The 70,380-nt window shown below is 49.6% G+C and overlaps 10 protein-coding genes across 10 annotated transcripts; 4 read left to right on the top strand and 6 right to left on the bottom strand.

Moving 5' to 3' along the window:
- Positions 1-11,221: 11,221 nt before the first annotated feature.
- Positions 11,222-12,790, top strand: UCRPA7_3120 (putative 4-coumarate- ligase 2 protein; the record flags this gene model as incomplete). The annotated part of the gene is made up of 3 exons (XM_007915691.1): positions 11,222-11,255; positions 11,443-12,726; positions 12,777-12,790. 3 exons carry the CDS (start codon positions 11,222-11,224, stop codon positions 12,788-12,790), a joined length of 1,332 nt encoding a protein of 443 aa, XP_007913882.1.
- Positions 12,791-13,669: 879 nt separating this feature from the next.
- Positions 13,670-15,421, top strand: UCRPA7_3121 (putative aldehyde dehydrogenase protein; the record flags this gene model as incomplete). The annotated part of the gene is made up of 4 exons (XM_007915695.1): positions 13,670-13,674; positions 14,303-14,674; positions 14,730-15,003; positions 15,059-15,421. The coding sequence occupies 4 exons, from the start codon at positions 13,670-13,672 to the stop codon at positions 15,419-15,421; spliced, it is 1,014 nt and encodes a 337-aa protein (XP_007913886.1).
- A 2,507-nt stretch (positions 15,422-17,928) lies between these two features.
- UCRPA7_3122 (putative sugar transporter protein) lies at positions 17,929-19,830 on the bottom strand (the record flags this gene model as incomplete). The annotated part of the gene is made up of 8 exons (XM_007915693.1): positions 17,929-18,090; positions 18,142-18,255; positions 18,316-18,949; positions 19,004-19,089; positions 19,140-19,199; positions 19,253-19,347; positions 19,410-19,677; positions 19,741-19,830. The coding sequence occupies 8 exons, from the start codon at positions 19,828-19,830 to the stop codon at positions 17,929-17,931; spliced, it is 1,509 nt and encodes a 502-aa protein (XP_007913884.1).
- Positions 19,831-22,679: 2,849 nt separating this feature from the next.
- UCRPA7_3123 (putative duf1446 domain protein) lies at positions 22,680-24,481 on the bottom strand (the record flags this gene model as incomplete). The annotated part of the gene is made up of 3 exons (XM_007915690.1): positions 22,680-23,088; positions 23,512-23,995; positions 24,055-24,481. The coding sequence occupies 3 exons, from the start codon at positions 24,479-24,481 to the stop codon at positions 22,680-22,682; spliced, it is 1,320 nt and encodes a 439-aa protein (XP_007913881.1).
- Positions 24,482-25,692: 1,211 nt separating this feature from the next.
- On the bottom strand, positions 25,693-27,241 carry UCRPA7_3124 (putative sugar transporter stl1 protein; the record flags this gene model as incomplete). Its single annotated transcript, XM_007915689.1, has 6 exons — positions 25,693-25,836; positions 25,892-26,074; positions 26,143-26,446; positions 26,504-26,865; positions 26,923-27,054; positions 27,218-27,241. The coding sequence occupies 6 exons, from the start codon at positions 27,239-27,241 to the stop codon at positions 25,693-25,695; spliced, it is 1,149 nt and encodes a 382-aa protein (XP_007913880.1).
- Positions 27,242-28,518: 1,277 nt separating this feature from the next.
- On the top strand, positions 28,519-29,571 carry UCRPA7_3125 (putative nadph dehydrogenase protein; the record flags this gene model as incomplete). The annotated part of the gene is made up of 1 exon (XM_007915687.1): positions 28,519-29,571. One exon carries the CDS (start codon positions 28,519-28,521, stop codon positions 29,569-29,571), a length of 1,053 nt encoding a protein of 350 aa, XP_007913878.1.
- Positions 29,572-44,430: 14,859 nt separating this feature from the next.
- UCRPA7_3126 (putative alpha beta hydrolase fold-3 domain protein) lies at positions 44,431-45,210 on the top strand (the record flags this gene model as incomplete). Its single annotated transcript, XM_007915688.1, has 2 exons — positions 44,431-44,934; positions 45,022-45,210. The coding sequence occupies 2 exons, from the start codon at positions 44,431-44,433 to the stop codon at positions 45,208-45,210; spliced, it is 693 nt and encodes a 230-aa protein (XP_007913879.1).
- A 1,419-nt stretch (positions 45,211-46,629) lies between these two features.
- Positions 46,630-50,003, bottom strand: UCRPA7_3127 (putative ankyrin repeat protein; the record flags this gene model as incomplete). The annotated part of the gene is made up of 4 exons (XM_007915692.1): positions 46,630-47,452; positions 47,988-48,162; positions 48,697-48,816; positions 48,866-50,003. 4 exons carry the CDS (start codon positions 50,001-50,003, stop codon positions 46,630-46,632), a joined length of 2,256 nt encoding a protein of 751 aa, XP_007913883.1.
- Positions 50,004-60,853: 10,850 nt separating this feature from the next.
- Positions 60,854-61,873, bottom strand: UCRPA7_3128 (putative ketoreductase protein; the record flags this gene model as incomplete). Its single annotated transcript, XM_007915694.1, has 4 exons — positions 60,854-61,210; positions 61,299-61,394; positions 61,546-61,752; positions 61,808-61,873. 4 exons carry the CDS (start codon positions 61,871-61,873, stop codon positions 60,854-60,856), a joined length of 726 nt encoding a protein of 241 aa, XP_007913885.1.
- A 5,012-nt stretch (positions 61,874-66,885) lies between these two features.
- UCRPA7_3129 (hypothetical protein) lies at positions 66,886-67,122 on the bottom strand (the record flags this gene model as incomplete). Its single annotated transcript, XM_007915686.1, has 1 exon — positions 66,886-67,122. One exon carries the CDS (start codon positions 67,120-67,122, stop codon positions 66,886-66,888), a length of 237 nt encoding a protein of 78 aa, XP_007913877.1.
- Positions 67,123-70,380: the final 3,258 nt, after the last annotated feature.

Genomic DNA, 70,380 nt, shown 5'->3' on the forward strand with positions numbered 1-70,380 from the left:
CTTACCTTTTCAATAGCCTTTAAAGTGGTAGGCCTATAGGTTTATTCCTACCATAAAGGTCTCCAACCTTCATTTCCTCTCTACTAAGAACTCCTTTTAGCAAAGCAATCAAGCTAATTTTCTCTAGACTATTTCTCTAAAGCCTGATCAGCTCTCAAATATATTCTATTCTTTGACTATGGTCTTATGTGGATGGTGGTAGTGATTTGGGTGGTTGCTATATGTATGTAAGGTTGAAAGGTGCTGAAGCTATTATGTAGGGTTTGTAATCTGTGACAATTTAGTTTATATAGCTTATATTGTGAGAAGAGTTTTATAAGAGTTAGGAATAGAGGTTATGATTTAGTTTACTTATTTACCTAATTTTAACTTTATTGAGAATCTATAGGCTTTTATAAAGGCTAAGGTTTATAGACTATATCTTGAGTTAGAGACTGCTTTAAATACTGAAGAGACTTTTTAATAGTTAATTAAAGCTGCTAAAGAAGCTTAGCACTTAATTGAATAGTCTATATTAGATAGATTAGTCGAGATAATGTTAAATCGTGTTATTGCTATTTTGGATGCTGAGGGGTGGTATACAAAGTACTAGATTAGGCTTAGTTAGTTAGCTAAGCGAAATTGGGTACTTCAGATTGGATTCAGATTTTTGCCACTCACTGTATCATGGCTATCTCGTTTGCTCGCATATTGGTCATACAGTAGATTAGCTATCAGCATTTCACTTTGGTTGCAGCCCGATGTGAGTAGATGCCGTGCTCTAGCCCTCCCGAGCCAACCATGGTATCATCATTGATGCAACTGGTACACAACACGAACTGATTCTGTTTCTACAAAACATGGTTCTGAAACTTCGTTTTTGGTACATGTACGCTATTCCGATTACAGTGCTACCTAAGGTAAGCATGCAGTTGATTCAGCCAAGCGCTGAGATCTGCAGTGGCCCAGTAAGGCACGGCTTTCACCAAACCAGTACCTAGACTCGCAACAAGACCACACCACACGATTGGGCTCGTAGTCGTGAACTTCCTCCAAAACTTATGCAGGATCCAAGAATGTGATCCCCCTACCATCTTGAAGTCTGCCCACCTCGTGAACATTGTAGCTTTCCAGAAGGTAGCAGCAAGTCCAGGCCATGCCGCCGAGTTGCGTCCTGCGCTGTTGATGTACCAATTACTACAGCCTGCAGCGAACACCGTTTGCTCTAGCACACTGTCTAAGTTTTCTACAAAGCTTGCTTCTGCTTCTTCCTTCACTTCGATCACATCGGTGTACCCGTCAATGATTGGCTTGATCAACGTAGATGCGGTGTATGCAACTTGGACCTCGACGGAGAAAATCACAGAATTGAAGGCTGGGAAGGTATTGGGGCCAAATCTGCGACGAGTTTAGTTATTTGTACACAACCGATGGCACGATACTTACAATATCGCAAAGTTGGGGAAATTATGAACGAATGTTCCCATATACGCCTGTGCCCCTCTGTGTTCGTTCCATTGTTCCTCAATTTTCGCACCAGCTACGCCAGTCAGGTTCATTGGCCCCAGGAATGATTGAACCTTAAAGCCTGTGGCTAGAATAATGGCATCAAAATCTTCTGCTTTCCCACTGTCGCTGATGATTCCGGTCTCGGTGATTTCTTTGATACCCTCCGGAAGTAGCTCGACATTTGAACGATGTAGGCAGGCAAGATAGCCAGGGTCGTAGATCCTCCGCTTACAACCTAGTGGAAAGTCCGGGACAATGAAGCTGTGGTACTTTTGAGGAGCTTCCTGATAGATATATCGTCGTGCCTCTGCTTCCAGTGCCTTTCTCTGCGAGACCTGTTTTTTGTCTGAGCCGTAGACGGATGCAAGCTGATCAGTCTGGATGAAGGTGTTTAGACGATGGTATCGTTGCCAGAGAGGAAGGTATCGGAAACAGAATTTCTCGAAACGAGAGAAGACCTTGTTTGGTCTGGGATGATACCATTGCGCACTTCGAGCATATTGCGTTAGTCTTTTTACGCCTGGCGCAATAGACGGCACAACTTGAGCCGCGCTGCAGCCGTTCCCGATGACGGCAACACGTCTCCCAACCCAGTCAAACGAGTGATCCCATTCAGCCGTGTGAAACATCTTCCCTTTAAAACGTTGCATTCCTTCGAACTTGACTCTTCTTGGTTGCGAAAAGCCCCCAACAGCTGACAAGAGGATCTTGCATGTTCTGGTAAATTCTTCGCCTGTCCGACGATCAACGAACGTGACGACCCAGTGATCACCGACCCATTCAGCTCCCAGACACTCGATGTTGAAGTGGAAATGCGGGCGGAGCTCAAACTTGTCCACCGTCGCTTCCACATCTGCTGCGTGTTACCTATTGAAACAGTGAGGATTCACGTCCTGGAATACTCACATCTGAGAATTTCTGCTTGATCGGCTAACGCCTGTGTCCAGTCCGGGTTGAGATTAAAGCTGAAGGAATACAAATGAATTGGTACATCAGAACCGCTTGTTCACAAACAATCAGCTTTAGGCCCGCAAGCTTGTATGTTAAAAGATTGTACTCACCAACCAGGATACGTGTTCGCTCGCCAAGTCCCTCCCAGTCCTTCCCGCTTCTCGTATATCTGATCACCGTGTCATTATCGAGTTTAGCAAAAAAGGCCTGCAAGCTTTTCTAGGTCTCCAACTTCTGCGCCAAGGAGATTGACTTACTTCAAAATCAGTGTATCCCAGCCTCCATTTCAAGGTATGCGCCATCGCGATTCCCGCGACGCCTGCGCCGATGATTATAGTGTTTGCAGCCATTGGATGATACGCTTCGGCTATACAAAACTTTGAGTTAATGCGCAAGAGACTCGAGCAAGGGGATTGGAACCAAGTTAGCTGCAACAATATGGCTCGACGCAGGGGAAGCTCTAAGTAGTGAGGAGATAGTTGCGAAAGCAGCTTGCCTTCTTCTAGAGCCTGATTCGGTCTAGTCCAGTTGTCAACTGGGGACCAAGGCGGGTTCCGGGGTTAGCCCTCCTCTGGTGTGGAAATGGGTTGCGGAGAGAAGCGCTGCTGGAGTTTTAGTTCCGCCGGATTCTGAGTTCCACGGGTTCTATTTCCATCCAATCAACGCTTCTCTTCCGAGGCGACGGAATCTGCCTCAGACTCTTGCCACAGCGTTATAGTAGAGACGATTAGTCCAGGGTTAATGGCCGGGGATCGAGTGCCACTCGTAAGCAATGAAATGACTGATAAACGAGTCATTCACTCTATCCCCGATTCTTGATGTGAGAAGTGATAGTACTCTTCATCTAGACGACTATTGGAAAGCGCGGGATTCTATCTAGAAGAACTAGCCAATGAATAGTACTGTAAACCATGACCCTGGCTCCCATCGCGCGCTGAACAAGGAATTCTGTGGTGGCATAAAAGCTTGACGTCGCCACAAGTATGTCCTTTGCACAAGGCTTTGCTCATTGCCACCCGTTCCATCTGACTGTTGCGCCAGGCTGGTCATGGATCAAGGTGAGGATAGCTAGGGGAAATGATAGTCATAGCTGCACAATTGAAGAGTCTGACTTTCGACCTACACAATAGACGTTCATTATACGCAATAGCTTGATGTCGCCAATACCTGCTAGCGGGCACATGATGACACTTGTGATAGTGCCCCGCGGGGTAGGTGGAGAGCGGCGTCTCATTCGCCTTGCTTCGTCTGGCCCTTCAAGTCATGACTGCTTGCCCCCGCACAGGTCCGATAATGCGGAGAGAATTTCTCCCCTCTGCGACCGCAGTTCCTCTCCACCTCCAATTCCCTACATCCAATAGCGCATCATCATCAAGGATTACCACCCGCCGAGCTGCAGCAGTTTGTCCTCGTTCAATCTCAGTTTCATCCAAGTAAATACTACATGGAGAGACGTCATTAGGCATCTAATCGATTATCGTTCAGGGCGTGCGTATTGCATGATGGGAGGCAATAAACATATTACAAGTGCCTGTCTGAGCTGTCGGCGGCGCAAGGTGAAGGTAGCTAGGCTGCTCACGCGCGAATCCTTTTCCAAGCACAAGCAAGAGCGCCAAATGGATCGTGTCAAGAGTCGGCTAACGAGATGTTTCTGCTTAGTGTGATGGAAAGGATCCTTGTGCGAATTGCACGATCTCAAAATTCACCTGTGTATACAATGCAGAGGCAGATATGCGAAAGTCGGTACAGCCGTAACACCTGCGCCACATCCCTCCGTGCTGACATTCCGAAATGTAAAGAATGCCCTCGAAGAAAGTCATTGCCGATCTGAAATCTCGCCTTGCTCAGCTTGAAGATGTGTTGCGGTCACAAAATATCCCACAACCGCCACCACCCACTCGGTCAAGCGCCGAATCCCTTTCGCAAGCACACAATTCGCAATGCTCCCCACCAAACGAAAGTCGTACAAGCATCAAAGAGTCATCCATTGCGGTGGATGCTGATGGCAGTACGAATGCTTCGTCAAGCCCAAAATCTATTGAAACAGGACAAACAGCTGCCGATATCGGCTCTAGCTTTGGGCAATCAACCGACACTGCAAATGAAGATAACCTGGATAAGCAGCGACCTAGGACCGCTCAGGTGCTTCCATCCGCTGCGGATGAGGCAAGTCAAAGTCACATGGAAACACTGCGTGGCCAAGCCCCACGTTCAGTGGTTGGGTTGGATCAACTGAATGAAGATCCCGATCTTGACAATAACAATTACGGTAATGACGACGACGACATCAGCAGCCTCTTAGCTGCTAGAATGGGCTCTCTCAGGCTAGCAGAGGACGGGCAACTACGTTATTATGGCCCAACATCAAACCTACATGTTCACCAAGACGGTTTCCAATCTTTGTCAAGATCCACAATCCGACATGTGGCTACAGAAGGTCGCGTTGTTCTAGAGCGATTGGGTCTCGACCTTCAAGTTCCCCTGGCGCTTGAATTGCATCTCACCAAGCTATACTTCACTTGGGCAGACCCAGCAATACACGTTGTTGACGAGGAGACCTTTTTCTTAGAAAAGGAAAAGTGGATCTCAAAAGGGGAGAGTAGTCCATACTATTCGGAAACCTTGAATAACGCAATGTAAGTGATTTAACCGAGTATCAAGGTCTATCTCCTATCCAACTTACATTCTAGATGTGCAATCGGTGCTTGTCTCGCTGTAGGGGAGCTTCTCGACGTACCCGAGCCTGCTTCCGAATTCTTCTCGTCACGAGCAAAGGCCCTCCTCGATATCGAAATGGACAGTCCCACCGTTGCGACAGTTCAGGCACTAGTGGTGATGAGCGCTTCGGAAGCTGGAAGCACTCGTGATGCTCGGGGGTGGCTGTATAGCGGTATGTGCGCCTATGTCTAATACTTTGTCATGCTGAGCCTTGGTGATTTAGGAATGGCAGCACGACTAAGCGCCGATCTTGGCCTTCATCTTGATCTGACTAGATACAACAGAAGGCATCTCAATCTCCGGGAGGACGATTTGAAAAATAGGAGAACATCATTCTGGGGTGTATTCATCCACGAAAGGTGAACATGACTCAGATGTCCATCGATTCACATTGGCTAACCTGTTGTCTTCAGTATGTGGAGTCTCTATGTTGGACGACCATGGGGTCTTGGCTTTCAAGACATTACGATCCCGCTGCCCTCCGAAGAGCAAGACAAATATAGAGCCAAGACATGGTCACCGTATCCCGCTACCGGTGAAGTTGTGGGCTTCCCGGACCAAGGCGTCTTCTTTCCTCTCGAGGCTTGCACCGCAGCAAATATAACACTCTGTGACTTCATGCGGCGGATTAATACCACACTGTAAGTAGAAAAGACAAATATGGCATTTCCCTTGACCTGGTTAGTAACTAATCGGTGAAAGGTACTCCGGCCGCCAGATGGAGATCAAAGAGTTGCTGGCATTTCTCGTCACGACCAAGCAACAACTCTCACAGTGGCTACATGATATTTGTCCATCGCTACGAATCGACACCGCAAACCCTGAGCAGACTTATGTGCCTTCAGTTCTGCAGCTTCAGTGAGTGTTTTCGCTGTCCTTCGGGTCTTGTCGATATTGATCGCTCACAGTATGCAATTTTATGCAACACTCATATCGCTGTATCGCCCATACATGTACACCCACCTGATACGACGAGGGCAATGCGTTAATACAATCGATGCCCGAGCCACATTGCAAGATGCTGCCTTGAGCTGCTTTGCAGCTTCTCATCAAATTGCCGATATCTTACGTTGCTACCAGAAACAGCACTCTCTTCGCCGGACGAATATTCAAATTGTCCACATTATCTTCACTGCATCGCTTGTGTTCATATATGATATTTGCTCTCGTCCCTTTCTCGAATCTCGTTCATCACTCAGGGACCTGCAATTATGTTGTCATGCGTTGGGCGAAATTGGACAATCTTACGGTAATGCCACGAGAGCTTTGGAGGTCATCATTCTCGTAAAGAACGAATGGCAGAGACTCGCAGCCTCTTCTGCTGCTTCACAGCCCCGTCCCCCTGCAAAACGGCCAAGTATTGATATCTCTGCTGAAACTCTTCAGGGGAGTGGAGATATTGAAAGCGAACGGCATACACGCCGGCAACGGCTGTCTATGCCAACGATAGATCCTCCAGATCCGTCCGCCTTCATGGCTGGCATTCTTCCAGAATATACAGTGCTCCACGAAGGGCAAGCGACTCAGCCGTTGAGTGCGATGATGCTAGAAACACAAGAGATTGTATCTGAGGCGTGGCACTTGCTTGATGGTGGCAGTATTGGGATGAGTGACATCGATTCGGCAATAGACTGGTTGGACGCTCAAGCCCACGAAGAAGCCGCAGATAATCCCGGAATGATTGGACACAATACCCAGATTGTGAATCATGGACTGGAGACTTTGAATGATGGATTGGAATAACACGTCCAGTGGCGGACACACCTTCAAGAATGAAGACGGATTGGTGTGTTTCAGGCACAATGTACAATATCAGGTCGTACGGAACATGATCCAGGCGTCAAATTTTCAGGAGCATTCTGTGACGACAACAGACTATAGGCGGTGATTAACCGATCTTAGTGGATCTTATGATGCAAATCCGGACTTAGCTAGCAATCGGATTCCGGGACCATTTTCCGATCTTGGTTTCTAATTTTTTAATTTATCCGCATCTCGAGGCCACAGTACATGTGAATCGTCATTACAGATACCGTTTGAACCTGGGAATTTTTGCGCGCGAACCATGCACAGCTGAGTGCATGACATGATGTCTCGTATCGAGTCGTTAAAAAAGAGAACGAGGGGGCATTATTCATACTTCCTAGACTACAGATCGCGATGGTAAGTGTTGTTGTGCGATTCATACCTAAACAGGAGGCTTTGAGAATCATGATTTCAAGAAAAGAAACGGTTGTGAACAATATAATTAACATGTCATAGGAACGATAACGATATGTACGGTCACATTAACAATTCTGTATATAACTATATGTTAGTCCCTCCTGCCAGAGCGTCCTCGTTGTATGTGGCTCCAGTCTAATCGATGTAGGATTGACTCCATCGTCAACAGTTTTCTAATTGAGCGTGACCATAATGATCCAGCTTTGTCACCATGTCGAGGATTGGTGGTCCATTCACATACCGACTACATTGCTCCGATGTCATATCCCTGTGTTGCAGTGCTCGGTCTGCGGGTCAATCACATTGGCAAAAGCAGTGTCACCTACGAGGTGGGCGTCTTCACGAAGGCTGATACTGAGGTTAAGGCGGTCGGTGAATTGGTACATGTGTTTGTTGATAGCAAGACGGGAAAGCCAGCACCGGACGGCATTGACAGGTTCCTCCGAAATGCCCTAGAACAAATTTCTAGTCCAGACATCCCCAGTAGAATTTAGTGGAGCTGAACAGCATTCAGATTCCAAAGATGATTCTGGCTCGGGAATAACTCCCGCTGACTCATCGCGAATGCACTGGCTAATACCAACTATGCTGAGCTCCTGGCAGCAGCCGATAGCGCGCGTCAATCTCATTTTCTCCCTGAAGCCTGGCACCAGTTATCCCTGTTATTCTGAAGCCCTGCTATACAATATCGGCGTTAGAAGCCTTGGTAATCGGCAATCATCGCCATGGACTCCAGCAAACCAATGCAACCCGCAAAAAGAAGGCTTTCTCGTAGGAGAGCTTCCAAAGCATGTTTGAGGTGTCGTGAAAGAAAGGTCCGGTGTGATGTGACTAGGTGCATCGTACCTTGTACGAACTGCCGCCGGGATGGCTGGCACTGCAAAGTCGTACCACGAGTAACAACAAGGTGCGCACTCGAAGCACAAGACCTTTTTGAGACATGTGCTGATAGATCAATCGCAGACCGTCGCTCACTTCGAGCTTGACTGCTCGACTACCTGCAGCTCAGTGTCTGATACGGCGGGCCACTTTGGAGACACCGGCAAATTGTGATACTGTATGTTTAGAGCCAGAAATAGCAGACAGCAGCGATGACATACAGAGGAGTCCGTCGGATTCACCCCCGGGTCTCATCGACGACCCTTTCATTCAACCGACCCTTGCGGAGCCCCAGATATCAGAATGTATAGACCTGGAGGAAACTGGATCGAGATATGGATACCCGAAAGAATTCGATGTTATACATTCTCTAGCCAGCCGCACCAGCTCTACCTATGCGTCGATGCGGATCTCGAGCAGGACGCTTCTCAGTATGTTTCTTTACGAGTATTTTCTGCACGTCCACCTCGAGCTTCCCATACTTTGTCAAGGCGACTTTTCCGATATCTTGCAACCACAGTCGGAGCGTGATGCGCAGCCGAGGAGAACGCTACCGCCAATCCTGTTATATGCAATGCTATATGTCTCTTGTCCAGTAAGGTCCCTAGTTTTGGTGTCATTTGAAAATTACTGACTCGATCAAGTTTGTTTCACCGCACTATCTTCAAGCCCTTGGGCACTCCGGAGTACACGGAGCTCGCGCAGCATTCTATAGTCAGGCAAATGTATACAGCCAAATCCTTAGTGATTTCTATTTCACTTATGATTAGTATCGCTAACTCGCCATAGCTTCTGCATCACTCTAGAGCCGAGAAAGACTGCGTCACTATTGCACAAGCCGCACTTCTTTTGAGCTGCCGGAACCCAGACCTTCGTATGAGCTCGGGCTTTTGCAATACCGACTGGCTTCGTGTTGCTTGTGAGCAAGCCCGGGCTGCTAACGCTGACAAGATGACGACCTATTCAAGTCCGAGTTCGTTTGAGAACACGCAGTTCGAAAAGAAAAGGCAGTCCACATTGAGGCGCCTTTGGTGGGGCTGCATCATTCGGGATCGCATTATGTCGCTGTGCCTGCGGAAACATCTCCAAATTCCTGGTCCCTCCAGACTCAACAAAGATAGCTATCCAGATTACCATGACCTCTTGGAGGAGATACGATCCATGTACAAACACGCTAGCGAGGTAGATCGCTCACTTGCCGCACTCATGACTCTATTATTTGAGTTGTGTATCGAGCTCACAGATGTCTTGACTCTTGTTTATCCTGAAACGGAATGTTCCTCGATGGAAGGCCTGACCGGCTCGCGCACGCTGTCTGGGATAAAAGCTCGCAGGTTAGCATTGCAGAGTTGGGCTAGTAAGGCGACCGAAATCGCCCCGAGTCTAACTCCTGGAATGAAAGAGTCCGTCGAACCGGGCATTTGCCAGAACTGGACTGTGATATATACGTGTCTAATCTGGATTTACTACCAGTGAGTCATTGAGTCTCGAGTACATCAAACCCGACTTCAATTAAACAGTTAGTCCAGCTCATCTCAAATATCTTTATTCATTTATGAGATCCAAGTCACCATGGCTATTGCACTTCCACAACAAAGAGGCTTGTCATGTTCACACAAAACGACCATGACTGAATGCCAAGAAGGAGTCTCAAGTGCTGCGCAAAAAGTGGCGTACTATCTCAATGAACTATCGCAATATAACCTGATCAACTGGCTTCCCAGTAGCGCCATTGGATGTACGGCTTTCCCATTGGCGTTACACATCATAGATGCAAAACGGGGTCTAGACTCATCGGGTCTGGCGATGAGAGCATCTGGCATGCATAGCCTATCGACGTGTCAACAGCGGTTGAACGTCCTCATCAATGCGATGAAAGAGTTCCATAAGCACTATGAGGGCGTGGGCTTGGTCTCTAGGGCTATTAGATATTTCGTGGAGTGCACATATCTGGATGAATTCACTCTGCCGCGCTCTGATGGTGATACTCTGGGGCCATCAAAATACACACACCCTAGACGCCTCAGTCGTACTCTCACACTTGAGAATGATTCGGCCTGCTGTCTACGTATGGCATTGACGATTGACTTGACTCTCAGGCAGGGCTACCTCCCAGACGAGCAAGATTTTCCTAAGGAACTGAAGACATTGCTCGATGGAAATGGCTGCTTTATGCCCATCATCTTTGGCCGAGGTTCTCGCACTATAGATAAACCGATGTGGAAGACGAAACTTCCACTGGAGACCTTCCCAATTTCCCCGCAGGCAAATCTCTCGGGGTGGGTGGAGAACGACAGGTCATTGTATTTGGCGCACGAACTAGGGCTAGGACCGTAATACTCGTAGATCTACTGTTTCAATGTAAGCATCGCCTGATTCAATGTGCTACCCTCTGAAGTATAGAATATATCTGATTCCACAGCAATGACATCCACCACTCGGGGATTAATTACTGCAAAGCTGCCGCAGTGACCAATGATGTTGAAAGCCGAACACCAACTCTAGTCTTCCCACACGGAAGTTGAGTTCCAGCACACCATTACCTAGCTTGTATTAGTGTGCTTTTGGCTACCGCTCAAGGAAGTTCACCCAAACAGCGACTGATGCATCCGCACAATGTCTTTGGCCCGTTCTGTAGGTTCAAAACCCTCTGAAAGATGCGGGTTCGCCAGAACTAAACTTTGTGTATGCTATTCTTCTCACAATGTCTTCTCCAACAGATATTGCCCCGGCTGCGGCGCTGTGGGTGTTAGTGGTCCATGAATCAACGACCGGGGTGAGAGACTAATCGCAGCAGAGCCCCTCGGAAATCGTAGGCAAACGGAACTCTCCTGGGCTCGTAAGGCGCTAGGTCCTACCGAACCTCGGATGTCGGGCCATACCAAACTACACTCATATTCGACCAGAGTGACCATGTCTGTAGCTTCGTCTTTCAGATCATCGTGAACTTCAAAAATTCAAGATGGTCTTTTACTCTCAAAATCCAGAGATCAACGGTAAGAAGGATTTCAATCTCGCTTACTGTATGCTTACTCCAAATAGTCCCTCAGGGCCAAACACTGTGGTCTTGGCTTTTTGAGTCCACTGATAGACCAGACCGGCCCGCTGGCTTCACCGATGTTATCACAAAGCAGCACATCAGCTATCAAGATCTAAAAAGCTATACATCCTACATCTCAACAGTTCTCAGTACCGACTATGGTCTCCAACAAGGCGAAGTTGTTGTCATTTTCAGCAAAAACTCTATCTGGTATCCGGTAGCAACGTTGGCTACAATTAGAATCGGAGCCATTGCTTGTGGCGTGTCACCAGAATACAATGCCGAAGAGCTCTCATTCAGCCTGAGAGTTAGCAAGGCGAAGTTTATATTGACGGAAATTCAGTCGCTTGACCACGTTTGCGCCGCAGCGGAGAGCTGCCAAATCCCCAGCAGGAACGTCATGCTCATGGGCGGAAAGCGGGCTGGTGTGACGAGCTTGGAGGACCTGTTGAGCAGAGGCAAGGCTCGAGCCGACTCTCTGGTATTGCCATATAAGATTCCGCAGAACATGACAAACCGCGATGTGTGTGCCTGCCTTTGTTTCAGTAGTGGCACCACGGGGCTTCCAAAGGCAGTCATGATATCTCACGCCAACATCATTGCGCAATGTCTTCAAATTCAGCAAATTACACCGCCTGATCACAATAAGATCCTGGCAGCGCTCCCGTTTTATCACATCACTGGCATTGTTCATCAGCTCCATCTCCCGATAGCCCTCAAGGCCCAGGTCTACATTCTTTCAAAGTTCACACTAGACTCGCTTTTACGAACTGTAGCAGACAACAAGATCAAGGAGCTTCTCATTGTACCACCAATTCTCATTCGCCTTGTTCGCGAAGACTCGATCGTGTCTAAATACGATCTGTCGCACGTGACCCGGTTCTCCTCAGGGGCTGCACCTCTCTCACGCGAGATACTCGACCTTCTTGAAAAGAAGTTCCCCAATACCGGCTTCAAACAGGGCTATGGCATGTCAGAATCATGCTCGGCCATCACGTCACACCCGCCAGACAAATATGCATACAAGTACGCCGACAAGGTCGGCATCCTAGTGGCATCGACACAGGTCAAGATCGTGGATCCTGACACTGGTCGCGAGTGCGGAGTTGGTGAGGCTGGCGAAATATGGGCTAAAGGGCCGCAAATAGCTATGGGATATTTGGACAATCCGCGCTCGACAGCGGAAACGTTTGACACGGACGGGTTTCTGCACACTGGAGACATTGGAAAATTTGACTCCGAAGGTCTGCTCTCGATAACGGACAGAATGAAAGAGATGATCAAAGTCAAGGGGATCGGTGTTGCGCCGGCAGAACTTGAGAATGTCTTGTTGGGACACCCCATCGTGCACGACGTTGCGATCTGCGGGATTCCCGATGATCGCGCGGGGGAGAGACCGAAAGCCTATGTTGTCCTGAAAGAGTCATGTGAGCTTTCTCCAAGGGATGCAGGGCATGAGTTGATTCGATTCGTGAAGTCAATGAAGGCTAGGCATAAGTGGCTTGCTGTTGTGGAGATTGTCAACCAAATTCCAAAAAGTCCATCCGGAAAGATTCTACGGCGTAAGCTACGACAGGCATTTGATGGTGCCGGGAACACTGTCGTCCATAATCCAGAATTTGTAGCCAAGCTTTAGGATAGTCAATTGAAGTTCTTGTAGACACTACTGCTACAGCGAAGGTGCCTTGAGCTTGCTGATAGCACCATGGTCTGCAATTGTGGTTTCTAAACTTTACCTATCCCACTGTACCATAGATAGGCAGGTCTCGTAGAATCCGTCTTTCGATTACCGTGAACTCATGTTGGTGAGACTGTCTCTTGCTGCCGAACTACGTAATAGGCCTAGCCTGCCACACGGAGCATGACTGATTACAAGTTGCCAGATGACACATTTAGTCCCTGCATATCTCAATAAGCATGAAGCTAGGACCAAGCTGATCCTTGGCAAATTTGCGTACGCCCGAAACCCATGTCAGGAGTGGGAAGAAAAATGACATGACTAATGACCCGGGAGAAGTGGGGCAAATTCATAGTTCTAAAGTAGTGCGGTGGAAATCATGATCCGCCTTGAACATGGGCTGTCTAAGGTACCTGTCATGAATCATGTAACTGAGTACTCGAAGATTGACACACTCCACGATGGATGTCAATAATCTTCTCAAACAACATATGTCCAGATCACAAGACACTGATTGTGTCATCTTTGATTCAACATAGACTTTGCTGGTAAAGGCATCGAGTGCATCAGCTTCGAACCCACATAGAAATTCCAGATAGCCTCTCTGTGGGCTGCTCCAAGAAACTCTTCATTTGGATAATTTACCTTCGAAATGGAACTCGACCCTCATTTGACAAAGCTCTTCCTCAACAATGAGGTATGGCCGAGAAGAGCTATTATTTGCCTTGCAGAAAGATGATACTGACGGTCGCAGTGGGTCGAATGCCGAAATAAGAAACGGTCTGTTGAATCCACATCGAGAGTTCGTACCTTTGTTGACATAACGGATGTAGCCTTTCGGTTTATAATCCTTCTACTGGAGAGCTCGTCAGCGACCAAATACCGGTGGCAGGCGACGAAGACGTAGACATCGCAGTGCAATATGCCAACGAAGCATTTCAGCCAGGGTCTCCTTGGAGGAGTATGAAGAATGTGGAGCGACAAGCTATTCTGTTGAAGTTTGCAGATCTGCTGGAAGCAAATCAGGAACGTTTGGCAAGTCTGACACGTCTGACACTTGGAGCACCATTTCATCCATTTGGGAAGTCTGAGATAGGAACAGCTATTGGGTGCTTCCGATGCAAGTAGCTTCTACGTCTTTCTGGAACTTGGAGACTAACAGGATCATGGGCAAGACTACGGTGGCTGGGTCGACAAATACCCTGGTCAGTCTTTTCCGGAAGACGATGGCGTTTATAAGATCGTTCGCAATGAGCCATTGGGTGTTGTAGCAGGGTGATTACATCCGAAACGGAGTCACGGCATTTGGCTGACTTAGTATCTAGTATCATTCCTTGGAACGGCCCTATGGCATCGACGGGCTTGAAAGCAGCCCCAGCCTTGGCTACGGGAAACGTTTTTATCTTGAAACCCAGTGAGAAGACGCCTTTGATGGCAGCCGAGCTTGGAAAACTAGTCATTGAGGCCGGGTTCCCTCCGGGAGTGTTCCAAGTTCTGACTGGAGACGGCTCCACTGGAGCAGCTCTTGCATCCCACATGCGAGTTGCCAAGGTCAGCTTCACCGGAAGCATCCCGACAGGAAAGGCTGTGCAAGTAGCAGCCGCAAAGAGTAACCTCAAGAGAGTCACTCTGGAGCTAGGGGGAAAGAGCCCAGCAGTGGTATTTGATGACGCCGATATGAAAAACGCAATCAACTGGTATGACTGTCTGATGGCATTCCCTGGACGTGGTTCACTAACATCCCGAATCAAGGACGGTCAACGCTCTTCTGACCAACACTGGACAGATCTGCTTTGCGGCCACTCGGTTGTACGTCCAGTCAGGAATCTACGACAAGTTTGTCGAAGAGTACGCACGTGCTTTCAAAGGCAAACATCAAGTGATTGGAGACCCGGACGTCAAGGGCAACGAGATTGGCCCGGTTGTGGACAAGTCGCAGTTTGACAGGATCATGAATATTATTTCGACTGCAAAGACAGAGCAACAAGGCACTCTCCTGTCAGGCGGAAATGCTCTTGGCTCCAAGGTAGGCCACTTGACAATGCCGAGCCTGTTACGCGCGCCACTAATTCTCGTACTAGGGCTACTTCATTGAGCCAACGATCTTCACCGATACGAGCGATGACGCTACTATTTACAAGGACGAAATATTTGGCCCTGTGGTGGTAATCAACAAGTTTGAGACCGAAGAGGAAATCATTCGGCGGTCCAACGACTCCAAATATGGATTGATGGCGGGAGTGTTTACACAGGACATTCAACGAGCGTTGCGGCTAAGTTCTGCCTTTGACTCTGGAGTGGTCGGTGTTAATTGCATCAGCACCATCACTTTCTCTTGTCCTTTTGGAGGTACCAAAGAAAGCGGGCTTGGACGCGAGATGGGAGAGCATGCTCTACGTGCATATACTGAACCAAAGACGGTTCTCATCAACATGAATTATTGAGTGGGAACTCTTGTACAATTACGATAGAGGATCAGCATGATACAGACCAGGACCTTGCACAGACAGATATCTTGAGCACAAATCTTATAGATTTTACACAGCACAACGATATACCAAGGTCTATGTGACTCGCGGAAGCTGACTTGAAAAGGACAGAAGGTAGGCAAAGCATTGGAGCATGCGGCAACAGTGACAGCCCGAATGGATGGCTCACAAGAGACCAGACTTGAAGAGGGTTACAAGTAAAGGACGAAGTACAATACAATACATGGCCGCCTGAGCTCCGCGCCCCGCGCGCTATAGGACCAGCGCCAAAGCTAGCATACAAGCGCTTCCAAAGTGTGGGACCGGACGCGGAGGTGTTTGTCATCTTTTCCCCGCTTCTTCCCGTACCCTGCGACCACCCCGCCCTGAACCTCGTCGCACCAGGAGAGGCATTTCAATTGTTTTGCCAGCAAGTTACTGGCTTAGCACTTGTTCCCCCCCCTCCCCCCTTTTTACGACGGCATCTGCATCTATCATTCATCCTACTGGCGAATCTCAACGAGCCAAAGCGTAAGATCACTGCTCTCGCCTCGCCTCCATCATGAGCGGCAATAGCCCTCGTGAGCCTGTGCAGAACAGCTCGTCGAAGCAGCGCCGGCAAAGGAACGTGTCGGCGCTTACGAAGGAGCAGGTTCAACATAAGCGTTGCGTTGACAGGCGCGCTCAGCGGGCCTTCCGGCAACGCACAAAGGACTGCATCACAAACCTCGAACAACAATTCGCTAAGCTTCAAGAAATATGCAATCAGAAGGATCGGGAGCTTCAGTTGGCCCACGAGCAGAACACGAACCTCATCAAGTGCTTGGAGAATGTCGTGTCTTGTGCATCAAGCGCCCTGATGCCCCTTGGCGGAAGTGCTCCTCAGAGAAGTAGCACCATCCCTGGTAGGAAAAATGCTCATGCTCTTTGATATTCTCTCCAGAAGGCTATGAGCGACTGACTGACTGGCCTGCGTAGATGAGCATCATGGGCCCCCGCATCCCGATTTGGAGTGTCTTGTAGATGCTGCGGTGCGTCTCAGCTCACACAATACACCCCAAGGATCCCTCAAAAGCTCCAGCGCCCCCATAGCAACGATCGGTCAGGGCTCGCCGCGGGTGCCCTCCCAAGTTGCTACGTCCTTCGATCTCCAAACTCCTCCTATGCCAGCCGTCATGAATCTATTGTCATCACGTGAATCCGAGAGCTTGCATAGCCATCCGGTCGACACCGTCGATCATTCTGGCCATCCGATGCTATCTTCTTCCCCTGCGAGCAGTCGCTCCATGTCATCACCATCTAGCTCAAGCTATCCGCAAGCTCCATTAACATTGGAGAGGAGCTTAGACCTTTCTCTCCAGCCAGGAGAAGGGGTAGGGCTGGATCATTCGCTTCAAGCAGATTGCCTCGTCTCGCTCCCTACCCCTTGCAGCACCATGATTATGAGCACCAGAAACGAGAACGCAATTTTTACAGTCATGCCTCCCCATCTGGCGCCAACTTGCCCATTGGATCAGATTCTGGTAGATTTTCGGAATTCTCGCAGAGAGCTCATCTCCAAGGGGGCTGCTTGCGAAACTATCCTCGGGCCGAGGAAACCAACTGTAAAGGCTTTGATCGACACGAACCTCGTCGAGTCTGTTCACCCTCTCAGTGGCATCATGTCACGGGTTCTATCTACTTTTCCATTTGTTGGTATGACAGAAAAGTTTGCTTTTTTCTACCTCATGTGTCTCACCATTAGGGTAAGTTGGCAATGTCTAGTCGAAACAGCTTGCCATATTCAATTTTTTTACGGGATAATCTGACACAGTTAGTGGCAAATTGACCCGAGCAGAGACAATTATACGGCCATGCCGTCCTGGCTGCGTCCTACTGCTATACAAATCACTCTCCCACACGCCGCTTGGATCGATAACATTCCTTGGTGAGTAACGAGAAACGCATCAAGCAAAGCCTTTTCTAATATCAACATATGCAGGCCGGGCGTGCGGGACCTATTGATAGAAAACCCTGAGGAGTACCCATTCCAGATCTTTTCGGAATACTATTCTCAGAACGTTTCTGTGAACTGGTCCTTTGATGCAATGGATGCTATTTCTGACATCAATGATGGCGGTGTGCTTCATTCAATATTCGAGAGACACCTTCGGAATCTCAAGAATTGGACTGTGTCCAAAGAGTTCCAAGCAAGGTTTCCTGCCATGACTGCTGCGATCTATGATCGCGGCTGACGCCAAGATAATTAGTAAACGGTATCTGATGTCAGTCACGAGAACTATATGCTAGATTTGTTGAATCAGACACTGTCTATATATAACGTTATCTTCGGAGATGATAAACGAGTCTTTTGCGCCGGAGACAATGAAGACAGGTGCCACCTCTACGAAATCTCACCGGCTCTATGGAATCTATCTATCTCGCAATCGCAAATATAAAGGGCCGAGGCTGCAACCTTTTAATAGCGTTGACATGACAGTGGCCTAGGAGGCGACCTTAGACATCTCGACGTGGTGGTCAGTAGCATGGTCATCCACATTTTGCGCTTTCCTCTCCTCGCTCGTGGTTGGCCGCCCTGCCTCCAGGTTATATCGATGGTGTTTGTCAAAGACATAGTCCAGCTCTTCCAGTGTCTTCCCACACGTCTGTTCCTCATGTCAGCATGGCGCCTAGAACTCGTTGTGTCAAAGACTTACCTCAGGAAAGAACAGATACGTGAAGGGTATATTCAGAGCTATCATGCAGCAGAATAAGAGGTAAAATTTCCACCCCGCCGTATCGATGGCATACGGTGTAATCAGAGCAATAACCTGTTATTTGCAAAATCAGCGCTATTTCGGGCAGCTCGAAACAAGAATCGCGTCACTTACAAACGTCCATAGCCACTCTGAAAAGGTAGCCACAGCAGAACCAATATGACGAATTTGGAGTGTTGTAATCTCTGGGGCATAGAGCCAAGGAATGCTGTTCCACGACATGCCAAAGGATATTTCGTACACGAATAACATTGCCAGGGCCATGTTCGCCGTTGCCGATGTGTTGACGGCGATTCCAACGGTGAACATGATCATGGATATTAATAGTGCCACTGAACCGAGCAGAAGCATTGGTCTTCTGCCAACCTTGTCGAGGAGAATCATAGGAGGGAATGTGCCACACCAGAAGGCTATCTGGATGCAACCGGCCACCAGACTGCTAGTCTCCCGCGATAATCCGACGTTGACTTCGAGGACGATGGTCACGTAAAAGGCAATGACGTTAATCCCCGTGAACTGCTGCCAGAGCTGAATGAGGAAACACAAGATGAGACGCCGTGTGTTTTTCAAGGGGCTCTGGTCGTTGATCAGGCTCTTCAGTGAGAACTTGACGGACTCCTCTTCCAGCCTAAGAGCATCGGCCATCTCGTCTTCCACAAGCTTTATACGAGGGTCATCTTCGGCACAGCCTTGCAATCTAGCCAATACACTGATGGATTCTTTCTGGTACCCGTGTGAGAAGAGCCACCTGAATAATCGATTAGCGGGTAATTCATGTTTGTGAGGTTTGAGAGGTACTAACCGAGGAGTTTCAGGTAGAAAAGGGAGCGTAAAGAGTGTAAAAAGAGCAAAGACATTCTGGAAGGCAATAGGGAATCGCCAGACAACCTGGATCACATTAGTCAGCTTCATACAGCCTGAGGACCTTGTTCACTTACCTCTCCTTCCAGGTTCTTGATGGTGCCGTAATCTAACCAGTAGGCAACCACTGTGCCGAACTATTGACAGTGAGAATCGAGAGAAAGGAATGGTTTCAAAAGTGAGGTCCTACAATGACTACAGATAGCTGAATCGCAACTGATCTGCCGCGCTTCTTCGCCCCTGAGCATTCTGAGACATAGACAGGAACTGTAGAGGTTATCATGCCTAGAGTATGTCAGCCGAAGTTACCACATCACTTGCTCTATGTTTTAGGGAGCGCAACAAACCATTTCCCACGCCGGAGATCAATCTCCCGACAATAAGCTGGGCCGCTCCGTAGATTGCAGTCTGAATGACGCCGCCTATAATCATAATCACACAGCCAATGACAATCGTCTTCTTTCGGCCCAGTTTATTTCCAACCAATCCGGCCACTACGCATCCTGCCAAACAGCCAACATTATACAGAGCAACGATCAAACCAAGGAAACTGGAACTGGGGTTTCCAATGGCTTTGAGGAAGCTAGGTTCTGTGACCAGGCCACCCAGAACGCCCTGATCGGAAATGTGTCAACACAATCCAATGGTCTTGGATTAATCCAATTGCTGAAGACATACCTGATCATAGCCAAAAAGCAAGTAAGCGCTTCCTACGCTACAAGTTATGGCTACGCGGAGACCTTTGCCGCGCAATCTGTTGGCCAACATTTCGAGCAGCTGTCAGCGATGTGCTAGTGTACAGTAGTAGACAGAGCGCGAGTGTTTGGGGATTCCTTAACGACGGGAGCAAGATCGCTTCCCAAATCTCGACCTCTTGAATGGCGGCGATATATGATTATGAGACTTGAGACTTAGCAGGAGAGTGGGTAAAGATCGAACATTTGCTGGGCCCCCGGGCCTTCCCCAGTGCGCCGGCCCCGAGAAGCGCTAGTACGCTCGGCCATGCCAGACTTCGGCTTGAGCCACTTTTCGAGTAAACCCGTGGGGATGGAATCCCGAACCGATCAACATCAATAACTTGTCCCTCGTTACCGAACGACCGCCCCTCATTTTCCCCTCTCTGGAGACCCCACACAGTCAGCTTGACTCATGCAGCTGATTAGCACCCCACAATGACATTGCTGGCAAAACGCCTCCTTTCCTGGCACACTCCACAGGAAAAGGAAAAGACGAGATTGGTGGGGCTTAGCAGGGATACGGGACTGCTTTCATCACGATAGGGACCAGGCCATCCGTAAGTCACGTAGGATCGAAGTACAGATTCCGAGGGCTCTCGGCGAAAGGTAATTATCGTTGAGTCCCAAGGGGCGCCCTCCCGTGGCGAGACCGATCGGGTACACGGAGCAATGTTAGAAGGACGAAGACTTGAAGATTTATTGACTCGGGGATGTAAGAATCCCATTAGGCCGAGGTTGAGTCTACTCTAACACGATTCCAAAACGACCGCTAGTCTTTCCTGACTCCATCATTGCAAGCAACTTATCAATATCCTGAATGTGATTGAAGGTGGTGATGTGTGCTTTGATACCATGTTTGTGGCTGAACTCGATCGCTTCTGGCATATTCTTCGGAATACCGCTGCTTTTTCCTGCAATGCGATACTTACCCAACAAAATATCCAATGCGCTAATAGATAGTGGACGTTGCGGAATACCCGCCACCATCAATAGACCGTTGATTCTATTTGCAAGTAACACGTGAGTCCAGACCGTTCGATCTTCTCGAGAGGGAGTCAACAGCGAGTTGGTAGAATTCACGTACCGTAGGACCTTTGGTGCGGTTTCGTAAGCCGCATTCGATGCGCTAAAAACTGCAGCGGCGTGACAACCTCCACCAGTGATTTCCTTGAGTTTAGCCTCGAAGTCTGGCTCTTCCAAGGTGTTTATGATGGCATCCGCACCGAGAGACTTGACATCCTCTAGTTGGGCATTCGAAATATCCACTCCAATGACTTTGAACCCCATCGCCTTGGCATACTGCACCGCTTTTATATAGTCTTGTCAGACTGCTTGTCCAAAGCCTTTGTCATGCTTGGAATTACCCACCTAGATGCCCGAGACCGCCACAGCCAATGACCGCGATCCACTGGCCCTCTTGCAAATTGCATCCCTTCACTGCATGGTAGGCTGCGATTTGGTGAGCAAGGGAACCCCCTGAAAGCGAGGTATTCGGGGCCATGCCACTTCTGAAACAATTTATGAAAGAGTGGCGACTTACCAGTAACTCCGGCGCAGAATAGAGGTGCCGCTGTAATCATGTCCATGTCCTTGGGTAGAATCATTGCGTTTCTATAGTCAGATAAGGAATACTCGGCGAAGTGACCAGGACATGAGAACCCATGCATTCGTCCAGTGCCTTTCTCGCAGAACAAATTGTGAACTTGACATCCTTCGCAATCATCTGAAAAGCACAGATCAGCACCTAGTTCCGAACTTTCATGCGGTAGGTCTCATACAGCAAGCGTAGGAACAGCCGAGACAACCAACAGGATCTCCTAAGTTGATGTCTTTCACGTTTTTGCCCTTGGCTACTACGAAGCCAGTGTTCTCGTGTCCAATCGTTATAGTATCAGTTGGGGGTTCCTCGGCAGTATGACCCCAAAAGAGCATCTGCGTCTCATCTCAGCGTCAATCTCATTCATACGAGGTGCGAGCACCACAAACCAGGTCCGAGTGACACAGGGAGGCACATTTTGTTTTGATGAGGATTTCATTATCGTTGGGCGACGGAATAGGAATTCTATTTACTTCGACTTTGTTTGTGATCTGTTGTCACACGTGATCAGCGGTTGGTCTAAAGCTTCATGAATGGGGGTTGGGACCGTGACGAACTTTATTGTACTGAGCTGCGAACATTAGCTCCTGGTCCTGCGTCGAACCCATTTTCCTGGGAACTTCAAGTGATGAAATATCTGGGATGCAGGGCCTCGGTGCCAAATACCTTTTGTTGGGAATCCGTCACGTAGGTCTCAGATGGTACAAAAGGTTTGTGAGGTTAAGCCGAATCTGTACACTTGATCAAGTATATATGGCGGTGCTATTGTGGTAAGCAGAGTCAGTGCCTATAATAGCAGGTCATGTCAACCTGGCTATTAGCTGTTACTTAGTCAGTGGAGAGCTAAGTTCACCCCTCCAAAGACCAGGCAGCCGGACCTGACTCATGTGCGAGGCGGTGCATACTCTCGCATATCCTGGTTGTACACGCGACATCACCTACAGCGGAATTGCAAGCCTGAGGGGACAAATCAATCATACTTATTGTAGGTCACGCAGAATCAGACTATGCTCTTATTGCCGAGTTCTTGTAATAATTCGAAAATGTCAATTGTTTCCTCGTTTAATGGAACCATTTTCGGGTGTTTAGCTAGATTCTGCCGCGCTCAAGAAATTTATTCGGTATGTCCACCATCTTACATCGTAGATACTCCGCCAAGTTTTTACCAAGTACGTCGTATGTCGAACTCGACGCGACGCCGCGATCGAGGTGATCTTTGAGCAAGAAATGCACAGCTACGAGGGTAAGTTGTTAGTGCAAGTAAGCAATTGTAGCTGACAAGATTACTTCTGCATACCTGCGATGTTTGGAAGTTCAAAGCGGAAAATGGGCTTTCCTGTGTCATCTTCGCCTAACAGCTCTCTTACCTTCTCAATAGTCAGGAAGCTCCGCAGCCAATCCCATTCATCGGCATATCGCACAAAGAACCCAACGTTAGCATCTGAGCCTTTGTCACCAGATCTGGCGTGAACGATGTAACCCAGCGGAGCCTTTGTAGTTGGATGTAGGGTGACTAAATCGAGCGGGTTTGTTGTTTCGTATGTGTCTTGCTCGTAGAGAAAGTCTTCGGTATCAGTTGGCGCGTCAATTGCCACCTGTATACCTTTCGCAGGCAGATAGCAGATATGTTGAAGATTCTTCTGCGGTAGAATTGAAACAAAGTACTCGAAATACGGCTTTGGACTGGCCTGTCTAGCGTCTACAGCAAAGGTAGCACCAGGGTAGCTCTGCATAATTGTATCTGTTATGGGTCGGAAGAAGCGGCTTAGCGACAGATCCTCTTCATTTCGTGCTTGCGCAAAGATCCGAAGGTCGACAGTCGCAGAATCTTGATTCTTAGGGTTATCAGGGCACCGTCCATTGACTCGGAATTTTAGACAATGATATTTTGACTCGTCGAGTCGGGCTCGAACTTGTCGTTCCAGAAGTTGAGCTTTTTCTTCAATATCAAGACCGCATAAGAAGTAATGTGCTTCTGCCTGGTAACCTCCTTTTGCTGTAATGCCGACTTTCGTTGTTGGAGGTGGCCTGTGTCCATGGATATTGGCAATAAGCCTAGGTAATAATGGATATTAGCGACGGTATTTTGCTTGCTTATACCAATCAAATACTCACACACGGTTCTCGCTGACTTGCTGGATTGTGATCTGATCTAGTTGGGCTACTACATCGGAATTGTAATACAACGGGCCTTGTATTTCATATAGAAGCTGAGCTTTGCAAGTTTCGGGTGTCACCATGCCGTCGTGGTTCTTCTGTTTCGTGATGTAGAATGTGCCGTTCTCCGAGATCTCCGCGATGGGAAATCCAAGATTCAGTGAAAGACCTGGGAGGCTTTTAAATCCCGAGAAATTTCCTCCAGTGACATAAGTCGAGCACTCGATAAAATGACCTGCAACGAATGCATGGGCAAGCTGTTGATAGTCCTCTCGTTTCCAGCCATATGTATACGCGGCGCAAGCCATCGTGGGCGAGGCATCTGCTACACGACCGCACAGGACGATATCGGCGCCGTGCTTAAAAGCCTCAACAATCCCCCAACAACCGAGGTAACACTGGGCATAGATGGGCTCGAATTCCCATTCGGCAAGTTTCCGGCCTTAGGATAATTAGGCTTGTATGTACTTCAAACACTTAGGGCTCCCATGAAATAATTACCAGTGGTGATACTCTTGAATTCCTCTCCCTCCTTCACACTGCTGGTGACCATGTCGAAAACTTCGTCCCCGCCAACCCACGCTACTTGAAGGTCCAAGCCAGCAGCCTTGATCTTATCCACCACGACTTTGTACAACTTCTCTGTGTCACTGGCGCCAGCATTAACTGCCACTTTGATTTTATTGGCCTGTAGGTGTGGTAAAGCTGGGTCCAGAGCTTCGAGGAACGAGATCTCGAACTCGTCAGAAGATCCTTTGCTGTCAATCTTGGCACCTCCTCTTGTAGTCATGTTATACTCAGACATCCAGTCGCCAACGATGAACTGAATTGATTCATTCTTCGCGAGATCAGCAAATCCATCGCGCCGGTCAGTGACGGAGCCGGACGCTGACGCGATACGTATGCCCGTAGTATTGATTGAGCCCATTGTGATCACCAATCTTTGGAACAAGTGCGCTTGATTCACGATGTTATTGACAATTGAGGTGATTCAGAACGTTAGCGATTTGAAGTGAACAGCTTGCGCTCGTCTAGGTGCTATATGGCGAGAAAGATTGTTGTTGACCGAGGTTACAGATTCGGGTTCCAAAAGGTAATTAGTCATGTCAGAGATCAGGCCTCCCCGCACCCCCACGCGTCCCAGACATTATTCCTATACCAATACTTTTGACTACTTTGGCCTTGTGGTATGGGGCTAATTTGGTTAGCGATTAACTTGTCTAGTTCATGGGGGCATGATCATTATGATAGGTGCAGCTTTCATACGAGGGCTCGTGTACATAATCAAGTCTTTCCTTGAGAAGCATGGGCCCTTCTCATGCTTGCTTGTCTTATTCCACCGTGTAATATGCATCATCGATCAGTACTTCTTTTGGCGCCAGATGACCTTTTCCCGGCTCCTGATCCACGGCCGTGCAGATTGTCAATGTCTTGCCCAGAAAGTGGAGGTGTAGGAATTGCTCGCTTGTGCTGTCTCCACTGATAATGTCTTGCGCTGAGTTGGCGAGACTGTGTAATCTTCATCTACTAAACACAGCGAGCATGATTCGACGTGACGAGCGATTCATCTGGGTACAAGTGAACGCACAGTCAGCTACCCTCACACAACTTTGATCAATCGTCATGATTTATATTACGTCTCCTACTCAACTCATGATTACTTGTTCTTTCTAGCAAAGCCAATACATGTGCTGCGAACAAACGCGTGACTTTTGATGACTACATATGATAATTCAAAGCCTGTCGTGCTCAAAACAAGATGAATTCTTTTCTTTGTAAGGGTGGTAGGTTGATCAAAGCAGTATCAACCAACTACTAAAAAACCATATTGATCAAGCTGAGGCTTTCAGTGGAGGCTACCTGAGGAAACTGATAGAAAAGCACGCAGCATGAAGTAATATTCTCTCCCTCACTTGATAAATTGAGTATCACACGAATCGATACAGCATTCTCGAATCTATGTATCGAGATTGGATAACCTCAAAATGATTGAATCCCAAAGAAATTACTTTGCTCGAGCGTTGGTTAAGACGCAAATGCCACTTGTGCTGTGACTACTCCATGAAATCCATAGATCAAGAAGAATACATCTTCCTTTCAGTGAAGTTATCAGTCAGGATGTCAAAATACTTAGTCATTCTAAGCTTCTTCGACGCACACGGGAGACTCATTATCCTTCTCGTTGTGACGGCTCTCGGAAATGACGGTCTGGGCGAGCAAACTATGTTTGACCTCATCTTTGGCGAAAATAATGTCAATTTCCTCCAGAGTCTTTCCAGATGTCTAAATGCAGAATTAGCAAATGTAGAGTCGAATTTCACGGAACTCTTTGGGTTACCTCTGGGCATGCGAAGTATACGAAAAAGATGGCCAAGAAGCATGAAAGAGCCATCCATATCCAAATCTTCCAACCAACATTCTGGAGGGCAATTCCACCTGCAAAGACGGTGATGAAGGAAAATAGCCATTCGCCAAAAGCTCCAGCGGCAGCGCCGGCGTGACGGAGTTTAAGAGGGGCGATCTGTTTATATTTGTTTTAGCGAAAGTCGCAGCGTGCAGATAAAATGATACGAATGCACTTCAACTTACCTCGGGACCATACAGCCAGCAAACTCCAATCCATCCATACCCGAAGATAGTGTTGTAAACAAAAATAGCTGCGACTGCCGTCCACTGAGTTGCGTTTGTACGGTGAGGAAGTCCGATCATGGTAACAAAGATAACCATGCAAATGGTAAGGGCGACGGCGGAGTACATCATAATGTTACGTCGTCCAAACCTTTCGATTGTGAATACAAGTGGTATCGTGCCAGCTGCGAATAGTGTGTTCATGAGGGCAGCTAGCAGCTGAGCCATGAAGGGGGATAAGCCAACTTGCGAAAAGATGACTGTACTATAATATACGGAGAGATTGATACCTATGGTTCATTTGCCCGTTAGTCTCAACTACAATTTGAGTTGGTGTCTGATCTGGTGCCAGCCAATCTTACCCATCATCTGTTGGATCGCGAGAATCAAGAATGAGATGCGAATGCGTCGACCAACGCGCAGATCGCTGCGGTCCCAAAACAGGTCGAGGATCTTAAATCCGCGATCTTTGTCCTCTTCTTCCAGAGCAATGCTAGCGAGGATGGCGTGCTTCATGTTTTGAACACGATGGTCGTCTAGCGGTGCGTCGATAAGTCTCCCTAGAGTCTCGTCTCCTTCTGCTATGCGGCCCCGGGCATAGTACCATCGTGGTGTATCCGGAAGCAATAGCGTCAGACCGCCTGCGCAAACGGCAAACAGGATCTGAAGTCCGATGGGAATGCGCTGACATTGAATCAGCATGGTATGATAGCTATGGGGAATACAGTCGCCACATCTTACCCAAGAGATTTGATTGTCCATCCTAGTGAAACCGAAATCGATCCAGTAGGCAATGGCTGCACCAGCCACTAGAAAGACACACGTGTACGCGACATCAGGACCACGCTCGTTATTTTCAATGCCCATTTCGGCCTGGTAGGTCGGAATAGAGCAGGAGATGAACTATATGTGTGAGAACAGAACACCAATCGAGTTTTGTCTGGAACCCTTCTTACACCAATACCAAACCCCTAATATCGCCGTCGTTAGTAGATTGACACAAGAGCTGAACTTTGATTCGGTTCACGAGACTTACGCAAAAGATTCGGCCCACAATCATGTGGGGAACAGACCAAGCAGACGCCTGCAAGCTACCGCCGATGATGACCAGGAAGTTACCAAAGAGGATACATTTGCGTCGACCGAGAGGGAGACCAATGACTGTCACTACAAGCGAGCATACAGTTGCGGCCAGAGTGTACGCTGAAGCAATCATGGGGATGACATAGGTCCCAGTCGGGTTCTAGTGTATCAAAAGTGAGCAGTTAGCATGGATTTCATTCACTTGCACGACATCTTTGGAGTTGCCGTACGCCCATGGCAGCGAGGTAAGGCTTTGTTTCTTGGACGCCGCCGAGGACGCCTGCATCGTATCCATATAGACAAAACGACTGGACTTATCATCAGCAGCAGAATCCCAGCTTTTAGTGTGGTACTGACTATGGCGCAGCTGGTCGATAGGATACGTTTGATCACCTTGCCCCTAATGTGTTTCTTCAATGACGAGAACATTTTGTCAGATCGACAATGTAAGGTTTTTCAATTGAGGTTGATTTGCTCGATTTAGCTCATGGAGATATGTTCATGGATGTTTCTGGAATCGAGGCGGATTGTCGGTACATAAATGGTTTCGAGACTCCCGAAGCTGGGCTCTCCCAGGCTGGACAACTGAACGGCAAAGTGCCTACGGACCTGTCTTGATAAGGGGTACAAATCTAAGTCTCGCAAAGGATACCATGTAGACTGCTCCGCCATCCCCAGGTCCAAGTCGCTCTTCGCGGATTACTATCACTACCCCAGCCCACTACCCCAGCCCACTGCCCCAGCTCACTACCCCAGCTTACTACTGCGTAGTACCCCAGAGACGCCAAGGTCACCTTGGTAACGATGCATCCGGTGACCACATCCCAAAGACTGAGATTAGGGCCAGGGATTCAAGTTCCGAAGCAGGGATTGATCACTCTTGGCGGGCTAAGCTCGTTTTAGGGTTAGATTAGGCCAAGGTCCCGAGGGCGCCCCTAGGTTGCGACTAGGGCAAAGAGCCATGATTCATGACACCGCACAACGACCATGCGTCATGGTGCGCGAAAAAGCTCATGACAAATGAGGAGGCCATACGAAAAAAAGTCTGTGGTACGGTCTAGAGACCAACGATTTTTAGAATCAGTATTTCTCTTGAGGACGAGGATGCATCACCTGCAAAAACATCACCAAATTCTAGACGCCCGAGAACGACTAGTCAATTCATTGCGTATACGGAGTTGATACGTCGCAAGCATGGCCGAGTCAAGACTATTCAAACCCATCTCTATCGGAAAGCTCGTGTTAAACCATCGCATGGGAATGTGCCCTTTGACACGCTACCGTGCCACTGATGATCACATACCTACGCCTGATTTCAAGGACTATTACAGTCAGCGGGGATCTGTGCCCGGTACTCTTCTGATTTCCGAGGGAACATTCATTGCTCCAGAGCACGGAGGATATGCGAATGCCCCAGGCATTTACAACGATGTCCAGATCAAAGCCTGGCGCGGGGTCACTGATGCTGTTCACGCCGAGGGCTCTTTCATCTTCTGCCAGCTATGGGCATTGGGTCGTACAGCAAGCGTCGAGGTGGCAGAGCGAGAGAATATTGCATTCAGAAGCTCGAGTGACATTGCATTGGACTCGCAGCATCCAGCGCCAACTCCATACACTATTGAGGAAATAAAAGTAGTTGCACAACAATACGCACAAGCTGCGAAAAATGCCATCGAAGCTGGCTTCGATGGCGTCGAGCTGCATGGCGCAAATGGCTATCTCATCGACCAGTTCGTCCAGGGTGTCTGTAACAGGCGAACCGATGCCTACGGGGGAAGCGTCGAAAACAGATCGAGGTTCGCAGTGGAGGTAGCACAAGCGGTCTGCGAGGCAATTGGTGCTGACAGGACGGGCATTCGTTTCAGCCCCTGGAGTGTTTACAATGCAATGAGAATGGAAAATCCGATACAACAATTCACTGATGTCATCAAACGGATGAACGCTTTAAAGCTCGCTTATGTTCATTTGGTCGAATCACGTATTGCGGGAGCTTCTGACGTTGAAGCTGCGGATTCACTTGCATTCGCAATTGAGGCGAGAGAAGGTCCGGTGTTGATCGCCGGAGGATATACGCCCGAGACGGCCCGGCAGGCGGTGGACAAAGAATACCCAGACCGCGATGTCGTTGTGATGTTTGGGAGATATTTCATTTCGACGCCTGATCTCCCGTTCAGGATTCAATCGAATCTCGAACTGAATAAGTATGACCGGTCAACATTTTATACACCTATGTCTCCTATTGGTTACATCGACTACCCTTTTAGCGACGAGTTCGCGAAGAAGTCACTATTTGCAAAGTCAGGATAGCTTAGATTATAGAACAATATCTTATCATACGCATCCCATCTTTTGTAAACTTAATTGAGTCGGGGTAGCAATTTATTCCCATCCTGTCGAGGAGTGATCAGCTAGAGATAAATTCAATATATGTGACTCCATCATTGGGAGAAATGTGATCGCTGCTTTCAAACTGTCTGGTGCTTGCACCTCCATTTTCATGTAACGTCGCCCGCATCCCGTTGTACTTATTGCCAGTGCCTGTTTTGGCGATAGAGAATCTGATTGAGTATTGATCACCTCAGATAAGAAGGCACTGCTAGCATATCTTGAAAATCTGTGGACCGAGCAAAGCTCTGCCACTCTTCCAGGGAACGCAAAGTGGTCTCACATTTCCTCCTCATGACGGTGACCGCATCAGAACCTAATGGTATGCGCAATGGCAACTGAGTTCCTTTTTCGCACGGAAGATACATCGTCTGTGCTAAGTCCACAATTCTTTCAACAGCCATGGCAGGATCACCAGGCTGTGCACCTGTAGTCGCAGCGTGAATTCTGGCCATGTCTGCTTTTATGGCGGCATAACAAGGCTCGCCCTGATCTGGGTCTAGCTCGGCCTTCTTCTTGTCTAGAGCAAGAATATTAGTGCGGAACTGCCCGATCACCAGGAGATGCACTCGGATTCCCAAATGTTGTATTTCTTTTGCAAGGCATTCCACCGCGCCTATGACACGAGCACTTGTTAACAAGCAGGATTCCGCTTCACAGAGCAACTCGGGAATAAAGCGAAGTTACCTTCAAGGGCAAACTTGCTAGCGCTATAAGGCCCGCCGCCAGCAACACCGTGCCAGCCAGAGATACTTCCCATGAAGAAAATCGTACCGCTTCCTCGCGAGCGCATGTGTGGCAGAACGCATCGTGTTAGGTTGAGTGGGCCGTGTAAATTGGTATCGAATTGCGCCTTGATTTGTTCGTGGCTGCAACTCAGTCAAAATCAGGTGTTGAACTAGGAGCGATGAAGGTGCCTCTCGACCTCAGTTCTTCCCAAACTCCAGAGAGAACATAGCCAGCATTATTGACGAGAATGTCGATGCCGCCATATATTTGAATTGCATCACGGATCCTGCTACTCAGCTCGGCTTGACTGGCTGTTACGTCTAGTTGTAACACCTTCACATTACCGATAGACTGGCAGTAATCCAAATCTTGGGTGCGACGTGCTGTGGCAATGACTCGATCGCCCCGCGAGGTCGCAGCTAGAACTAGTTCGCGGCCAAAGCCAGAAGAACACCCAGTGATGAGCCAAACTTGACCACCGGGGCTGCCTGTCGGATCTTTGCCTGTGTGCATGATTATCCTGTTCCGTAGTCACGAGATATATTATACAGATAGGATTTAATATACTCTGGAGTCTCGTTCGGTTTCGTGGAATCTATTGTGTGTCTAAAATACGGGGAGATCCTTTCCCCGGTGCTATGGCGCACAGCTCCCTGCACTGGACCGCGGCTTGCAAACTATCAGAGCGGATTGGTGGCCGAGACTGACTGACTCATGACAGAGGAGCGATTTTTTCATTGACTCGCATTTGACTCGAAACATGACGTAACATAGTCTACCTTACACCGAATTACCGGAAGTCCGCCGTGAATGAGAAATTCATATTTAAATTCCTATCTAATTTATTCAGGTATCTAGCCCCGGCTCTTGAGATTTTGTTGCTGGTTTTCGAGGCTAGCCGCCTCACACATGATCCTCAAGCCGTCACTGGCATACTCAATTTGATCCCTGAAGAAAAATTCGTTGCAAAATACTTCAACAGCCAAACCATAGTCTTGGCCCTCCAACACTTCACGACCCTTCGAATCCTTCATGTTACCGCCCGCAACGAGCATCCTCACAGTAGACACAATAGTCTCCACTGGAGTCAGGTACTCTTCTGGGAAAGTGTCCCAGCTAGAGAGCAGATTGGTTCGCACCGTGCTTGGGCAGAGAGCGTATGTGCGAATGTTGTCCTTGTAGAATGGAGCAGCGATAGATCTCATGAATCCAAGCACCCCATGCTTAGAGGCTGTGTATAGAGGATTAAACTCCTGGGCATACTGCATGATGTCATCAGCTAGTATTCACAGGGCACGGTCCTGGGCAGACATGGGCAGGACTCACAAATGAAGCTATGCTTGCTGTAAGAACTATTACGGCATCTTTGTCAGGGTGTTGGCACGCGTGAAAGTACTGCGCTGCTAGATAACAAGTATTGATGACAGATTTTAGATTGATGTCGATGCTGTTTTGACGCGGTTCTGGAGGCGGGAGTGCATCTGATCTGCTGTAGTAATTTTCCAATTGAAGTATTCCGGCATTAGCAAATACAAAATCAAGTCTGCCCTGGGCTTTGAAAACTTGATCAAATGAAGAAGACAATGATGCCCAGTTTGTGACATCAACTTGAATAAAATAGAGTTTAGGGTTCGTGCTGGCAGCGGTCTCTCGTGAACCCGCGCTCAAGTCCAAGATGTACACGATCCAATCATCAGATAACAAAGACTTGACCACTTCGAACCCTATCCCGGATGCTCCTCCCGTCACGATGGCAACTTTTTCAATGCCCATGCTTTGAATTGTTATTCCACAAGTATAATGACCAGTGTTGTTAAAGAAGGAGAAGGGTTACAGGTCAGCGGCTTATCAACTTTGATGGCCTCACTAGGGATGTTTGGCTTCTTAAAGCATTATCTGATATATACCCTGACATCCCCAGGCTTAGGTCGACACGAATGCGGGGAAATTGGGGGCAACATCTCCGCTACTGGGGAAAAGGCCCCCTGACTCATGTCCCGCTACGCTATTCTACGATTGCTATTAACATCGCGACGGATTGTTTGATCACTTACGTGCGTTACCGACATTAGCACCAAGATTTCGAGGGTCGGATTTGATTCCCGAGTCTCTCACATGTTTCACAGTCCACGGCTATCACGGAAATAGGAGCTGACATCAGTCAACCTCCAAAGCAGATTGGCATATACGTAAAGGCCCAACGCATAAGCTATTTCGCTAGATTTTTCACAGTACTCATAGCTCAGCAATCATAACAATCATCATTGACAATGCCTTGGAAACAGATTGAACACGAGTTCACCCATCCTCAGCTGAACTACGACTCAAAACCCAACTTCCAACGTTGCATTAAGGTATCTGTGTACTTTAAAAAGATCGACTCTATCGATCACGATACTTTCTTTGGTCATTGGAGAACAGTACATGCCGATCTTGCCACAGCGACCAAAGCTTTCAAAGATCATATTGTTCGTTATGCACAAGTAGGTAGAAATTTATATCCTAGGAATGACAAAACTGATAAGCCAATAGCACCATCAAACCCCAGAGATGAAGGAGAGGGCTCGAAGCCTTGGCGAGAACGTGCTGGAATATGATGGATGTGCTCAGCTCTGGGTGAGAACTTGGGACGACTGGCTAGCATTCTACAACAGTCCAGAGTACGCGGCTGCCCTGAGTGATGATTGCGATAGATTTATGGCGTTGCCTATGACTTATATGGTTGGTTATGAGAATCTCGTAGTTGGTACTGCTTCTACTGAGATAGGAGGTAACGATGGTCCTGTGTAATTTCTAAGGGTCATCACGACTCGCGTAGCAGATACTACTAGTCACTATCCCTTGTAATGAACAAGTCTTCAAAAGAAAAAAGAACCGAAATTAAATATCTCCAAGCCTTAGTGACTAGAAAGTATCACAATGCCGTCTTCCCGAGACTATCTGAACTACACACCTCGCCAGTCAAAGCGCAGTGGTCGGAGAACATTGCAAGTTGTTGCTCAGGGTTTATACAATTGGCGGTTTTGGAGAAGTATTTTTCTGAAGAAGATCAGAATGAGTGGACTCTAGATTTGGCAACACTAGTACAAGGATCATCTCATCGGGATCATTCACATCTACTTCAGTATTCAAGTTATCCAGAGACTTAAATGCAGCAAATCACCTTTGACAACATCTTGTCTGAGTAAGACAGTCATGCAGACAGCCATACTAGATATCCGTCGGATTCAAATGAGTGAGCCGCCAGTGTTCACAATTCATATCCCGACGCATCTATAACCAACTTAAAACATGGGGCTTACTGTTCAGACAGTTCATAGATATGTAATTATAGTAGTAGAGTAAGTTCTTAAGTCTCGACTGTGAAATAATACTCTTGGCCGCCACTCAAAGTCTTTTTGAGATGGCCGAACTCAAAAGTTTCCGTTGGTACCACGAGGCGTCATCACAGACACTTGCATCGTCTTGGAACCACTCTGTATATGCCAACTTCGAGGCCGGCGAGTGCTGCTACATATAGCCGAGGCAGTGTTTGTCGAGGGCTCTTGTCCCACGGTGAGTCTGGGTTGAATATTCGGCCCCAGTTCGTATATCCATACTGGTCGGTGGACGCCGCTTGGGCAAGAGCTTGCATATTGACATACGTACTAGCCAGCTACGTTACATGAATCGTGAAGTTGAAGAAGAAGCAACGATATCGTTTTACCACCAAATGCTCGAAAATCTGGAATCTAGGCTTACAATCTTACGCCCTTGCCCATCGTCTGAATGTTTCTATTGAGTACGTGATTACCTTTTACGTCGGACCGTGATAGTTGGCCAGGTGTGAATAATGGCCTTGCAGGACAGACGGTCGTTGACCCAGAGACTTTCTCCATCAGTTCAATTGCCTAGTGAGGACAAGTCAGCCGGAGGATTGGCTCGAACGGGAAGGAACAAGTCGTCCATTCCCTGAATGGAGCGCCTAGAACCGCATCTGCGGGATCAAATCAAGGGAGCCCTTGCGTAAACCATCGATAGCCGGTGAACCAGGATATCTCGTAAGTTATTAAGGTGAGAGAGCCTGCTTCTGATAGTGAACAAATCATCCACTAGTATTGTGGCTTACAGGAACAACTTGTCCAGGGGTTGCACTTAGCATTATGTGATGGAATTGATGTACAATAGCTCATTCATATACTATCTGAAATGACCGGAGGCTGGCGAATGCCAACGCGGTCACCCTTGAAGAGATCGCCCAGAGAGCCTCGCTTCACGAAATAAGGAGACGCAGGTGCTCATGCGGCTACCTCTTAGCGTCGACAAGCATAAAGAAGACAGGCCAATCCAAGTTGACGCGCAGGATAGGCATCATATGCACTACCAACTCAGCCATCTGACGGCGTAGCAGACAGAACAGGGATGTATCGACGTCGGCCAATAAGTGAGGCCTAGCGAAGATGAATTGTGAGGCTGTAGTCGCCAAGATAAGAGAATAAGAGAGGGTGAGTGGTGGTTACGGCTTGTGGGAACAGCTGTCCCCGGCATGGCGTAGGTTGAGACTATCAAAATTGGTTGAAGTAGCGATTCTGAACTGGTTGCTATCTCTTTCTGGCCGACACCTCTGAAGAATCATGGGGGAATCGAAAGTGATAGGCATCGGTCTCCTGCGGATGGATAGTAATATTCTGCCTTTATCTATCCTAGACCTATATAGCACCTTAAATGTCTATATAAGGCTCCATCTCTTCTCAACACACCTGACAGAGTCTCAGACTAAGAACACGCCGAGACATCCTCGAGAGTCAGAAAGAAGAATCTATTTCCTTCAACTATCAAACTCAATTTTAATATCGTTTGCTTTATCATTTCTGACAACTAAGAAAAGCTAAATATCAGGATAGCAAAGATGAGTCAATTAAGCATAAAAAAGCTATACAAGCTAATTTTCTAAGAATTTGTAGTCGATCATAAATTCTAAAGACACTCTATCCGTTCCTAACGAAGGACAGCCAGTTGAAAAGCCGCCAACCCCTAAAACAAAGGCTTCGACCTCAGATCTCAAACCCCTAAAGAAAGACAACCCTCCAATACTGTCAGTCGTAGATCTATAGGCAGATGAGCATTGAGTCAGCATCCCTGTACCTGTGAATGAAGGTGGAGGTGATGTTAAGGGAGGCAAATAAAGTAAAATTGTATCCTTAGAATAGCTTCATACCGGGAGGGTTGTGAAGGACAACAGTGGGGGAAAGAAGAAGTAGACGGCTATCATTCTGTGACTCCTGTAAATGCCGTTTCCGCCGCGGACATCCCCTATAATTAACCAGGGTTCATATATGTGATGGCTTGACGCTTGCAGTCAGTGTCTCCTTGGCCACAGTCGAATTAGGAACAGAAGGTGAAACGTCTTCTAATTCCCGCTATGCCAAACCCGTGGCCCATACCAGGGAACATGAAAGAGACCATATTCGCGAACGAGAGGAGTGTTGTAGATAAGATTGAGATCACAATCAATGAGATGGATAAGAGATGTGGGTCAACATTCTACACTTTGTTTCAAGACAAGCCTCGGCCAAGAGAAGGCGTGACAGGGCACGTGATAATCAGTCACCCAGTGACCAGCCCAAGCCGTTGCCCACACAGTGCGAATATATGTGTTCCTAACAGGCTGTCAGGATACAATGCACATGCGGGTAGTCCCGCCGACGCCATGCAGTAGGAATTAAGCCCGAGAGATCGCGAGATCGCCAAGCGCCGTTAGATAACTAGCCTAGCGCAAGATTAGCGAGTGATGAACCTGGAAGACACCCCGAATTAGCGGGGTCGGGTGCCCCCCCCCCCTCTTCCTTTCCCCCCCACCGGGCCCCAACCTTATCAGAACTGACCTTGACCTGGGCCGCAGCAGTAACTGCCTACCTAGGGACATTTTTCACAGGGCCTCCAGCTCCTCTTTCCGCCGCATTTCAATTTCACCTTCACCTCGGCCATTTCTCGCTCGTCCATCCGCCTCTTGCAACTTTGTGTGCCGCGTGAGTGAACGACGCGCTCTCTCTAACAAAGTCTCCTTCATTCGCCGCGACCGGATTCCGATTCCCGACCGCCCGGCTCGTTCGCACAAAGAAATACCCTTTCGATCTGCTCCGCCGGCGGACACACAACCACATGAAATTTTCAACATGACTCCGAGCAGAACTTCCTTGTATGGCCAGGATCGCTATCAAAGGTTCTGTTATGATAATTTGGTTTGAAGGACTGCATTCTACCATCAAGGTGGTGCTGGTGAAGTGTGTAAATGTGTGTCTGGTTGCGGACACATAATGCCGTCCTTTTTAACATATCGCCACCTCTTCTCTAGTAGTCATTCAAGTAATGAGACTACCAGTGAATAGAGCTTTGTATATGGAATCCTAATGGCAAGATGCAATGGTATGTCTGGTCTATTGTAGAAGACGGAGAAGGGAAAAAGAAATGCAAAGGGGTGAATCCGTGAGTATAGTACTGATGCTTGGCATTATGTAGGTGTTCTCCCCAGACTCATACAAAGCCTGCTTGGCTAATTCCGGCCAGTGCAAGCATTGCGGATCTCAATGAGATAGAGGACATGGTGTGTTCGTGCAAAGGGACGTGGGCTTAAACATAGACTTTTTATACTAACTATTATAGACATCGGAACGAACGCGATGACATGGACCCTTATTGAACCGTTCGTCGCGCAAGCCTCGTTTCCCCTTCGGCCACTCATCAAACAGTTACGATGTGGCGGATTTTTGCCATCCACAAGGAGAAGCGTAACAGGATCGGGGTTGATTATTGAAGAGAGAACCCAATTCACGGTATCAGGGATTGATTCAAATGATTGGCCTTTAGGACCTAACCCCGGCTACCATGTGGAGATATGCTCAGCTCCAACGCCAGAAGCAGGTCAAAGCTCCAGATGTGTAAAGCCCGTACAAGCTCGTCTCTACACAGGGATCTCTTGTGGCTGTCGTCCATACTGGCAGATGGCTTGCGCGGCGGTATGTACAGATGTATGAGCGCTGCGCTAGTGTATAATTGATAACTGGCGTTGGGCCATCTGAGACATCTTCGTCTTTCAGGCCAAACATGCTGCTTATGGTGGGAGATTCCTATACCTCACTTGAAATATCTATTGTTTTTTTTTTATTTTCCATGATTCAGGGAGCAAGTAACATGTGAGGTACATTAGCATCATCTTTAGTTTGTATTGGATTGGAATCGCTTGATCGAGGGCGTGGCTCGTGAGGATTAGAAGACTCGAGCTTAGGGCATCGTCGGTGGCTCGATTTAGCAGAATTCCAGCTCGGGATTCGGAGCGAACTGATGCTGAACGTAATAATATCTTACGTAAAAGGAGTGAAATAAAAGTTTATGCAATTAGGCATAGATTTGGGTATATATACTAGGCCAGCACATTCCGGTATCGTACTGTACTGTACCGACACTTGTCGCTTCTCAATGGCAGACTCTTTTGGACATCGTCAAAGCTCGTCCGACACGACCTACACGAGCTTTTGCACTTCATGGCGGTAAACGGCCCCGAAGAATCTACCAAAATAACACAATGGGGATCACTAAGCCAGCGATAAAGCGACTGGCATGCTGTGGTGGGGTAAAACGGATCTCTGCTGATCTATGAAGTGGTGTCTGGGAAAGGCCGGCTAACATTGAAGGATTTTGTTGGTTTGTTCGTTGATCAATGACAGCTGCTGAGTAGCATGTTGAGATCCGGTCGGCAGGTCGTGGACCTGATTAAAGGGGGCGCGCGGTTCGCCTACCTGTTTGCCTTCCCGTGAGTTGTAGCTTGTGATCGCCGAGCATCATCAACTAAGACTGAGTTTGCCAGTGCTGAACTTGTCGAGACATCAAGCAGGCAGGCAGGCAGGCAGGCAGGTAGACAGGCAATCGCTTGGACCACCTAACTGTCATTAAGGATAGCCTGACCTACAACAAGTATCAATAACTCATCACGCTCTCTAAAGCTCTGCAACACTTGCGGGTGGATAAAAGTAGCCAAAGCCCTCTAAGACAACTGTAGAGATGATTAGTGCGCATTGCCCATCTCAAGGAACGCCCCTGCGGAGATCTTCCGGGCTCGGTGATAGTCATCGTGCCGGCCGAACAGCCATGCTGTGATCTGTCGCCACAGGGACCCGTCCGTGTATCGTGGAATCTCGTGCGATGCAACAAGGCAAGCCACCGTGGCGATGACAAAGGCGCCGCAGTCATACAGGTTTGGCTGGGGCGGGCATGCGCGCTCGCGTGTAGTCCATTGGGAAGGGTCTTCCTCCGGGAGAAAGTGGGAGATGAAACGTAGCACTGCGGCCTGGATGTGACCGTCGTCGGGCTATGATTGTTCTGGATTATTCTTGCCTGCACCAGATGCCGGAGAGAGCGAATCGTAGATACTGACCTGCTTCAGACTTCGGCTAAAGACTAGCAGGACCCAGTGGCTGTTGGTGATGTTCAGGGGCACGAGAGCGGACGCAGACGGGCGCTCCCGTAGCCTTTTGAGGATTCGTCTGTATTGAGTGGATGCTGTCGCAGGAGCGGCGAATTCGACACCGCTCACGACAAGTGAGTCAGTCCACTGGAAGCGGTCTGGGCAGATACTCGCGAGACTCTCGACGGCCCTATTGACAACCACATCGTGAAGCCATGTAGAGGGGACGAGGCAGTCAAGAGTCGTGCCAAGCTGTTCGTAGCTTTTGAGATTGTTGTCCTCGTCGCTATGGTCGTTCTCATCCTTGTCGCTCGACACGGTGACGATGCTAGGGCGCCTTTTGCCGAAAATGCCTCGCCAACAATCACGATTGCGAATGGAAGGAGATCTCCAAGACACGCGTGCGAAAGCGAGCAAATGTGCGTGTTGCAGACTTGGAGCGCCAGCTGTCATCGCTGAATGCTGCCATGGATGGAATACGGAATCAAACGAATCTAGACACACAATCTCGAAATGATCAGATACTACAGACTCATGACACGGAAAATCCAGCTCCGGTCAGTATTCGGGAGACAGGGGTCGTTGATGGTGGTACGGATTCGAGCTCTAGCGGCACCTTTCTCATGACCCCGGCTGGGTCTCTAGACCCCAACGAGCTTCCTGCGCTGATCAAAGCAAAATACTTGGAGACATTTGTCACACAAATGCTACCTCAATACCCAGTACTTGCTGTAACGAGCCAAATCGACATTGAAAGTCTTCAAAATGGGAAATCCTTTGCATTCAGGGCTATCATGACCACAGCATGCAGTATATCTGACCCGAAGTCGTTTAGAACTTCTGCACAATGATAATGTCCCTTTACTCAGCCATGCAGTTGTTGTGGAGGGCCGCAAAAGTATGGATCTACTACAAGCACTTCTGATTACTGCAACATGCGCATGTCCGCCCGAGAACTTACCGAACCTAAACATCTATCAATGGAGTCATATGGCATGCACAATGGCTCTGGAGCTTGGATTGGGTGGCAGGACCTCATTGCAGGCTCAGGCTCAAAATGTCTCCGAATTTGTTACAGACCCTTCCGAATCTATGATGGATCGGTGTCGCACAATGTTTGGAGTCTACCTGACGTCGTCAAGGTTAGCACCCCGAGTCCAGAGATATATAGATTTGCTGAGGTGTCCCTAGATTAGCTGTGAGCTTTCGACGACAGCGAATGCTATCATTCAGCCCGCTCTGACAAACCGCGCTCAACGTATCGCCCCTAATCCACAACAAATTATGAGTTCACGGTACATACGGGCACTTTATTCATTCATCGAGGGTTGCCAGTTCATTCTAGACGTTTTCTTACACGCCGGTACAGCAACACTCCGTGTTTAACCCAATTTGACAATATTTCGTGCGCCGTTTGCATTCAAGGCTCTAGCGATGCTAAATAAGAGAGTTCGAGATCTCAATGACAACGTCGTATTATAGGAGTGGTTAGAAAGACCTGAATAGATATATAGTTAGCTGATTCTATTTAGATAGTTACCTAATATCTATGTACTCTTAATCTATAATAGCTAGTTTCATCAAAGGTGTCTATATTCTGAACGTCAAAATCGGAGCCTTCTGTCATGGATGAAGCTATCCTGGGTTAGGATAATGCTGCTAAGCTTGAGCAAAGTATAAGTGGGTATAATGAGATGGCTCCTGAATTAGTGGTGAGAAAGAAAAGACTATACTGTGTAGATGATGATAGGTCTTCGGGGTAGCCTGCAGTAAAGCTGCGGTATATCGGCAAAGATCGATTTTAGATAGTACTCGAGGCTGAATTTATCGACCTCAGATCGGATAACGATGTCAATGTCCATCCCCTAGCATACCTGATTGTCAAACTTCAAAACTCGATGATAATGGTGTCTCGAGAGCTTCTGAAAACTCTACGCCTTATCATATGGCTTAATGACGATAGAATTAATGCTATTCTTGGGATAGTAGGAGCGTTGAGTCGTGGTAAGATAAAAGCTGTGGACTCTCTCTTTCTGGAGAATGTAGTTGTACTATGGTAGACGTTTGATGGTGCTAAGGTGCTCTTACCTATGAATATTGATAGGAAATATTGGGTAATAGGCTTGGTTAGTGATGATCAGAATACGGTTACTCTATACGACTCTCTTCCTATGCCCGGAGCAAGGCAGGCCGTAGAACGGTACGTTGGCATCTTCTACTCAACATACTCTTGCAGGCTTGATGAAATGCCTCGGATACGTTTCACTTCGCCAGCAACTTAGGGTAACTGCAACGACTGCGACATCTTTTCGTTTGATTCAATGATGAATAGATTTCACGATACCGCTGCCGGCATCAGCCAATCCTTAAACATTTCGTCCTGAGATGTCAGCCAGGCCATGTCGAGAGAATTCGAATCCAGGAGTGAGTTCCAATCCACTGACAACGGCTCCGCCACTCCAGAATCGAAAGCCAGATTGCCATCAGCCAATGTCCCGTCAGAAATAATGCCCCAATTCCCTCCGGGCACTAGATTTCTGGTCAGCTTCTAGAGTGATCAGCGTAAGGGTGCATTCGTCTGGGATATCTCACCTCTGGCTGCTTCTGCTCGCTTCATGACACACCGCCGGAATAGCTCTAAAGCCTCAAGCGCCTTGTCTGCCGTAGGCACGTGCTGGCGGTAGAACCGAAAGATCTGAACGGCCTGATCCCACGAGGTCCACCCGGCGTCGCTGTCCAGCCTGATCCCCAGCTCCGGGCAGAGAGTTGCCGCGACGATCACTGAGCCTGCAGCAAAAGTGACTGCGCCAATCATCAGCCCTCTGAGTCATCGTTAAAGGGTGGGTTTAGCCCTACAATACAACACATGCCAGGGCGAGGTGCGATTTCTGATGCCCAGCATGGCCCCATGCAGCATGTTGAGTACTTCTTGCGCCACGGAGACGCACAGTTTGCTCATGTCTTCCCTGAGCCGCTGATCGAGAATCTCTGAGACCGATGACGGAGGACCGGACAAGGGTGCGTTGGGTGCCGTTCTCTTTTGTATCTCCGCTAGCAAGAATGGTTGTAGAAGCCAGAGGCGGAGAAACAGGGCCCTTTGATGTTTGGCGAGTTGTTAGCATTGTGGATATGAATCAAGAGTAAGTTGATAAAACCCACCTTGCCCGCAGCGTATTTGCTTGCATTTCAATGGAGTCGCGATACCTGCATGCTGGAATATAACCTCCCGGCTTCAAGAAATCTGGAAGGTCTTCAAAAAGCCGGTCTACTTCTGAAAGTATATCTATAGCTATGCCAAGCCCTTGGCTCGAGTATCGGCCCTTTTTTTGCTGGTCATAAGCCTTTTCGAGCTCATGTCGCCTGTCTCCAATGCTATAGAGCTTGTAAAAGTAGATGTTGCACGTCATGAGTGATGGCACTCCTTCTGGCTGGCGGCCTTCTTCGGTTGAAGATAGATACTCGTCATCGATCTCTGCTAGATCCAGGACAACTTGTGTCTTTGGTATCAGTGGTGTTTGATTAAATGTGCCAGCGGTAAGACTGTAGTCAACATAAGACGTAAGTCAGGATGTCATGAACGTGGCAGCTAAACCTAACCACGTACCTATCCATTGTCTTGCAACAATACCAGACCCTGCGACGCATCTCTCGCGTTAATTGGTCCAGAGGTACCATATGTTGCTTGGCTGCTGCCAACCCGATAGCCTCCGCTGCCTTGATCGCAACAGATAAGAGCATCCAGCAGCGGTCGGCATATGGACTGTATAGCAGATAGGAGCTCCGCAGCACGAATAGCTGCACCACCGACAGCGTATATTTGTCCACGTTCTCAACTGACACCAGCTTAACAGACCGCTGGTAAAATTCGTCCGCAAGATTCCGGTCCTCCACTCTGTCCTCGCTCGACTCGCTGTGCTGGCAGCCGAGAGCAAGCAACATATTTAGTGTCGCGTAGAATACTGTGGTCTCCGGTCCGCGGTCTTGCCGGTGTTGCTGCTGATCGACAGGTTGCCAGAGGCGCTCGTACTCAGCGGTAAAGGACGGCCGATGGAGCACTGGCAGTAGTACGTGATTGTGATGCCAGTACCAACTCAAGATTCTATCAGCGAATTGGCGTGGAGGAAGAACCATATTCACCATCTCGCACACCGGAACACCTGGCTTGGTGCCGTCAGTATCGAACGTGGTAGCAGGAGGCGTCTGAAACGGGTTTCCAACAATAGCGAAGCCAGCCTCGCTGGGGCCGGCGGCAACAGATGCGACGCTGTGCACGAAACTGTTCTGTGTAGATGGGTAGCCAGTTGGGTTCTGATCACGAACACGAGATATATGAACATTTTGCGACCAATCATTCGATACCGTGCTGCTGTTGTTCTCTGTATGCCGACACTTACTATTAGTATTCATTAATTCTTCATTCAAGTGGTATCTGGACTTTGATATTAAATGAAGAGATCAAATCAATGTACCTGACACTGAGGCCGTGTTAACTGGATTAAAGTGTCCAGATCGTCCTTGAGATCCAGCTTCTAGCATCTGTAATCGTTTCTCGAGGCTCACGAGTGTTCTAGTATTGGGCAGTGATTAGCCCTATGCGCCGAGCAGCTGGCCTAGGACCATGCAGAACCTACGGCAGTGACGATTTAGCTGATTTGTCTTGATAGCCACATCTATCATGACGCCCTCTTAAGAAACATTGGGTGCAATAGGGCCGGCGCCCATCGCATCCTGTCTTTCGTGCTCTGCATGGGTTGCAGGCCAGCTGCGCCTTCCGCCGCTTGTATGGACGGGGAAGCTCCGCACCGGCGTTCAGGTCTGGCGTAGACATGTGCCTTGATAATCTTTATATTATAAAAGAGAATAGATATCCGAATAAGATATTATTGGATTGTCCGGGCCCTCAGTCGCTGCAATTTTTAACTGACTGTAAGCAGGGCGTCTAATTTACGTGGACGGACATAAGATAAGCCGATCTCCCCGATCATCCCGCGGCCCCATCCGATCATTCCGGCCACTTCTGACCAATCAGCGCTAGTTTACTTACTGAATCTCCTGGATGGTATCGGAAACGTACAGCATCGGTCCATTCGTCCCGATCGCTCGGTATGTAGTCAGCATATATATTTAAGTGCGGGCTATGGTATATATAGCTTACGGCGCACTCTGTGAATACAGCCATGAGCTCTATAAATCTACTTCCTCATGCTATGCACTCTACCATCTATTAAGTTCAGCTATATCTTGATACTGTTATTCACTTATTGTTTATATCTAACTGAGGAATATGGCCGATTATCTTGCTGATTTCGAACGTATTGATCTGATATACAAAACGCTGAACGAAGTCGACTTTGAGGTGGCAGTCCTGCTTCCCAAATCTCTTGCTTCCTCCCGACTAGATATCACATGCCCATTAGCAGCTCATTTCCACGGCGGTGGTCTTGTCATCGGGACGGTTTTGGATCCATTCTTCACTGCCAAGTGGTAAAACTCACCCTGGGCAGGCGGTCTGTCAACGATCAGCACACCGCTAACCATGACGACAACTACCCAGGTTCCTAGAGCTCGCAGTGCGCGAAAACGCCATCATAGTCTCTCCTACCTACCGCTTGATGCCCGAAGCCCGCGTGTTAGATATCATCGACGATATCAAGGACTTCTGGGCCTGGGCTCGCTCAGACCTACCCTCCGCAGTGGCCGCCAAGTGGCCGCATATCACGCTTGACACGGGCCGCACCGCGGCCTACGGCGGCTTCCTGGCCCTCCAGTCGGCATTCCTCTGCCCAGAGGCTGAGATCAAGATTGTTATGACGCAGTACCCTGGTCTGCACTGGGATGTAGACCCGGTTAAATGGGAGCAGATTGAGGAGAGGAAGGCCACTGCACCGGCCGAGACGCACGCCATCGTTGACACGTACATGGCGGGGATCAAGCCCGGCGCCATCCGCCTCAAGACGCCGTTTCCGGAGAAGCTGGAGCTCCTCAAAGCCTTGGCTGCGACGGGAAGGTACCGCGAGAACAAAGGACACGACGAGATAATGTCGTTGGACTATGCGATGCGTATTAATGAGACACTGCCTCCAATGTGGATTGCTCAAGGGTCGGAAGATACATTCGTGAGTCCACATCCTCGGCCGGTTCCATGGGACCACTATGAATCTATTTCATGACATAGGCTAACGTATGATATGATTTTTCTCTAGGTTCCCAAAGAGGGCAACGATGAGATGGTTCGCTGTATCCGTGAAGCCCATCCTGAAGTGCCTCTGCACTATGTAATCCAGCCTGGTGACCACGGCTTCGACGTTCCTTGTGGCCTTGACGAACCTTGGGCGGCTGAGGGAGCCGATTTTGTCAAGAGGTATTGGCATTTGGCCCCCAAGTTGTGCTGAGCCAACTTCTAAAGACTCCTCCGGTCAGCCAGCCACCTCTATTGTCCGAATTGGCATTCTGGTATCCAAATCAAGTAAATGTTCGTGGGGGAAAGCTGCAACACCCGAAGTCTTGTGGCGCTTTAGTAGAGCTAGTTTCTCCAGCATCACAATATACGAACGCGTTTCCCCAATATGACAATATTTATTCCCTTTTGATGAGCGTTAAATTTCAACGAGATTTCATGAAAGAGTGACAACATTCGTACCGGTGATAAACTCCTGGAGAGCCGATTTGCATTTCCGGTGGGGTTCGTTTGCCATTCAGTCTCTTCTCGTGCGTCCTCAACTCCGCAATAGTCCACAAGAACATTGTTACAACAACGGACTGCGGAGCAAGCCGACCAGTATATAATTCCTCTATAGAAGATGAATCACGAAGAACGCGGAGGGGTTCTTTTCTCCTGAGGCAATTGGTTTTGCGGCCCGGTTGTGCCAAGTCTGCCCAGCGCAAAGCGCAGCCCTACAGTAAGCCCCGCGCCATGTAGTAATTATGCATGTCCTTCGGAAGAAGAGGAGGACACAGCTTTTTGTCAGGGTCCTCATTCTCGACGCTTGCGACATGTTTTGTTATAGCCAGCGGCGATGGTGACAATGATTTATTGGTACGTTGAGAGCCCGTAGATTGGCCTGCGGTGTGACGTCAATCTTGCACCTGTAAGTCTATGCGCTCGCTTTTATAGACCTAGATATACTTGGGGAGTCTAGGCAGGTAGGCAGCCAGTGGGCTCTAAGCATCACAGCAACCAACCTAAACCACCTGAGGTGGGGTCGGTTGCTGGCAAAGCGTGTCGTCGATGTTCGTAGCTGAGTTAATACAATCGTCTCTCCTTCTGATGTAGATCGACGACTACTGTAGATCAGGCGAGCTATCGACGAAGGCTGAGAGTCCAACCCAATCGAAGCTGTCTCCAGTGTGCTTCAAGTCATCATGCCAGGCAGAGACAGAACTCTGCCCATAACACGAGACTGGTCGCTGGGATGATGATCGTGTGATCCGGTGTGCGACGTCATTCCGGAACCTCTGGGCTACGGGCGGGTATCGTCGCGACGCGTTCGGACACGTGAAAGTCAGGGACTACGGTGAAGACTTGCAACTGCCTCACCTCGTTTCTCCAATCAGCTGAGCCGGGCAGCCCTACAGGATTGCAGGTTTCCGTTTCACCTAGTTCCAGGTTTGTGCAACGAGATACAAGGTCATTTTGATTGGCTTATGACCCCTGCCTCCCACCCCTACCTTACAAGAACCCGCATGAATTAGAATTGAGAAGACATGACCTAAAGCTAGAGTGATTAGCCTCCTTGTCCTAGAGCTAAAGCATCACTCAATTAGAAACCGGTGAGCCGTAGCAAAATCAGACAATAGAAGCTGTATATTAATCAGTCTTGAAGTCTTGACGAAGCCCCTGCTGCTTGCAGCCGCTCGACGACCTTGAGGTGGCCTCCACTAGCTGCCATCTGTAGCGCTGTCCAGCCAGACTGATCAATAGTATCGACGGCAGCCCCGGCTTCGAGGAGCCGCTTGACGACCTTGAGGTGGCCTCTACCAGCTGCCAGCCGTAGCGCTGTCCAGCCATACCGACCAGCAGTATCGACGGTGGCCCCAGCTTCGAGGAGCCGCTCGACGACCTTGAGGTAGCCTCCAATAGCTGCCATCTGTAGCGCTGTCCAGCCAGACCAATCAGTAGCATCGACGGTGGCCCCGGCTTCGAGGAGCCGCTCGACGACCTTGAGGTGGCCTCCTCTAGCCGCCCTCTGCAGCACTGTCTCGCCATACCAATCAGCAGTATCGACGGTGGCCCCAGCTTCGAGGAGCTTATCCACAACAATCCTGTGCCCATTCTCGGCAGCATACCATAGTGCTGTTCGGTCGACGGTGTCCTTCATGTCTGGATTCTGTCCAGATTCAAGTATGATATTTGCCAACTCGTTTACTCCCAGGTACGCTACTAAATGTAGTCCCGTCGTACTCTTTGGAGCCGGATTGTAATCGTGGTATTTATATCGCTTGTCGATCATGAGTGCTTGAACCGATGCCTCGACTTTGACTTGGTCCTCGAGAAATTTCACGATCCTCTGAACTGTTTCAGTGTCATTGGGCCCATGCTGTGCCCAGTGATGTGCGACGTAGTCGTAGAGCGGATTGGACAGCAACCGTTGCTCAAACTCTTCGTCCGTCTTACAGGATCCGGTTCCAAAGACGCTGAACGAGAGATAGGTGACACAGGTAGTTGTGATTGCAGATTCTGCCCCGGGAAACCACTGCTCCCGAGTCTGTATGAGATATTTTTGCGTTGTATAGTGGACTAGACGGATGATATTGCTTTCTTCGTCGATTGCCACCAAACCAGCACATGCAGAGACCATATCATTGACGTGTGGTAGGTCTCCTTCATCAAGTCTATCCTTTTCAGGATCAGTTGCAAGAGCATGTTGAAGTTCCGACGTCGTAAGCTGTCTCTTGGCGTATGTAACCCATGAAAGCACGCCGAGTGCAAGCTTCTTAAAGCCCGGCATCTGTCCATTGATTCTCTCGAGAGCTTGCGTATATGCATGATTCAACACTTCTGTTCTCTCTTCCCCATCTAACCCCCCTCTCTGCTGGCTGAAGGTATCTAATGCCCTTCGAATGCCATTTAGCGTCAGCTTATCCTCTAGTAATTTGAGGTAGATTTGTGCTAAGAGAAACCTATGTGATTCAGTACCCAGACTCGATTTGCTGTTAGCTCAGAACATACATTCCATCAACAGCTTCTGAGATCCTAGTTGTGATCTCCTCTTGTAACTGTTTATCTGTTTGGACAAACGATGGTAGATGTGACATGTGCCCTTGCACATATCGTGCCACGTCGTCGCGGCTCGCACGGATCTCCAGTGACAAGCTACTTATGTCCTTAAAGCGATCACGGATCTCTGGAATGAATCTAGATGTTGCAAATATGTTTATACTGTGTCTTGTCTGAAGCCTAAAGAGCTCGGAGACAAGCCTCGCTCGACAACCCTCATCCGTCTGGCATTCGTCAAGAGCGTCAACGACGATAAACACTCGTGGGCATGTTGCCACGACAGACTGTAGAACACCAAGGATCTCATCACACAATGGTCTTGTCTTTTTCTGTTTGTGCCGATCATAGAGATCTCTTATTGCTCCTGGTAGGGAGTGCTGAGTCCCGGCTAACTGTTTCAATACGCTTGCTAGTAGGTGTTCGATCTTCTGCTCATTTTTCCGTTGATAGTTACAGTAGATATATGCGATACTGGCCTTTAGATTGTCGTGAAACCTTGAATGTAGGTCGTCAACAACGATTGATGTGAGAGTCGTCTTTCCCGCTCCAGGGATACCTGGACAGAACAGTGTCTGGTTGCCTGTAGATAGCCAACCCTTAAACTCGTCTGAGTCGAGCAGCCACTGCCCGGTTCCCGGCTGTCGTCTTCGCAGAAAGTCACTCTGCTGTGGGCCGTAGTCGATGGGTGTAAGCCAGTCAAGAATCTTACGGTCTTCCTGGTCATTGATCTTTACCTTGACTTGTGCAACATCTATAGCAGTGGCAGACATAGTTTCAATAACTATATTATAGATTAGAAATAGACATTTAGCATGATCAACATAACTAACCCTGCTTAAGTAGATCCTTAACTGGGCGCTCTCCATCAACATCATCTGGTTGTACATATTGCAGAAGCTCCTTCGCATATGCTGCCGCCACTGCTGCCGCGTGCTCTTGCCAGGCCTTGTTCTTGTGCGAGTCCGCATAGTCGCAGATACCCCGGATGACGAGACATGGAAAGCCATCCATCAGCCCTGCTGCTTCCATCTCGACACAGAGGACTTGACCACCGAGGTCCTTATTGAGCTTTTTTCGGAAGATAGCGTCCTTGATCACCCGGTTACCCGATGCAATCAGACCATAGTGTATGCGCATGTCCCTAGGCGTCTGTTTCACGATCTGACTCTTGTCACAGAATCGGCAGGCTTCTTTTTCTTCATCTTCATCATCTTCTTCGTCGTCGTCGTAAGTCTCTTCGGTGCTAGTTTCATCTGGGGCAGCTTCACTATCCGTGGCAGCCTTGCTAATATGGCCATGGCCTGCCTTGAACAGTATATCCTTGAGGGAGTCGGACCGGAGGTATTTCGGCGCTAGATTCGGATATCTCTTCGCCATCTGGTCTAGGTATTGCGGTATCTGAGACCCGGTCAGTTCCTGTTCCGTTTTCAGCCTCCCTATAGCCGTCCGCAGCGAGCTGGGTGGTTTGTTCAGGGCTCCAGTCCGCTGGAAGCTGCCTCCTTCAGTCGCCTTCCCCATATCCCACTGAACAACCCCAGGGTATTCGCCGACAGGAGTGCTGACCACGACGTCGCCCAGTCGGACCTTGGGCGGGATGCCTCCACCAATACCCACCATCAAGCCAACCCTCATGGAGGGAAAGGCGGAGATCATATGCGTCGCGACAGTAGCCGCAACGTTATTACCGATCTCGCCTTCGGGTAGGCAGGCGATGACAACATTATGCTTGCCGATAGATCCCAAGATGTATGTGTTAGGGTCCCTGGACGACGTCTTGGGGAGATCGCCATGTCGACAATCCAGCATGGCCGTCGCCGCAGTCTGCTCCTTCGACAGGGCGCAGACCCATCCCACGGTGTAGTCGCCGTGGGTGTACTTGGACAGAGGTCCGTCGCTGCTCTTCGTCTTCTCCGTGCCAGTTGACGAAGGCCCCTCATCGTTCTCAGATTCCCTATACCGCTTCGACATCGCGGAGTGGCTGGGCAGGCTTCAGTTGGACAAGTCGATACGTGCACGTCGCCGGGGAAAAGGGAGTGTCTCTTGGTGTACGAGCCCGAAAATGATGCTGATCGGAGGCAGGCAGAGGTAATTTGGAACGAGAGGGCCAAGCGAGCGACAGCGAATATATGTGCGTGAACCCCACCGCCCTCCTTGGATTTTCAGCTGAGGCATCACTGCCTGGACGGCGCGTCTGCAGCCAATCACTCGCCAGCAGGGTTCCCTCTCTTGGTCGGGGCGTTTCCGGGGGCGTTTTTGCGGTTCTTCGCATCTCTGGAGCCTCGTCTGCTTTTCGACCTCGTTAACGACCGACAGCCCAGAAAAGTATGAGACGGTCGTGAGGTGCACTAGGGTGCAGGCCTCGTTCGGATCAGCAAGTCGAGCCGACAATCGTGTAAAGTAGCTTTCCAGATTTGCGCCGTTCCGGGGGACCTGCCGGGCACCTCGAGACTTTGACAGCGTCAGTGACGAATTAGCCAAGGGGGAGGTATGCCCGGCGGGAAGGTAAGCGTTGCCGTGCAGCCCTCGTTTGGATAGCAGTGAGCTGACAGCCATGTCGGTAGCAACCCCCGTTCGCGACCGAGGTTAGCAACCTGCAGACATCTTGATTCGGCCCTCTTTCGATGGCTCGCTGGGCCTCCGACAGCCCCTCCGCAGTTTAGCGACCGTTGGTGCAGGCAAGCAGTATGCACAACAGTACGCGATAAGAACACCGACAGCCGGTGGGGGGACAGGTACAAGTGTGTTCCGAGCTTGTGGCCTAGAGATGACAAGAGACAACATATATACGATAGAGTGCCACGGCAGATGGTCGTGCCGGCAGATGGTCCTCGGAAGACAGTATAGATCAGGGAGGAAACATGTCTCCAGTGACCATTACTAAGAACATGCCGGCGGCTGATGGCTTATAACGACACGAATAGCAAGGGAGCGGCATGCCGATTCGTCGTCTCGGCACCAGGCATCGATCCGACCGGACGAGTCCGTTCAGAGTCGCCGCTCAGGAGGCAGACCGCTTCGGCCCTGCCGTTGCGAGCGGCATTCCGCACCGTGCGAAGGATGTCTGAGGGATGTAGGGACTCGATGATACGGCAAAGTGTTCTTTGAGGTGCGACGCGTGCGGATGATCCATGTGAGCGAGTCCACTTACACCGCACAGAGGTGGAGAACAGCGTCCTGTTGATCAGTGACTAAGCAAACTGATGAAGGATTGTGATCCAGCCGAGGAAGGATGTCCGACTCTTTGACACCAGGCCCCTGTAGAAGTTCGCAGAGGGCCATCCTGTAAAGAGCCATCTGTGAATGGTAATCCTGTTAGAGCCTATCCTGAAATCTGTTCTCGGATGTCGGTGTGTGCATTCTGCTATCTGATTTCTGGATTCCTGATTCATGGTTAGCTCGTACACTGGCCTTAAAAATGCTCACCTCAGGCATCGTGCGTTGGGGTGACTAAAGCAGCGCGACTTCAGGTTGAGCAACTACACATTTACCTTCTAATTACCTGGGATTACAAGTGACCTGACACAATTATCCTATGCTCCTGCTCTACACCGTCGTGGCCGCCAGTTACATTATCACTAACCCTGAAGGGTCAGATTATAAGTTAGTAGCAAGCTATCACTTTTATATGCCACTATAGCGGCTAGAGCTCTAGATATGAGTTCGAAGTTCAGCCAAAGGTCAGAGGCGAAAATAAACGGTTTGGTTGGGGTGTTGCATTTATCAAAACAGTTCGCCCACATCGGTGGGCCTTGGTCTTTTCATCCAATCAGTCTGCGGGTGTGACAAGTACCCGGAAGCGCCCGGGCCGGACCAAGTTACAAAGAAGATATAAAAGGCTGCAAAAGATGTTGGAAACAAGTAAGTACATACTGATGCCGTTAGGACCAGGGAATCTGTTTGGATTCACGTCCATACTCCGCCATTTCACACCTGCTCGGCCATATTGGCGAATTTTAATGATGACCTCTACCATTCAAGGCAGCGCGGCAGTGCCGCTTCCGTGGCACGCAGCTTATCCGGCACCAAAGGTAGAGGCGCCATCTGTAACACGAGAGTCGGTATTAGAGATGCTCCGTGATGGCAATAACGTTGCTGGCAAGGACTTTGTCCTTGTGGATCTTCGCCGAAGCGACCACGAGGTATGTTTTGTCACGCCATTTCCAAACAGGCCTGAAGCACAATAACCTGTTGATTTGATTTGTCTGCGAACAGGGGGGAACAATTCGCGGGTCCATCAACTTGCCGGCCCAGAGCCTCTGGCCCACCATTCCAACCGTCTATGAGGTGTTCAAGGCAGCCGGTCTACGTAAGGTCATTTGGTTTTGCGGTAGATCGCATCTCTGAAATAAGAGAGGTTGTGGGTGGGCTAATGACTCTCGTAGGGTCTTCACGTGGTCGAGGTAATCGTGCTGCCAGCTGGTTCGCCGACCATATTGCGGAACGGGGAGACACCCATATGCAGAGTCTAGTGCTTCTCGAGGGTATCAAGGGCTGGGCAACTGCCGGGAAGGAGTACGTGCAATGGATGTATGAATATGATCGGGCTGTCTGGGATGAGAGCAAATCCTAGAATTGGGCGCCAATTGTTGGGGGCAAGTGAACGGGTTATTCAGATTTCTACAGCTCAGCGTCATGAGTACGCCGAGGAACTTGAATGCTGAGACTTTCTTCGGGTTATTGTCGTCTGCTTTTCCTGGCGGCTGCTTCTCGACGTCTTGCGGTTGGGGTTCTTGTGCGGATATGATCGTTTTCCCGTTGTAAGCTGGCTAGATAATGGTATATTCGTTTGGAATCCCACTAGACGGCCTATCTTTCCATAGCCACAGGATGATTATCGAATAGCCAGCACTCTTCGGAGACCGGGTGGAAACCTGTTGAGCCCGCAGCTGACAACTATAAAAACAGCGCAGTTGTCCCCAGATGCCTTCCCAAGCCACCAGCCGTAAGCTGACCCGGAGCTTAGGCGCGGTATATTTCGCCCGAAAGATAAAGTCCGACTCCTCGAGAAGGCGACGAGCAAATCGATGTTTGCATCCGAATCATTGTTGGGGTGCCAAGTAGCCGAGTTGATCTCTTTCCGGATGGACCAATGAAAACCCGGGTGTGACACGCTCCAGCATTGGTCACCTTTGAAAAACATCGACCGGTCCCTACCTGCCAGGCTGCTAAGTGCACGCATTGGTAATGATGGGGGGTTTGTCTGGGTGTATGTCATACTCGGTCCTCTCCAATGATTCATCAGCGGGTAGGTGTCATACCTTCCATATGATTGGTTAACTCGCCCCATGATTTTGAGGACACATACAAAACAAGTTGACCAGCTCGTAAAGACAGTTGGAAAGAACCGTCTCCGGTCCACGCAATATCTTCATCAGCACTCAAGTACGAGCCTCAACAGAATCATAAATCAAGCAACGTGGCACCGCAAGCACCATGACCACGAAAGCCGACCTCCCAGACGAGAGTGAGATCGCCGGCAGGGGGAGCAATGCTCCGAGTCCTACTTGTATTTCGAGCCCGAATCTATTCGATCGGTCAACAAGGCCTAGGAGGAATGGAAATAGTCCAACCTGGATCACTCCATGGATAAGGGAAGAGTTGGTTGACTATATACCTGCCGTGGAACAATGTCATCTTATGGGGCTACAGAGTCTTTGGAGACCTGGCCATGTACCATGAGGAAAGGGGCGAGAACCCAGTTGACAAAGATGCATCCTGTACTGTCTAGCGGCAGTCTTTCTTAACCAATTCATTCCCAGCCTCGTACCCGCCTCCCATGGCATTTTCTACTCTATGAGGTCAATACTGATCCAGCACACACATTTGGCTTGTTAGCCATGGTTTTTTAAGTGGTGTGGCATATCCTCTGGTCTCAGCAACTTGAGCGCACCGGTTAGTTCATGAAGAACAGTTTCCACTACGGCGCCATCACCCCACCACCCACCCACCTTCTAGTAGTACAATGTGTAGGTTGTGGTGTGCTTCGTACGCCAAGGATACTGCGCGATCATTGCCACTAACTCTTGCGCTTGGCATAACCAAAGAACTTGAGGTGTACCGGACACGTGGGCGCTGCGGCAACCAATTGCGTGCAGGCGGCCTGTTGGCGCCAAAAGCTGTACGCTTTTCAAGTCGTGAGTGGGGTTTCGAATGTCGCGGTGCCTTTCGATGATTGCGTTCCCTGTCTTATCCAAAGTTTAGTGAAGCTGAGACGGTGTTGTCAACCTGAGTCTCTGCGAGTCATTTGAGATCGACAGAAGCCAATTGAGTTACCACTGACGACTGCAAATCGGCACCACACCGAGCGTTTAGAAGGGGATCGAAGCTACTTAGGGTTATTACGATTATATATGACCATATATGACTGCACATCATGGGCATCATTCCATTTCTGGACTTGAACGAGAGCAAACTGGGTAGACAGGTTTGGAACACGATTCAGGAGAGCTGGTATCTGGGTTTCACGTCGTTCGGAGGGCCACCTGTGCATTTCAAGATTGTGAGCATCAAGTAGCCTAGCGATTCTTGTCCGGCAGACTGACTAACATTAAGGGTCTAGTTCCATGACAAGTTCGTCGATAAGGTGGAATGGGTTGACGAGGGGGTATATCAGGAGCTATTCAGTGTGTGCCAGGCGTTCTCCGGGCCCGGCAGCACAAAGATGCTCTACTGTATCAATCTCATGCATGATGGTTTTCTCCCAGCTGTACTGGGGTTCTTCATCTGGAGGTAAGCCACACGCAACTATGCTTCCATCGGCATCGTCACCTTCGTGTTGTTTCCTGACACGAACGGCCAGTCTTCCGGGCGCATTTGGAATGTATGGCTTGTCCATCGGAGTTTCAAACATCGGTGACACTCTCCCGGCTCCCGTCTATGCGCTCCTGTCCGGCCTCAATGCCGCCACGGTGGGCATCATCGCCCTAGCTGCGGTTGAACTGGCGCACAAAGCTATCACGGACCGGCTGACACGCTTGCTGGTGTTCCTCGGTGCTGCCGCGGGTTTGCTCTATAACGCGCTCTGGTACTTTCCGCTGCTAATGGTTGCTGCCGGGACCATAACCGTCATACACGACTTCCGCTGGCTGCACGGGCCTGTCAAGGCGATCCGAGACGCGATCATGAGGAAAAGGCAGCCTTCTGCTGAGCCGGAGACCATTGAGCTTCCAGAGCAGGGCTCGGCAATAGTGCGGCAGACTCAGAATGGCGGTGGGAACGCCACGAATGTTGCTGCCGGCTCCTCAAGGCGATCAGGATCGACAAGGAGCGCCCAGTCAGACCGTCTGCCAACCACGGAGAGGGAAGCCGCCGAATTGGGAACAGACTGCGCCTCAGCAACGGAAGAGCCACGCACCATTCCCCCTGAACGAAGCCTCAATTTCTCCTGGAAGGTCGGCTTAATTGTCATTTGTCTCTTCCTCGTCTCCTTCGCGGTCATCATGGTCCTCAGAGGCGTACTGCTGAACAAAGGCCTACTGTACAGTCTTTTCGCCAACATGTACCTTGCCGGAACCATCATATTTGGTGGTGGCCCTGTGGTCATTCCCCTTCTGCGCGAGTATATCGTAGCGGAGGGCTGGGTAAGCCCACGAGATTTTCTGATCGGCCTGGCCATCATCCAGGGGTTTCCTGGGCCGAATTTCAACTTCGCTGTCTACCTTGGCGCGCTCACCGCCATCGGTGGAGGCTACGGCTCGGGTGCTGGAGCCGTCTTGGGTTTTCTGGGCATCTTCTTCCCGGGGCTTGTTCTGGTTCATGGTACTATGGGTATCTGGGGATCCATCCGCAGCTGGCGCTGGGTGAAATCCACTGTTCGCGGGGTGAACGCCGCTGCAGTGGGGTTGATTTTCACGGCTGTCTATCGGCTGTGGCAAATCGGCTGGATTGAAGACGGATTTCAGCAGGGGACAAGTCTAGCGAATGATCCTTGGTGGGTTGTGGTTACAGCCTCCAGCTATGTTGGTGGGTGCTGGTTCGGGGTTAGTCCTCCTGTGGCTATTATCTTTGGAGCGGCGCTGGGCTTGATCAGATACGGAGTTGTGTCTACCTAAGCGCGCACACATAGCTGGGGACGAATCTGTCAGAAGGGGCTCTGGATACTGTGCCGTGCAATGGGTTACTTTCAGTCGAGCGAGAATCATGTCAACTTTGCATCATCTCATTATTGCTCTATGACGGCTTGGAGGAAGCAGCATTTTGTCCTTCCCCGCGTGTATGGGGTATTGCATCTGCCGTGTTCATCTGAGCGTGGCTGCTTAATGGCAAATCAGCCCTTAGTCTATTCTTCCGATGAGCGTGATTGCAATAAAGTATCTAACAGAGGACTCCTTTCCGTTGAGTAAGTTCTGTCGCTAATGCTTTGATATGGGGCTATCCTCAACTATGTTGAAAGCAGTATTGCTAATCAGTTATGGCTCCATGACTTCTCATTCAAAGCGTTTGCAAGTGATAGCATTGGGAAGCTTGTCTTCGTAGTATAGCCAGATTCGCCAAATGAATATGTTCATGATACCGCTTTCTATCATAAATAAAAATGAATGTCGATGCCACAGCTCGTATTTATCGTTTAATGAGGAATAGGGATTGGTTAGAAGTAAAACGCGAACTCTGCTAGCCAGCTGTCCATTATCTCGGCATGTATCCGCATCTCTATCATCTTAAAGCTTATCAGATCGGCAGACCAACCATACCTCACAACCGCTCATTGCATACCGCCGTTCTGGTTCTAGTACCTTGACATCTAGCAAGTGCCTGTTTTCGCCGTCGCTCGTATTCTTACACCTTAGGATTGCGAAGGCGCCAACTTCCTCACCACACATTGTGAGGGGCTTCCCGCCCCTTCGTAGTCAATCTTTCTGCTGGGTCTTCACTAAACCACCATTTTCGCGGCTCGATTGCCCTCGAAGGTATTCGCTCAACACGCGGTCCTCAATGTCCATATCCTTCCAGGCAGCCCCGACCTTCCGGGCCGAGATGCGGCGGAAGAATACCCTCTTGCCCAACTTCCACGCCTCGACACCTAATAAGAAAAGGAAGGCAGCAGTGAATGTGATAGCCCACTCCCATGAGATTCCAGTGTGGTTGGAAACAGAGTGGTTGAGGCCGGGGATGTAGAGCGCTGGAAACAATGTAACGAAGCCAAACATAACAGCTCAGAACAGGAACTTGTTACGCCACACACCGTGCATCCATTGTGTCAAGTATTTCTTGGATCCGGGTTGCATACGAAAGGAAAGAACGGTGCAGACCAATCATTTCCGAAGCGAGAAACAAGGCAAACCATGTAAGACAGGCAAAGGTAGTAGCACGGGCGCGGAAGACAACCTCGCACTCGTCCGAATATCTCTGATTACAGCCGCTTCCGAGGCTGCTGTTCCCGTCGCCGAAGCCCCATATAACCGGCGTGAAACTCGATAGGCACAAAGCCGCAATCCATAGACCATAAACGACTATATCAACAAGAAATACCATCGTGAAGATGCCTGTCTTGAGTGACTGTGGTGGCCGCTTCGTAATGTCTGGCACGGCACGTTCGAAGCCCAGCCCCCAATGTCCGGCATGCCACTGGTGACCATGATGATCCAGACGGTCTCAACGGGTGCGAGGTGAAACACGGACAAGTTGTTGTCGTCCCTGAAAACCAACCCGATAAGTAGCGATCCAGCATAGACTCGGTAGAGGGCCTCCTTTTTTTCACCTAGGTAGCTCAAAACTATTCTCTACTATAGCCTGCGCGAAAAGTTGACATTTTCAGATGCCGATTCTATAATACTGTCTACATATCTAAACTAGGTTTGATCGCTCCCCTAAGTTATTCTAAGCTGTCCTAGGCAGTGTCTGAGTAGTGACCGAGTAACGACTGAGTAAAGCGGCGATGGCTTGGATGAGCGGCTAGGCTGGTGAGGACAACTTTCGGGACATACAACAGCCAAGGTACGTTGATAAACCAGTTGGATATTCCTAGGGACACATTCAACGGGATTCCTCACGCATTGGATGTTCGGGCACGCGTGGGTATGATTGACCAATCAATTCCTATAGAGTGGAGAGTTTCTTGATATCCGTCCATTCGTATCGCCATGTCGCCACGCGGTATTTGAGAATTTTGACAATAAAGGAGTGGCGAGAATGACTGGGGCTTCGCTCGTTCAAGATCCGCCATACCATGTTCATGTTCTCCTCCACTCCAGTCTCAAATCAGTTCCGTCCGTCTTACTTTTGCCTGTCTCGAAGACACAGGCCGCACAATAGACGCCAGTGACAAAGCAGGAAAAACATGGGGTGGGAAAGGAGTTCAGTGAAGGGAAAGGAGAGGAGAAGACACCGCCGTTTTCAACCATGTCTTGCTGAAAGATGTTTGTGGCGAGCGGTAGAACAACTTGACGAGTTGAACTGCGAGGGCTTTGGCAACCAATCAGTCAAAATGTCAGCCTTTATCTGTCCGTCTATGCCCTCAAACGCACAAAGGGACATACCTGTTTATACACTGTAATCGTCATACATTCGGTGGACCGTCTCCCTGGTACACGTCTAAGCCAGACTAGGAACGCCGATCCTTGGGAGCGAAATGGTTGCGGTCAGCAGGGGCCTCTGAACTCGGAGTCGAAGAAGCCGCAGCCGAAGTCGAAGCCGAGGCCGAAGCCGCATGGCGGGCCAGCAAGGCGTCGCGTCCGCCGGTGAACCAGACGACGCCGCCAGCCAGAAGCACGCCGCCGAGGGCCCAGAAGGGCATCATGGCCCGCGCGGCGATGTTCCGGGAGGCGCCGACGGCAACGTCCTTAAGCAGCGCCTCGGCGTCCCGGGTCGACGGCGTCCTAATGGCAAGTGACGACGGGGTCATGACCACCACGGTGTCACTGGGCGAGCATGAGGCCAAGAAGTCGCTCTAGAACTCTGGCGGCGGCTGCTGCGCGGTGGAGGCTGTGGTGCCAGTGGGAATGTCAGCAGGCGGTCGACTGCTGAGCGCAGGTACACGTGGACGTGGGAGGGGAGGGGAGGGACAGGAAGGAAAGTGCGCGCGTCGCATCTTGTTCGCGTTCGGATCGGAGAGAAGAGAAGAGGAGGCGGGCGGCGGGCGACTACTTACGCTTGAGGGTGTTCAGAGTCTTGTCCAGCATGGTCCTGAAGATGCTTGGCTCGCCGCGGGCGTCGAGGTAGATGATGCAAGGGCGAGGAGAAGGTGGAACTCTCGGCTGCGCAGCAAGTTGGCCAGGAACAGCGATGGGTTTGGAAGAGGCGCTGGAGCTGGAGCTGGAGCTGGAGCTGGAGTGGGAACTGAACCGCAAGGGGATGAGGGTCGGAGTAACGTGACGCGATGGGGCGGCCAACAGAGTTACAGGCAGAGTCAGAGTCGAAGATGGAGACAGATTTGAGTGTGGGTGCAGATACGAAAGCTGTGCCGGTCGTGGTGCTGGTGCTGGTGTCAAAGTGACCCGAGTCAAGGTGGTTGTGAGGCATCGGCCTCGAAAAAGAGGTGCTTTGATGAAGGCCATTGTCATTTAAGGGTGCAGCACGGTGCGGCGAAAAAAAACTCTTGCTCTCTTTTCCTTCACGCGACGGCGACGACGATGGCGACGACGACGACACGATGTTGGAGGCACAGGCAGAGTGCAAGAAGTCGAGGAGTGTGAGTGAGCAGGTGCGGGCAGGCAGACGTGTCGAGGTGTCTGGCCGGAAGAAAAGAGGAAAAGAGGAAAAGCGGAAAGAAAGTAAGAGAGAAGAAAGACGAGGAGGTGAGTGAGAGGCAGATGGCCTTCAAAAAGCGAAAAGCACAAAGAAACAGGTTCACAGCTCTCTCTGCAGTCTCTCTGGAGGCAGGTATATGTATACATTCACATGACAGGTGGCGTGACAAGTGGCGCACAGATCAGGATCACAGAGTACAGATTAGAGAGGCCCATGCGTCCCAATGCTAGTCTAAGACTCCCTCAACGCCCTCAGAGACCACCTTGACATCTTCGCTGATACACAAGGCTATCATGTAGTTGTCTAACGGTCAAAGGAAGCTGACGGAAATGAGGGTATTCGCAAAATTTGGTATACCTGCTATAAGGGTGGAAAGCACCGCCTACAGGATACCAGATACCGGCCTGCGCAAACGGGGCCGTCAAATTTGAGGACAGGCACAGGCAATCAAAAGTGATACGCGAGTACACGAGGGACAAGCGGACAACGCCAGGTATGGCCAGAGCAGTTTCAGGTGAATACTTCTGTGTTTGTAGAGACAGGAGACTATACTGGGACCAGTAGAAGGTAAATTGATTGAGTGCTGATATGATACCATCACTATAGCCCATTGAATGTGCGCGCCCTGTCAGCGTGTCGGAGCATGGCATGGCCGGAGAGTATTGTTTTGGTAGACCGTAAAAACTTGATGTTGCCGCGAGCTTGCTCGACTCGTAGCATTCAATATTATCTTTATTCGTCTGACCTGGAATACAAGACTGGCTGCGACGAAGACAGCTCCTCTGCTGTCCGGTCATCGCTCCGTCGCACTATGAAAGGCCTGAGTCCTCCGGGGCCGTTGTGGCAAGGCTAATCCCCTTAATCTTCTCTGTGGCTTTCTCGACTTTATTTTATCTCTGAGTGTGGGTCTATGGCTCGTGGCCTGAGTGTGCTTGAGAGTCACACTCGAATCTGCACCTGATGAACTCGGCATTGTTTTGGTCACGCGGGTGCGTTTGCGAAGTTGGTACGGCATCACGCAATGGTGCCACCGTGGCTACAAAAACTCAATTCTATAGGTGTTGGTAAGGAAAGAGAGGGCCCTGAAAATTTTGAATTTGCTGCCTAGAGTTTTGAGTACGTGGTGCCATAATTTAAGATCGATCATCAGGATCGTATCGTTCTGGGAAGTAGAATCGCTTGAACAGCTTCTTGCCCTCCGTGAAAATCTCATCCATCTCGTCCTTCGTGAGCTCGAAAGTCAGGGCCTCTGCGTATTCCTGCAGGCGCTGCTGCTTGCGCGTGGTCGTTATGCCAACGATGTTCTGCTGCAGGAACCACCGAAGCATGACAGCAGAGTCGGACACATTATGGGCCTTGGCCATGCGCTCCAGAGGCCCTACAAGTGGCCCTTCTGGGCAACGGGCTAGTGGAGTAAGAACCTTGAACGCCTCTACCTGGATGCCTTGCTCCTGCATCCAAGGAATATAGGGGACGCCATCGTTCTCGCGCTGTATGTACGGGTGATATTCTAGCTGATTCACGACGGGAAGCTCCTTCGGGCTGCCCTTGAGAATCATCTCGAGTGTCTTTACGCACAAAGTAGCTGACGCCAATTGATTTGGCTTTGCCCGAAGCCTTGACCTCCTCCATTCCACGCCAGACATTCTGGTAATCTTCAGGGGTGTGAAGATTCTAAGGCTCATGAACAAGATATCTAGTGGAATATGAGTACTTGTGAAGCTGCGATTATGCCTTGGGGGTTTACAGGTCAACATAGTCGAGCTAAAGCTTTCTTCAAGCTCTCGTCGATGGCTTTGGGAACGTCTTTGATCCCATCCGCGACTTTGGTTGTGACGAAGAGCTCTTGACGAGGGACACCACTCTCCTTAATGGCCTTGCCGACCTCGGCTTCATTGTCGTACATCTCGGCACAGTCAAGGTGGCGGAACCCAGCTTCCAGAGCGTCCTTGGCCATTTGGACCAGATCTTTATCAAACTTGTCATGGTCCTCTGGCTCCTTGAACCATGCCGTGCCGGTACCGAAAGCAAGCTAAAGTAGGGTCAGCGGAGGCGACATTGACGTGTAAGTTTCAAGTCAGGCTGACCATGGGCACGTTATCCCCATCACGAAGACGCAGTAGAGGGGTCTCCATAGCCAGATTGCCCGCCATTATGACGTGCTGGGTGGGCGAAGAGAACGTTGAGGCGGAAGCGATGCCTTGCAGACGCCGAAGGGCTGGTGTGAAACTGTTGATGACCTTAGAAGGGGAGCGGCGAGGAGAACTGCGACGCGATCAACACAACGACTCCGGCGGACGCAGCGAGAAGGAGAGCTCGACGACGTACTGCAGCAGACATATGAGCAGGTATGCCAAAGATGGAGCCGAGCCACGTGCTGCTGCCGCGGCCGCGGCCTTTTGTAGTTCATTGTGAAGCAGGCGTGAGGCGTGTTGGGCGGGCTGCGCCTCCACGATCTCCATATGCGAATGATGGAGAAGGCAGTGCGAAGTCAAGACATTGATGTTGTTGGTGGGGGGGAGGGGATCCTGTATCCGGGTGAAAACGACGCGCCTATGCGCTACGATTTCACATGTTTCGCATTGCTAATGGTGGCTCAGCCAAGTAAGCTGCCAGTATTAGAGCCTCAAACCCTCTTACAAAGAACGGCCGCATCTCACCGAAAGTCGTATCTCATCAACATCTCATTGCCACAACAAGCGGGCAAAGCCCATTCAATTCTTGGTTGCGCGCCATGATGGCACAAGAACTTAATGTTGCGTTGCAGTCACTGGAATGAGGTGCGAATAGTATCGCGACGCAGAAAAGCACTTTTGACTGAACATTGTTCTTGTAGCCAATCCTTGACTTCGACTACAATTCTTCCAGATTGGTGCTCGACGCGTTGCCGGAATTGATTGCACGAGAGGGCAAAAAGAACATACGCGTCCGAAAGCTTGCCCAGGATAGCCTTGATCCTTACACAGATGTCCGGTCCGTTTCCCGCAAGGTGTGGGCTGGAAAGCGGAAAGACTTCCTGCCAAAGCCGGACGCAGGGGACGAAGATACCACGATCGACATCGATTTTGTCGTGCATCTTGGGATGGAACTGAGAGAGGAAACGTTCGGACTGGAGACGCAGGCTCGCCGTGACGTATACAATAAGCCTGGCAGCGATGGAAAATGCCTCGGGACCAATCCGTTCATTGGAAAAGGGCTGCCAGAAGTGCTGCAGACAAGCTTCAACGTGCATGCAGCATGGGAGAAGGTGCATAAACAATTTCCGGTGAGTGAGTCCAGTAGCTAATCAGCTCCGATATTCGCCCGCCGTGGCTCACTGCATGCGTAGGATACGCCCTGCTTCGTTTCTGATGATGCTGGGTCGTACTTCTGCGAGTTTAGGCTCTATTCCTCGCTGGCAGAGGCCTTGGAGCATCATGAAGACAAGAGAGGGAAAGTGCTTTTCCTTCACGTTCCGAAGAAGCGAGATCCAGAAGCCATTCAGTTTGCGGCTGATCTTGCTGTCGCGTACTTTAAAGCTGTAGCCGATGACAAAGTGCTTACCGATACAAAGGCGTAGATGGAAGATTGGGAGGCGTATGACGCATCGATATAGATAGGAGAATGCCTAGTTACCACCTTTCCCAAAGTGGACGAATTTGCGCAATTATTACCATAGCCCTCAACACTAAGCCAGATATCGCGAGATTTTACAACTTACAAAAGTGATAGATATAATAAACCTATTGTCACGTAGTAGCACTTCACCCCCTGCTCACCAATGTCTCATTACGAGCTTACCTAAGGTGACCAGGGTGCTCCCCTGCACCTATATAAAACATCCGCTCACCGCGTTCTCTCCTCCGTAGATACTTAGACCTAACACACTACTTTTTCCTACATTGCTCGCACTACCGCTCTGCTGCTCGCCACAAAGTGAAATTCAATACCTTTTTCCTGGCAAAAGTTAAGTCATTATAACTAAGTTTGGTTATGGTTTCCTTGCTACACCAATGGGAAGCAGCTTTTAGTATTACGTTCGCTGTACTATTAGCTAACTGCATCATCCGCAGTTATTATTCTCTTTCCATTTTCTTACGTACATGATCCAATAGCCATGCCGAAAATCTGCGAGCGCGATGTGGTCGTGGGCGGCGGACTGCTCGGAGCCTCCATAGTTCGTGCTCTCAAGATCGGGTCGCCAAACGACCATATTGTTTGGTTCACAGGTACGGAGAGGAAGACGGCTTCCACAGATCACAATAAGATCATACGCACTCTTTATCCAGACGAACTTTACGTCCGGCCCGCGCAAGATGGCATGAATAATTGGCAGGATCACGAATGCTTCCATCAAACCGGCTGGGTCGCGGGAGTGAGGAAAGGGGCCGAGAGCAAAAGGAAATCACCAAGCGACATCAAAATCTCTATAGAAGAGTACCAAAGCATGGTCGGTTCGGACGAAGCTCCCAGACTGTTCGAAATGGAGGAATTGTGGCATAGTCGCACCGTTGGATACGCAGATACAGCATACGCGCTCCAGCTTGTAAAGGATGAGGTCAAAGCCCTTGGTGTTGAAGTTGAAGAAGTAGACATACGAAGGATTCTAACGGATGATGACGGGAGTTGTGGAGGCGTTGAAGTCGACGCAGAAGTGCCATACGAGATGCTCGCCGACAAAGTTATCGTGTCCGTGGGTCCATGGATACCACAGCTTCTCGAAGCATCCAAAATACCGTTCCCCGATGGAATCCTTAGGATTATCGGACTGGTTGTGGGCATTTTTCGACTAACTGATACTGATATGAAGACATTGAACATGGACATGCCAATGTCTGTCGGGGATGAAGGTAAAGTTAAGGCTTTAGATCTTTTCTGTATTCGCTTACAGTCGCTAGGAGAGGTAATAGTATCGAAACGACACAACCTTTTGAAGTTGACGACACCACGCACGTTGGAGGGTGGAGAGCATACATAAACTTCACGATCATCCGATGGCACGCGATACCAGTGCAAACATTGCTGTTTTGCACAAGTGGTTTCCACAGTTCGGAAATAAAGATATAGAAAATTGGGTTTGTCCGTGAGTATCCTAATTTTGTTGGCGAAGTATATGACTGAAGACTCCAGTGATCTTCTCACCGTTGCTGGACGTTTCATTATAGACGAAGTTCCAGGCACCAAGAATCTGATTGCTGCTTCAGGTGGAAGTTTTCATTCAGCCAAGTTTCTCCCGAATTTTGGAAGTTTGGTTCAACGATATCTTGGGAAGGGGGAGCCAAATGCATTGTTTGATGAAGTCTTGAGAGGATGTAAGTGGGAAAAACCTCACGAAGTACAACACGTTCATCCTGGGGTCATTCCAAAACCTGCAAAGGATTGAGCATGTTTATTCTAACGTAATTTATGGGGGAGCTGAACACTCGGCGAAGTTGAATACCCATTTCCATCTTATCCTACTTCACCTCTTCGCTATCTATAATGCACGTATCGATACGCAATTTTCACGCATATATGCAAATAGTTCGAACGGTATAGAGGCCGCAAAAAGCGCATCTAGAAAGCGGAGAGCACGATAGCTCCCCAACCAAACGCCAGGTCTTACTAGAGGAAGAAGTCGGGAAAGCGTACGCTTGCGTGTTTTTCTCGTTTAATTAGATTTCAACATATCAGCTCAGCAATTCGTACTCCTTCGGCACCTCGCGACTCTCGATCCAAGCTCTTATGCCTGGAGCAAATAGCTCTGGAAACTGTAAGTCCCACCATTGCATCGCTTCCCTCACCACAAACCCCTTGCACTCCGGACTCACACTCCCGAGTATCTTCCCGGCGTCCCTCGCATCCATGACCTTATCTAGCTTTGCACCAGCGATGATCGCGATCCTGACGCCCTTGATCTCCGCGAGGCTCTCCCGCATGATCTTGACGAGCTCGGTGAAGCCGGCCGTCAGCAGCGCCACGGACTGGTTCTTCCGGCACTGCTCCCGCAGGCCGGGGTGCTTTCAACTTTCCTAGTGTTTCGTCTCAGATGTGAGCATCGCTGGCGTTTGGGTTGAGTTTAGGGTTTAGGTATGCCAGGGTAGTTCTTTTCCCCATCCTTCGATCATGAGGATCACGTCTTCCGGTTTTGCTGCTTCACTACTCGATGGAGACTGCCGAGCGTAGGGCTGTGCGATAAAGAAACCTTAGGTGGTCAGTCATGCAATCAGAGAACAGGGACAGCGGTATTAGTCTGTTAGAGAATGATTGCCACTTCGAATGGCCTCTACGCCCCTTTTCCCCTCGGCTGTGATTTCGCCAACAGTCGGTTGTGGCGATAGCCCAGACTCACGGTTCGGCAGATTTCTGTCAGCCTCGTTTTCCCGTTCATGGAACACCACCGTGATGATAGCAACTATCTAATGGCAAAGCTTTGTGTTCCGCTATTATCGCATTGTCATATGCTTGTTCCTCCGCAAGGCGTCTTGATGGACAGGTGCTATCGCGACCGATCCGTGAGCTAAGTCGAGTTAAACCCCTCCACCACCCAAAGCTCAAAATCAACAATACTCCGATAAAAACGGTTGCCGGTGTGCCGGCCAGCTGGCAAGAGTGGGCACATACCCCTCAGGGTATTGTGCACCGCGTCTCCAGAATCAGTTCCTGCGCCATTGCTAGACTTGCAATGCCAAGTTGGCGATGTGATGACATGATGCAAGCGGCATGATAATATTGACCCGGTCGATGAGGCCAGGCGTCGGGATCTTCTTTGAGGACGTCCTCGTATTCGTCGCCTTCCACGAGCTCGTTTCCATGGCTGCCGGCTGAATCAGACCCGGGTTTTCCAGCGCCATCTTCATGGCTGTCACTACCTCCAGTCGACACGGCAGAGTCTTCTGCAGCGCTGGCCATCGGGGCCTTAGATGTATCGGCCGGGTCTGCACATGGCAGACTGAGTGCGCCGGAAAAGAGGCTCGCTGGAGGGACCAGACACTGCAGGTCTGCGTATGCCCAATTCTCAGGCTCGTCCTCATCCTCGTCCCACTCGGCACATCGAGGCACAGTCACGGAGCTTGGCTCACTGTGCCAGAACGACATCAGCACGCTCGCTGTCGTCATACATGATCCAGACAGGTGCATCCCCGTCCCCGTCTTGATTATGATCATGATCTTCATTCTGGATGCTCGTCACGTCGACGGCGACCACTTAGCCCGTGTCAATCGCAGGTGTATTGGACTTGGCGTTCCTCATCGTCAAACGGCCAATAGGAACGATCAGCCCGGGAAGGCGTCGTACGTCGGGGCTGCCAGGGGCGTCCGCACGGTCGCAGAGACCTTTGTGGAGCAGTTTGGTGAGCGGCTTCGGACCGGGGAACAGATAGACGGCAGCTAGAAGGGTGCAATCGCTCTCCATGGAGAACTTGGTACACGAGATCGGCAGCATCGTCTGGACCGTCAAAGAGGTCGAACTCGCCCTTTGGGGTGGTAAGGAGGGAGAGGCTGTCGCAGCTTCTCGTCCATACGGGGCTTGCGGATCATGTCGATGAAGTCCTTGATCTCGAGACAGCAATCGGCGTGAGAATCGGGACCGCTCCGGCGAGCCTTGCCTTTGTGCAGAGCTTCGTCGTCGTCTCAGTTTCGGATCCCATTATTGCCGTCGGCGAAATGGGAGGGAGGTGCCCTGTTGAGAAGGCTTGTTTCGGGGAGTGGATCGACAGCAGCGGTCGACCATACCAGTGTGTGTTCTGAGGAGCAATTGTCAGTAACGGACGGCCAGGTGGAATGAGAAGATGGAGTACGGGGTAGGGTGGGGAGAACAAACGGGGCGAGCTCGAACCTAGCAGATCGTCTCCATTACCGGCATTCACAACCGCATCTTCACCGTCGTGATGCTTCTCTGGGCCATGACAGTGATGCCCAGCTTGCTGAGGTTGGGACTGAGGTCGGGGCTGAAGTTGGGGAGGTTGACATTCAACTTGGAGGGTGTCCTGCTCCTGGTGGGAAGATGGCTGCCGTTGCCCAAGGGAGAGGCGCGAGAGACGGGGAAAATCGGAGAAAGATGCCATCTCGAGCTGCAGGAGAGGGCGATGACGGCGAATCCCGTTACTTTCCGTCTTTGATTTCCGGTTTTTGGCGGTAATGGAAGAGACGAAGTGACCTGCAAGGGGACAACAGATAAACAACAACAAGACAGGACTGCGCACCCACCCACAGGTTGCAGACCAAAGTCCAGGAGTTTGCGGGCGATGTAGTGAACAGCTGGCTGGCTGTCAGAATGCTGGACGCTGGGAAGTCGAAGAATGAAGGCCCGCTGGCTGATGGAGGGGGAAGATGGGAGGGAGAGAGATGGAGATGGAGATGGAGATGTGAGTGAGAGAGTCTTCTTTGGAGGGGTTTGGGCTTTCGTCACTCACGCACTCTGTCAGAGCTGAGGAAGGGGACCCACGCTAACGACCAAAGCACTCGCGGCACGTACCTTCCTAATGCTTTTTCCAGGGTCCAGGGGTCCAGCGATCCGCTTGTTTAGTTATAGTTAGCGCCTGTTGACATTCCATTCTTGTCTTGTCATGTCGAGTTAGCGTGAAGTTAGCGTGCCTGCCCTGTTTGTCTCTCCATCGTCAACTAATTACCCCGCATCTCATCGCATCTCATCGCATCTCATCTCATCGCCATAAGGCTGACAGGGACAGTTACCAAAGCAGTGAAACGGATTGACGAAGTGCGCGGTTGGGCAACGGCGAGTGCTGGGACGGGACGGGGTAGGGTAAAGTTGGAGAACAAGAACTTGGAGGTGCAGTGAGGCCAGCAGTGACATTCAAGATTATGCTAAGCCGATGATCACAGATTCATCACTGACTGCGCCATTCTTGCAAAACTCGAGAACGCAACCCGACAATAGACACGCCAACCTGCTACCATGAATGATGCGGAAAGGGTCTTAACGATGCAATTACTTGGGGTGGTGAGGTGTGTTGTGTGTTGTGGTGGGTTGAGCAGTCTTCCATTCGCTCAGCGCCTTCAGAGACAAAAGACGAAGGACAAACGGGCCAGTGATGCTTTGAGCGTCTTGCTCGCTGCCTTAAGAAGATTAAGATTTAGAAAGAAGATTAACATATGATTTATATATTAAACTTAAACTTACTTAACCCCTCAACCTCAATCTTAGGCGTATACCTTACACACACGCTAGCGAATCAGGTCGTACCCTTTCACCCAAAACCCTTTCACCTGAACGGGGGTCACGGACCACCGTAGACGCCAGGTCATCTCGCCTGCGTGCCACCCGCCCCCAGGGTACCCTGCCGCGACATGTAGGGGTCTGCCCTTTGACCTAGAGAGCGCCACGTCATGATGGCTAGACTATCTAGCAGAGATTGGGGTAATCGTGCTCTTCCACAATGTTACTCGTTGGTCGCCACCGATCAAGTAAGTTAGTCATTCACTAGGATGGCTCAGACAACTGTATCTGTTCGCTTTCCCGTTCAGTCTTTTTAATGATTTTTCGTTTCGCGAAATGTAAGCCACAAGCGTTGCAGAGGCTATTGCTCCCTGCAGGGCCACGTCTTACCTGGGGTGTGGACGTCGTACCACATATCTCGCATTTCCCAAAGCGCTGACAGTCTTAGTCAATCTCATTCACCCCTTATAAAAGGTTGACTTACGAAATTTCCTGCCCTTCGCTTGTCGGAGCGATATGTAGGAGCTCCTTGAGATTGGACTTTAGATGGAACGTTACTACGGTTCATTTCTAAGGAGCCTCCACACTCCATGCTATCATCTCTGTCTCGGGCTAGTTGGAATAGCTCTTCCGAATGAGATAGACGCATGCTATTGTATGGCTGCGGCATATGCGACATGGTGCTGGCTCCGTGAGCGCGAGAGTTGGGGAAAGGCACCAAGCCAGCATGCGACTGGCCCGAACGATTGAGCACGGAGGATGGTGATAGGGTCAGTTGGAGATGAGCCGAAGGAACATCGAGTTTCTTCAAAGAGCTTGAGGAAACAATATTGTTTCTTGAAGAGAATTGTTGCACTGAAACTTCCTCTGGTCCTAGCAAAGAACCATGTGAATGCAACAATGGCAGCTGGGTCGGCGTGTGATACGTGTGTTTTTCCAAGGTGGATATCGGATTGCTTCTCTGTGGCGGGGTAAACCTTTCCATGAACGAATCATTGCTCGCAAACAGAGAAGGGTGTATTCGTGGTGCCGGAGAAATGTCTAGAAATTTCGTTAGTGACAAACTTCTTCGCGAGCGAATCCCTAAACAAACCTCTTGATGACCCAGACCCTCCATGTGAAGGTAGACTAGGTGATCCTGAATCTACTAATCCTCGAATATCTGAAATCCTATTGAGGATACCTGGAGCTCTACTCCGCTCGTTAAGATGATAATCCCGCTCGGTTTTCAAGTCTCGAATATTTTTCAAGTAGTCTTGCTCAATGGTCTCAAGTTTCTGGAACCCGTGTCCTGGACTTTTTCTAGTCTTCTGTTTCCTCGAGTTCATCCTATGAGATGCTCCGGACTTTGGTTGTCTCTGGGTGCCTGCCTTCATTGAGGTATGTTCGATATCAACTGGTATGTGAGTGTGTTGTCCCGGGTTCACGATCATGTTTCGTAACAATAGGTCCGAGGGCTGGATCGAAGTTCTCGGGGTGGTAAAGAAATGACCATCCTCTGAATAGCCGGTACTTCCAGACTCT

The sequence above is a fragment of the Phaeoacremonium minimum genome (assembly GCF_000392275.1).
Source record: "Phaeoacremonium minimum UCRPA7 unplaced genomic scaffold PA7_03_scaffold_230, whole genome shotgun sequence".
NCBI classification, from domain to species: Eukaryota; Fungi; Ascomycota; class Sordariomycetes; order Togniniales; family Togniniaceae; genus Phaeoacremonium; species Phaeoacremonium minimum.